This window comes from Carcharhinus amblyrhynchos, chromosome 20 (genome assembly GCF_965287045.1).
Source record: "Carcharhinus amblyrhynchos chromosome 20, sCarAmb.v2.hapA, whole genome shotgun sequence".
Taxonomy (NCBI): domain Eukaryota; kingdom Metazoa; phylum Chordata; class Chondrichthyes; order Carcharhiniformes; family Carcharhinidae; genus Carcharhinus; species Carcharhinus amblyrhynchos.
Genome location: NC_137343.1, coordinates 24,722,030 through 24,794,118, shown reverse-complemented (window position 1 = coordinate 24,794,118; position 72,089 = coordinate 24,722,030). Strand labels below are relative to the sequence as shown.

Below are 72,089 nucleotides of genomic sequence, written 5' to 3'. Positions count from 1 at the left end.
GGGAGATGGAGACTCAAAGAGCACATCAAACACCTTCCCTGTCTGGGAGCAGCAGGACTTGGATGGTTCCATTGTGTCATTAAAGCAAGAGTTATAGCTTCAGGAGACCAGTTTGCTAAAACAGCAATACACTGGGCGGTGATTTTATCTTGTTTTGATGGGATTGATTTCTCTAAGATATTTCCCAGTTCATTAACACAATCCTCTTACTCTTTTCAGGTCTGTGGATTTTCTTTTGGATTCTACATTAAGAAAGTTGTACGGAATGGAAGAAAAGCACAAACCATAACCAAGTGGAACTTTAACCATTGTATTATATTAGTCATACATTATTCTAGCTTGAATTTATATTGCAAGGCAATGAATTCTGTACTCCAACTCTGGAGACTAGTCTCCATTTTTAAGACAATGGGCATAATATGAATTTCCTCTTTTAATGGAAATAAATAGGTGCTGCTTTTCTCTTGTTCAAAAACTATCTACCTGGAAAATGTAGCAACATGTGAGCTTCCCAACACATGAATGATTTTTTTTTACTGGGTTGGTAATTACATGGAAAATGAGGCATTTATAAATTTATATTTAACCCCAGTACTCATACAGTTGAACTGCATGGATTTGACCTCACTTCCTTTAACTATGATGTGGAAATGCCAGCTTTGGACTGGGGTGAGCACATTAACCTGGTATTGTAAGATTTCTTAAAGTCCAACAGATTTATTTGGAATCATGTGCTTTTGGGGCATTGTGCCTTCATCAGGTGAGTGGCCACTCACCTGATGAAGGAGTAAAGCTCAAAGCTTGTGATTCCCAACAAACCTGTTGGACTTTATTGCGAGACTTCTTACCATTCCTTAACTACTTAAGCATTGCAACTTAAATGGCTGACCAATGACTGTTTCATCAGCCAGGTGCCCATTTTAAACAAAGATTAAATCATCTTGTTCAGCTAGTGAAGAGAAGTGCAGAACGTGACTGACTTGGTTGGACTCCAAGTCTACTTCTACCAGATGTGGAACAGCACTCCCAGTGATGGTAAATGGTGGAGCAAAGTTACAAACATTTGAGTTTAACCAATTTTGTTTACACAGTGATTTCCTTACCCTCTCAAAAGAGCAATTGATATTTACTTCAGAAAGTTTGAAAATATCTTCTTGCAGTAATCAGAGGAACCTTTGCAAAGGTACATGTCACATTTCTGTCCAACTCTCTACATTATTAACTCCATCCCTTGAGGGATTGCGGGTTCTAATGTTACCAATGCATCGAGTTTCATGAACTTCCCTGAAAATACAAGTGTCAGATGTACTAAGGATGGGTTGCCCACAGGTTATTGAACTGTGCACCAGCTCCCTTGAATATGGTGTGAAAATGACATCTCCCTTGCACTGTGGAAGTGATCTGAATTAGCAGGATGTTCATTGCTCATATTCAAAAACTCTATCCATCTATGTCAGTGTGCTCCCCTCTGAAGAGAGAGAAGCAATTTAAAAGAAATTGCTGCTTTGTTTCTCTTTGACCTTCACCCCACTTCTGAATCTTATGAAATGTTACACTAGTGTTGCCTGGAGATACGAATTGGATAGGTCTGCTATGCAAGAACACCCTTTCTGTTTGGGAGACACTGGATATAGAACTGCGTGATAGATAGCCTAAGTAATGAAGCACAAAGAGGACGTATAGCAGTTGGATTTAAACTATAGTTAGTTGTTCCAACACCTTAGCAGCTAACGATAGAGTGCAACGAAGAAGTGAGTGACCAGCTTACTGCTGTTAAATTGAGAAAGCTATTTTCGCACCAAGGACATGTAAATATTTAAACATGCAATTTTAAACTCAATTGACCTTCTCTACAAAATACTATTACCATCTGAAATCTGTGGAGAAATAGTACAGCACTTTTATTTTGTGCTGCATCCATCTTCTCAGCACTTAGATAAGGGTGGCACAGTGGTTAGCACTGCTGCCTCACAGCGCCAGGGACCCGTGTTCAATTGCAGCGTCGGGCCACTGTCTGTGTGGAGTTTGCGTGTTCTCCCTGTGTCTGCGTTGGTTTCCTCCCAGAGGTTAGGCTAACTGGCCACGCTAAAATTGACCCTGGTGTCAAGAGGCTTGGCAGGGTAAATATGTGGGGTTGCGGGAATAGAGCCTGGGTAGAGTTGTGGGTGGTACAAACCTGATGGGCCAAATGGCCTCCCTTTTGTACTATAGGGATTCTATTATAGTGTCAAAGGAATCATAGAACCCATACAGTCCAAAAGGAGGCCATTTGGCCTATCAAGTCTAGACCAACTCTCCGAAAGACCATCCCATCCAGCCCCTAACTTACACATCCTGAGACACTAAAAGGGCAATGTACGATGGCCAGTTAATCTAACCTGCACAGGTTTGGAGTGCAGGAGGAAACCGGAGGAAATGGAGAGCCGAGGAGAACATGCAAACTCCACGCAGTCACCAAAGGTTGGAATTGAACCTGGGTCACTGGTGCTGTGAGGCAGTGGTCCTAACCACTGTGCCACCCAAATAATTTTGGAAAACATCTTTAGCCCCTCACTTTTTCCACACACAAATCTTTTGGTAATTTCCAAGGATGTTGGTCCTGAGAATAAAACAGGTAATTCTTTCAAAGCTGACCGTAATGAGCAAATCTGTCAGGCTTACCTGAGTACTCTCTTAGCAAGATGACCCAAAACAGTTTTGGTTTAGGATATAAAGGAAACGAGTGGGTTACAAGAAGGGAACTGCAGCTTATATTTCTGGTCTAGGTCTAAGCCTCCGTCTTCAATGAAGTTATTTCCCTGCACTATTCGAGCATCTTACTTGTGTGGCTGAGCTTGCCTCCTGCGTTAGAATGCAAATGGTTTAAAGTTTATTTATTAGTCACAAGTAAGGCTTACATTAACACTGCAAAGAAGTTACTGTGAAAGTTCCCTAGTCGTCACACTCTGGTGCCTGTTCGGGTCAATGCACCTAACTAGCACATCTTTCAGACTGTGGAAGGAAACCCACACAGACATGGGGAGAATGGGGAGAATGTGCAGACTTCACACAGACAGTGACCCAAGTCGAGAATCGAATCCAGCTCCCTGGCGTTGTGAAGCAGCAGTGCTCACCACTGTGCTACTTGCACCATCTCATGGTGTAGCTTAGTTTAGTCAGTCATCTCACAGGAAGCACTACCTGTGGAAAAAGTCAGGATGTTGTCCCCAGCTGAATAGCTTCCTACCAGTATTGATTGACTATTGTCCGGATGCATTGACCGTAAACTAGAATGAACTATTTCCGCATAGCTGAAATATTTTAATAGATATATTGTGTGACTGCACCTAAAATAAATACAGAATCTTGCTCACAACAGCACATGCAATTAAAATCTTTGATATTCGAAGCTGGTGGCACACTGGATTAAGAGTCCTTGGAATTGTAAGATAATCGCTGCCTAGACTTGCCACAAATAGTCACTTAGGTGACCCTTTCTTTCATGACCCTTACTCTTGCGACACCTACCAGTGGCTAATGCAATAGAACCTGACTACAAGCAACCATTGAGGGGAATGACTGCAATGTCATGAAAAAAAATGGGTGAATGTAGAGATAGCCAGTTGGATTATCACCTGTGCAGGGCTAGATGCGAACATACAAAATAGGGACCAAATATCCTGCTGCTGCGTCATTCAGTAAGATCATGGTTTATCAGATTATGTTTCAGCTTCCACATTCCCATCCACCCCAAAAACTTCAGTTTTCCTTGCTTAACAAGAATTTGTCTACCCCTGTCTTTAAAGATATTCAGTGACCTCGCTTCCACTGAGGCTGAGAGTTTAAAAGTCACAAAACCCTCAGGAAGAAAATTCTCCTTGCTGGTGTCCTACAAGGACAACCCCTAATGTCCTTCACTGTTGCACTTTCAATGTTGGAAGATGAATAGAAAATTGTCAAGAATTTGAAAAAAGAACCATTATTTTTGTCGTCATTGCCTATCTAGTAACTGGCTGGAGAATGACACTGACTTATTCTCTTGGTTAGAGGTACTGCCTGGTATAGAAAGAGTTGACTGGAAGAATAGTAAAGAGAATGTTACTGGGGATGGGAGAGCTGAATTTAGTTAGAACAGTAAAATCCTTTGAGGATCCTGTTTAATCAAACTGGAACAGTGTAAATCAGCACTGAATCAGGAGTAATTCAACCCAGATCCTTCAGTGCTGACTCAGCAATCAAAATGCCAAGGCTACACTTGTAACTAGTGTGCTATCTTGAAGTACATGTTGAACTATGCTTAGAAACACTGTTACACAAGTTCAACTGTGCCCACAGCTCTTTGTGGTGCAGGCAACAACATAGTTAGTGGTGATTAAGCTTCCTGGTTAAACCGCAAGAGGGTTGGAATTATATTTATTAGTCACAATAGGCTTACATTAACAATGCAATTAAGTTACTGTACAAATCCCCTAGTTGTCACACCTGTTTGTGCACACCGAGGGAGAATTTAGCATGGCCAATACACCTAACCGGCACGTCTTTTGGACTGGGAGAAAACCCATGCAGACATGGAGCAAATGTGCAAACTCCACACAGTGAGCCAAGCTGGGAATCGAACCTGGGTCCCTGGCACTGTGAGGCAGCTAACCACCGTGCCATCCTATGCTGATGTGGACTGGACTACTTCTGCATTGGCTCAGCAGCAGCAGGTGTTAATAATGGAGCTACTGCAGTGTTCAGAGGGAATCAGCCAGCAATGTGTGTTTTGATACTAGAGAAACTGAAACAGTCTTGACCTGTGACCAGGTGGGTGTCCACCAATACCTGGGTTACTCTGTGGCTGTGATGCCATTAGCTATCCTACAAAAATCAGACTTGCATTTTATGAGGAACTTAACTTAGGGGAGAGCCCTGCAAAAATGTAAATAAACAAAACTTATTTTAAAGCAGATTCGCACATATCCTAACTGGCAAAATAATTTTTAAAAATCATTTTACTACTTATCATCAATTTATGTACATCTGTGGTGGCAAAATACTACCCAGCTGCAGCAAGAAGGAGCAAAACATTTGACAGTAATGTAACAGTTTTTGTACTTCTAAGTAACATTTGGAACTGAATAGAAAATAAATCCTGGGCTTAGGAAAGATGTGAAGGCATTAGGGTACAGAAAAGATTTGATTTATTGTCATATGTATTGGTATGCAGTGAAAACTATTGCTTCTTGCATTATATACATAAAGCATAACGTATATAGAGGAGAGAGTGCAGAATGTTGTGTTCCAGTCATAGCTAGGGTGTAGAGAAAGATCAACTTAATATAAAACAGATCCATTCAAAAGTCTGACTGCAGCAGGGAAGAAGCTGTTCTTGAGTTGGTACGTGACCTCAGACTTTTGTATCTTTTTCCCGACGGAAGAAGGTGGAAGAGAGAATGTCCAGGGCGCATAAGGTGCTTAATTAAGTTGGCTGCTTTTATGAGGCAGTGGGAAATGTACAGTGTCAACGGGTGGGAGGCTGGTTTGAGTGATGGACTGGGCTTTGTTCACAATCCTTAGTTTATTGCAGCCTTGCCAAATTTGGAATGGTTTCAGGGATGACAGACTTTGGTCAGACCAGAGAATCTGGGGCTGTTGCTGGAGGCTAGTGAGAGTGTGACATGAACCACTCATAACCCAATCTGTAACCCCCACGACTTGCCTGGGCTTGCAAAATTTCACTAACTGACGTGTCTGGAGACAATACACATCTCTTTAACCTGTGCTTAACACTTTCTCCACTCACATTGTCTGTACCTTTAAGACTTGATTACCTGTAAAGATTAGCATAACAACCATTATCTTGTAAATTGAGTTTGTGTGTATATGGGCCCTGTTTGTAAACGCAACTCCTCACTTACCTGAAGGAGCGACACTGAAAGCTTGTGCTGCCAAATAAACCTGTTGGACTTTAACCTGGTGTTGTGAGACTTCTTACTGTGCTTGATGATCTAAGTCAGAGTCCTGTGGCTATAGTCCTTCAATAAATCATTTTCTATGTCTGGTTACTTGAAGGGAATGATAGTTATAACTACTTTAACAAGCGCAGCATCAAAGAAGCCCTGCAACAGATAGCACTTCTAACATCAGCAGCAACTCAGTCTCCCATTGATTTGGGTAGATCAGATGCTCCCTATACAAAGGATACCAACGTCTTTCCCCGTGGGCAAGGTGAAACAGGACTAGAAAAAGGTCATTGCAGGTTCCATAGGATGCCAGGTATATAGACAGCATTCACATGGCCTTGTGTGCATCCCCTTCACCAACCTGGCATCTTTCTAAACCAGATAACCCACTCCTTTAGCAGTCAGCTTCTGTGTCCATGGGCTGAATTCATAAAGATCTCTTTGCAGCAATCACTGTTCATTTGTCCTGCATCGGTTATGTGTTTTATTCCAACCAGGCTCTCAGGTTGCCGAGTGGCTACTGGGTCAGATAGACTCCTTAAACAGCACCTTCCAAACCCACGACCACCAACATCTAGAAGGGCAAGGGCAGCAGATACATTGGAACATCACTTGGAGGCTCCTCTCCAGACATAATAGCACAGTGGTTAGCACCGCTACCTCACAGCACCAGGGACCTGGGTTCAATTCCTGGCTTGCATCACTGTTTGTGCAGAGTTTGCATGTTCTTTGTGTCTGCATGGGTTTCCTCCAGATTCCTCCCACAGTTGGAAAGATGTGCTGGTTAGGTGCACTGGCATGCTAAATTCCCCTTCAATGTACCTGAACAGGGGCTGGAGTGTGGTGACTTGGGGATTTTCACAGTAACTTCATTGCACTGTTAATTGTAATACTAATAAATAAACTTAAACTTTAAGTTACTCACCATTATGATTTGGAAATATATCGCTGTCCCTTCACTGTCGCTGGGTCAAAACCCTGAAACCCCCTAACAGCACTGTGGGTACATCTACATCACTTGGACAGCAGCAGTTCAAGAAGGCAGCTCCCCGCCACTTTAAAGGGCAATTAGGGATGGGGAATAAGTGCTGGCCTTGTTAGTCAAGCCCACATCCCTTGAATTAATACAAAATAGGGCAACAACAGTTATACCCTTTATACCAAATCCAAGTACAGCCGAGGATCCAGCCCTAGAAAAAGTTGTATTTAAATATTTATCAACGGGTGGAGCACAGGGTGCTGTCAGCTTTATTCACTGGTAACATATTTGTCTCAGTCAAAGGTTCATGGGGTTCAACCTCACTTCAGGCCTCCAGTTCTTAATATCAGCCAAAGTTGTCTTAGCAATTAGTTGTTTCCTACCCTTGTTTTATATGCTTTTTTCACAATGCCATCCTGTGCCACATTCTAATATACATTGTCAGCATTACACATTGCCATTTTGAATTTGATTTGATTTATTATTGTCACACGTATTATCATAGTGAAAAGTATTGTTTTTGCGCGCCATACGGACAAAACATACTGTTCATAGAGAAGGAAACGAGAAAGTGCAGAACGTAATGTTGCAGTCATAGCTAGGGTATAGAAAAAGATCAGCTTATGCAAGGTAGGTCCATTCAAAAGTCTGATGGCAGCAGGGAAGAAACTATTCTTGAGTCAGTTGTACGTGACTCAGACTTTTGTATCTTTTTCCCAACAGAAGAAGGTGGAAGAGAGAACGTGTGGGGTCCTTAATTATGCTGGCTTCTTTGCCGAGCGGGAAGTGTAGACAGAGTCAATGGATGGGAGGCTGGTTTGTGTGATGGATTGGACTACATTCTCGACATTTTGTAATTTCTTGCAGTCTTGGGTAGAGTATGAATCATACCAAGCTGTGACACAACCAGAAAGATTGCTTTCTAAGTGCATCTGTAAAAGTTGGCAAGAGCTGTAGCTGACATGCCAAATTTCCTTAGTCATCTGAGAAAGTAGACTTATTGGTGGGTTTTCTTAACTGTAGTGTCAGCGTGGGGGAACCAGGACAAGTTGTTGGTGATCTGGACACCTAAGAACCTGAAGCCCTCAACCCTTTCTATTTCATCCCCGTTGACGTAGACAGTGACATATTCTCCTCTACACTTCCTGAAGTCGATGACAATCTCCTTTGTCATTGTTCTGTACGTTGTATAATCCTAACCTTGCTAAAATAATCATGAAACAGGAAGCTGGGAAACACTATGGCTTGTCATGAGATTCTGTGCTGCTGAACTGTCTGATAAAAATAGGAACAGACCATACATTCCCTCGAGCTGCACTATTTGATATTACAGCTGGTCTTTAACCCAAATTCCATTCTATCGGAATCCTGACTGAGCACCACAGCCTTCAGGGGTTCAGAATTCCCAAGATTCACAAATCTCAGTGAAGAAATTTCTCCTCAGTTCTCAATATCTGACCTATATTTCTAGACTCTCCAACAATGGGAAACAGTCTCTCAGTATTTGACTCACTGTCAAGCTCTCTATCTCTCAATGAGATCATCTCCCACTCTTCTTGAAACAAAAGTCCCAGAAGATCATAGGACAAATCATAGCAATTTGACCTGAGGATTACCAAACTGCAGGTAAGGAACAAGGTTGAGAAGATAATGGATAACCTCAGCCAGCCCAGGAATTGAACCTGAGCTATTGGTGTTATTCTGCATCATTAACCAGCCATCCAACCAACTGAGCTAACTGGCCCCTCTTTTACTATCTGTTTTCATCTTTTTAGCATTCATCCTCCCCTAAGGGATGGCATTGTGGCACAGTGGTTAGCAGTGCTGCCTCACTGTACCAGGGACGTGGGTTCAATTCCTGGCTTGGGTCACTGTCTGTGTATAGTCTGCACTTTCTCCCTGTGTCTGCATGGGTTTCCTCTGGGTACTGGTTTCCCCCCATAGTCTGAAAGACATGCTGGTTAGGTGCATTGGCCATGCTAAATTCTCCTTCAATGTACCCAGAGGTGCTGGAGTGTGGCAACTAGGGGATTTTCACAGTAACTTCATTGCATTGTTGATGTAAGCCTATTTGTGACACTAATAATAAATAAATAAGTTTCCCTCCATTTAGTATTTTAGTCATCCTTTGGCGCTCCTTATATTTTAGAAAATATAAACCAATTGAATAGACATCTGAAAGGAAATTTGCAGGGCTACGAGGAAAAGGAAGGAGGAACTAGCTCAGTCACTCCTGCAGAGATCTGGCATGGATATGACTGACTGAATGGCTTCCTTGTTCTGTAGCCATTCTATAAGTTTCATATTATGGTGAAAGGACAAAAATATTTTCAAATCTCCACCTGCAGAATAAGCATGGAATTAAACTCATTGCTCCACGTATCGTTGGGCTTGAATGTTTTTTGTTTTCTGATAATTACCTGATGGCATGTTCCTTTGCAGCATTGAGTTTTAGATCATAATCTATAATTAAAATACACTGAACTAAAGATAGCACAATGGCACACACAGAGGTTTGCCCCTCGCTTCCCAAATGTCAACTTCTAATCCATGTTGTTAACTTTTCCAGCGAGGCGCTGAGGGGGTTGGATGGCTTCCAATAACGGACACAAAAAAGAACAGTGATAGTGTAGGCCTAACTTGCTCTTACCACCTCCTACTGGCCATTGTACAGAGCCAACAAACAGGTGCCTCTCAGTCAGACATTACTTGTGGTCTTTACCCAAGAGTAGGAAAGTAATCGGTATCACCAGTGAAAGTAACAATGTAATTGCGGCCAGAGATGTCTGCTTTTAGTAGCACTGTGCCAGATCTATGCAATGCCATGGCTGAGCAGACAGTCCTTTAAGGGTGTATTTGCCCCCAACTTTAAGAGGGATGTGAAGCAGAAATCCATTAAAATGTAGAGCAGCTGGAGTGGTGAGCAGCACAAACTGTATTGGCGGGGTGAAACCACAATCAAGAAGGGGAACGAGGCTAGCCCATTGCACTTGGGGTGCGCTGATGCCTGTGGTGGTGGTTGTTTGCCCAGGCGAGGGTAAAGCTTCAGGTTAGCAAGTTCAATTGTTTCAACACTATTGAACCCTCCCTCCAGTGCTCCCAGAATCAAATGCCACCCCCTACCTTTCAAATGAGGTTAAAACGAAGAGTCGCCTGATGCAATTTTTCAAAGCCATCTCGGTCTTCAAGAGAGGACCTTGCTAAGTTGCTCTGTTGGAGTCAGTACAGACTCGATGGGCTGAGTTGCCTCTTCTGCACTGCAGGGATTATAGATTTAGATTTATTATTGTCACATATATTAACATACAGTGAGAAGTATTGTTTCTGGCATGCTATACAGTCAAAACATACCATTCATAGAGATGGAAACAAGAGAGTGCAGAATGCAATGTTACAGTCATAGCTAGGGTGTAGAGAAAAAAAAATCAGCTTAATGCAAGGTAGGTCCATTCAAAAGTCTGACAGCAGCAAGGAAGAAGCTGTTCTCAAGCCTGTTGGTACGTGACCTCCGATGAAAGTGCTGAAAATACTGAGCAGAGAGACAAAGTTACCTGATGAAAGATCATCAACATGAAACCCTGTTTCTCACTTCTCACAGATGCTGCCTGACCAGCTGTGTGGTCTAGCATTTTGGTTCGATTCCCAGCATCTGTAGTCTTGGGGACAGATTTCATATCTGTCTGCAGCAGGTATGCTGTCCTCCAGGAAACTGGAAGCATTAAATGCGTGTACACCTTTCTATTTTTTAAAAAGAAAAATGGACTGATTGAAATTTAATTACCTGTTTACAATATATAAACTGGCTTCTCTCATGGCACACTCTGCAGCCAATGAGCAGTAGCAGAAAGTCCCTGCCAACTACAACATGACGTGGAGATGCTGGCGTTGGACTGGGGTAAACGCAGTAAGAAGTCTCACCACATCAGGTTAAAGTCCAACAGGTTTATTTGGTAGCAAAAGTCACCAGGACTGCTGCTCCTTCGTCAGGTAAGTGGGAGTTCTGTTCACAAACAGAGCATATAAAGACAAACACAATTTACAAAACAATGGTTGGAATTACAACACGGCCAGCAGAGGGTGCCTGAGGAACAGGAAGTGAAGGGGAAAAGAGCATCTACTTTTCAATGTTACAACATCCAGAAGGTGGCAGTGACAGAATGGTCAAATACAAGCCCAGAGAGAGAGAGACACACCTGCCACATGAAGAAAGGACACACATCTTTTTTGCATCTTTCTGTTCATGTTTAATGAAGTTAACCCCCTCCCCACACTGGAGAGATTCACTCGAAGGAAAAATGAGAACTGGCACACAGCCAATGAATCACTTGTTCTGAATGTAACCTTTGTAAACAAATACAGCAGCCAAATAGCAATTGGAGATACGACTAGGTAAGCTTTGGTGTTAGCTGAGGGACAAAGTTTTGGCCAGAACACCAGAAATAATCCCCAGCTCAAAGTGCTATTTGGTCTTACAGGCCAACAGCTCCTTAGTTCAATGCCTTTAGAAGAATTCTATTAAATGCAAAAGTAATGCTCTGTGTAAAAGCAATATGAGGAGGTTAAGGGAACTGCTAGCAACCAACATCCCAAAGGGTTAATGGACAAACAGTAAAATACATATATTTTAAAGTTTATTTATTTGTCACAAGTAGGCTTACATTCACACTGCAATGGAGTTACTGTGAAAATCTGGTAGTCACTGCACTCCAGCACCTGTTCAGGTACACTGAGAAGTTAACATGCCCAAATCACCTAAACAGCATATCTTTGGATTGTGGGAGGAAACTGGAGCACTTGGAGGAAACTCCACACAGACACTGGGAGAACGTGTAAACTCCACACAGACAGTGACCCAAACTAGGAATCGAACCCAGGTCCCTGGCAGTGTGAGGCAGCAGTGCTAATCACTATGCCACCTGCACAAACAGTAAAATAATTACAAAGTGCATTAAGCACATTTAATGATGAGGTGATCCAGGCATTTTAAAATCAATTAGTCTAAGAGATTGTGTAATTATGATCAGCAGCATGAATCTTGCCTGCAGAGATATCCTTCTCTAATAGATAAGGAAAACCCATCAGTGGACCCCAGGCTAGTATTTAAGAAATAATTACTTCCACAAAAATGCACAACACGTTTATCTATTTCTTTATTGTGAGCTGAACTCTGCAATCAGGTTTTGTAGCTGTATACTTAATATATCGTGTTGCATCTTACTAGCACAGCTTTAGCATCGATTTGTCCTTGTGCAGAGATTTTTTTGGTATGAAGTGAGCATGTAATCTGAGTGAGGTCAGCATGCACCAGATTAGACTCTTAATTAGCCTCACTCCCAAGTACTAACAGTTACTGAGTTAGCAACATACTGATAAGCACCTGCATTGATGAAAATTCTGCAGGATTCCAACACATCAATTCAACATTTGGGATAATGGGTCCAGGAGTTAATTAGTACACAGACATCACATCCTGCTCATCTCAAATAAGCAAATACCAAAAATACCTTGCAGTGCCCTTGGAAGAAAACTTAGTGAAATAACAAATGAAAGAAATATCTCACAGGTTAAGGTAACAGGCACATATAGGGACAGTCAATGAGGCAACAGGAAATGACTAACTCAGAGACCATGTGCTGCCTGAACTAAATGAACTCAGAAATACTACTAACGTGTACAGGGGCTAGATCTAAAAGAGAACTATTGGGGCCTTTGACATGTAGCTCAAAGACAATGGGCAGTGTTTTTCCTAAGTGGGAGGTGGTATCAAAAAGCTTAAATCAATAAATTCCAGAAAAACAATTCTCTTCAGTATGAACATTAAGACAACAGCATTCACCATCCTAAAATCAATGAGTCAGCCAACAAGTCAATTGTCAAATATTTAATCTAATGAAGGGGATGTTCAGACCCAAGTTTATATTGATACCAACTGGTTAGAGTCCCAACATGGCACTTTCATTAATTCTGCTTTCATTGTGTATTAAATCATAATGTGGAGAATTTTTAAAAAGGATTGCAAAATCATTCATGCAAGCAAATCATGTAGAATTCTCATTCACCCAAAAGGGCATTAAACCTAAATTTGTCCATTGCACACCAAAAGCCAGGATTTGCAGAAGTATAACACTGAAAGCATAAGTAATGACTATCAAATGTCATTAACAATTTGGAAAAAAAATTCCTCAATTTCTATTTAAGCCACTCACTCTGGTCATTATGTTCATTTACTTTGAAAAAGTGTAACCAACTGAAAATCTTTGCAATGATAAATGATTACATGCATTGGATCTGTGAAACCAGTGTCTTTCAACAGAAAAAGGTAGATGCTCATCGCAACTGGACCATGGTGAATAGTGACATCAGTCACTATTGGGCAACAACACAGGAAATCTATGAGTAACTAAGGCATACATAAAGCAGCATCTTTTTTGCATCATGGACAAGGTGTCTGGCAAAGTTCCAGCAGGGAGTGAAGCAAGATCAAAAAGGTACATGGAAAGGATTAATGATGCAGATGCAATGATGTGCTGCATATGACTGAGCAACAGATTTGGATAAAATCCCAACCTCAAAATTCCTAAAATATACATGGAATTGTAACTAAATAGCTATAACTGCATTCTCAATCAGCTTACTTTGGGAATAGACAAACCCCATCCAGACCCAGAACAGGAGAAAGCAGCTCACACACCAGTGAGCATAATTGAAATGTCAAAATTATTTAATATTCATTACTTTGAATAGAGTCTTGCATGTTTCCCATATCATGCATCTGGTAAATCTTTGGCCTCATCAACTAAATCAAAATCATGAACTGGCTCTCTACCCACTGGCTCTTAGGGGCCACATGGACTGGCAGTTGGATCCTAGGAGTCAAGAGCAGTCACATTTGTAATTGAGTCTAGCCTTGTTATATGAATGTATATATAATTAATCTGTTGACAAAGACTGCATTGTTCAAATCACAATGCCAATGTAATAGAGGGTGGTTCAATGAGAAAATATCATTTGGGGACTGTAGTATCCAGCCAGAGGGAAAAGTGCCTAGAGATGGTTCTAGTAGGATTTAGGCTGAAACAGGGGAAAAATGTTTCAGCTAGAAGTCACCTTAGGATTCAGGGTCAACATTCTTTGTAAGGAAGCCAAAAGCCATCAAGGTAGCCCCACAGCTAAGGATGGAGCCAAGCCAAAAATCATTTCTGAATATGGGTAATGAACTCTACCACTTTAGTCCCACTTCAACTACTAAAATGAAAATGGGGAGAACAGAAGGGAGCTGTCAAGACTCTGCAGTTGGTGTATTTTGACCTAGACTTGCAATACTACATTACAGCTTGGCTGTGAGGTATGCAGATTAAAAAGTACCTTCAGTATATGACAGCCAACATTTTTTCAATTGTCTCAGACCATAAGCCATTCTTGGGGTCAGAGGACAAACTTTCCAGTGAACTGAGGCACTTTTAAACAGTCAGCAAAACTCTTCACTGTTTGAATTGGAGTTGGATATGTAGTAGTGACCAGGGCATGTTCTGAGGTCCATGTGATCAGTGGGGAGCCTATTGGATCACCCCAGTGAGAATTTGAGCCAATCAGGAGGGTGTAGACCAAGGACAGACTTGTAGTCAGATCTTGGGGAGTCAAAAGGAGTAAGTTGCATTGTACATATCTACAAGGTTAGACAAGATTACAATTATTGCTGACAATAAAGCCTTAAAGCTGCATCAAGCCACCTGGCTTGCTACAAGCTGCCACTTGAGAAGTAAATGCATTGAAATTCACAATGTCTCAGGGCACTACAGATGAGCCTGAAAAAAAATAACCAAGTCACAAGGAGATAAAGCATGCAGAAAAAGTAGATGTTTTTGAAGGTCTCTTTGGGTTGTGTTAAGTAGGAAGATGGGTAGGGAAAATAAAGGGGAGCAGGAATTTAAAATAAGGTGTCAAATACCCAGCAATACAAGGCAGATACTCAATAACTGCAGTATTGTTTTTAATTACATGAAGGCTTCCAAGTTCTTGCTCTCCCACAGAAAAAAAAATCAAGTGGCTGGGTCAAAAAGGTGCAAGAGGAAAGCAAAAAAGTATATGATTAAAATCCAGGCACTTAAAGGAACAGCTATGGGGAAGAAATTAGATGACCACATCCAGGATTGTTGGAAAGACCATAAAGCCCCTACAGCACAAATACCATTGGTCCATCAAGCCTCCACCTGAGGCCTTATCCCCATAACCTCCCATTTACCCTACTAATTGCCTTGGTAGGCAATAACAATTTAGCATTGACAATCAACCAAACTTGTGCATTTTTGTACCATGGGAGGAAACTCAGAACATATGAACTCCTGTCATCCAAGCTGGGAATTAAACTTGGGTCCCTGGTGCTTGAGGCAGTGCTGCTAATAAAAACAAACAGCTAGGTAAACAAGGCTGAGCTAATATTGGCCAAGCAGCTCAAGGTAGAGGGGAAACTAGGATATGGTGCAAGTTAAACACAAGTGGAATATGGTAGAATGAGATTTAGGGAGTGATCTGGAAAGGATCAAGCCTAGGGCTCACAGAAAGGTTCTCCATAAAAGGAAAGTTGGACAGTTATAATTAGAAACAATTTGTTACAGCATTAATGTGGATGAAAGCTCAACTTGGGGTCAAATATGAAGTGTTTGAAACTGATGGTTTTAACTTGGTTGTTTGATTGGAGCATATTGATAAACAATTTTGATAGAAGGCAACAAAAGAAATAAAGTGCAAATGGATTTTGTCAGTGTACATAAAAAAATGCTTTCAGATCAGCAAGGAAAAAAGGGACCAAACAGATACCTAGGGTACAAAGTATAGCATGGGGGGTGTGGAATCCTTGTTTGTAGTTAGTGGAGTCAGGAGGGAAACCCTCTTAATGCCATGGTCTTCTGTAGATCAAGAATCAGTTAGGATGGAAGAATATGGTTGTGTAGAAAGACTGGGTCAAAGCCTATTCTCAGAATAATTAGACAGGTTGCTGTTCCATTGTCACTGGAGACTGATTAATTTTGGTAACAATTAGTAGGGATTGATATGGGATATGTCAGAAGTAACTGGTCACCAGAACTCAAGCTCCCTATAAAACTACAGGTGGTTTTGGAAACACAACAAGTCTACAGTCCTTTCCAAATTTGAAGTACTGGATCCAATTCCTAAAACTCTGCATGCCAATATTCAAGGATTAATAATTCCCATTTAAATCATGTGGCCTTAGCAGCTGTTAGCAAAAAGAGCCTTGCATTCCCATACCTGTATTAAGATCAGCTAGTGGCATCAAGACCCACTACTGGAGGACACCAAATATTGTGACAATGCACAAACTTGCAAAATGTAGTTTTATTTGAATAATTCTGGAGTACATTCAACATCTATTTGCTTCAGTAATTCAACACCTCCAATTTCCTCTTCCCAGCTAATGTACATGTCTCTTCCATTTGTACAGGCTCAAGAACAGGATTCCCAAAAAGCAAGCCAGCAGTGGGACAGCCAAAAGCATTACTCTTTCATAGTCTGAAAAATGAGAATGAGATGTAATAAAACAGCACAATATAAACAAGAGTTGAGTAGGCCACTTTCCATTCCAGCCTGCTTTTAATTAAAAATAATTCTGCCTTGAAGACTACACTGGAGTGCCAAAGACTCATTAACCTCAATCTGGTCCAAGTGGGCAACCCCTTATTTTTGAGGGTGACTTCTAGTTCTAGATTCTCTCCACATCCATTAGTCAGGAGGTTTAAGCAGTCTAATTGCTATTTCAGTAGCTAAACTTGAAATGCTATATGTTTCCTCAAGACAACCAACCCATTTGATATTAGTTTTGCAATCTTCTGAACTTCATTTAGAATGAGACCAATACTGTACTCCAAATGTATAGATACACTAGTGCTCTGTACAATAAGCACAACCTCATTAAAACTCCTGGCACCACCCCCACTAGTTAGTTGTCCTTTAAACTAAAAAGATATCATATTTTCCTACTACTAGATCTTTCCTCACTTAATCCTGAGGACTGATCCATGGCTCACATCTGGTTAACTAGAAAAACCACTTATGGCTACTCACTTCCCATTAGCTGAGAATCAGTAATTGGCCAGATTTTCTACCAATTCCCCAGACTCACTTATAGGACCAGTGTTAACTGATTTGTTTAAAAATCTGGAGAAACTTTGTTTTAAATATTGTCCTGTTACCCATCTTGTACAGTTTTCTTAAAGTTTGATATTGTCTAGTTAGCCAAAGATGCTGGGTCCTAAATTTTCCTCCACCTGCTCTTATGCAAGGATTTACTTCCTGAAAATAAGGGTGATTTCAGGGTTGCAGATCCAACATGATCCTGATCTTATGCTACATCAGTGTAAACCATTTGTCCTTGCTTGATGTTTTGGGCTCAGGCATTTACTGTTCTCACCTGGATTGGAAGTTCTGGATTCAGACTGAGCACTTTGCACCCTCAATGGACCAACTTTAGTTATGTGAGTAATGCCAGTTTTCAATTCTGGAAAAAATTGAAAACACAAGTCAAGCACAAAAAAGCCAATATACATCTATTTAGCCATTTGATGGAATTGTACCTCGTTTGTGGCGAGGTTGAGTAGGCTGGCATATTGTATCACAGCAGTCACACAGGGAACTTTGTAATGGGGCATCCAAGAGCTGCCAACTAAAGAACAGAATGGTAATCAACATCTCAGGTGAGTTCATAATGCATTTAGCTTCATTAGAAATGATTGTATTTTTCAAATGAAGGAAGTGTATAGTAGCTAAGTGGACATCAGGTGTTTGTCTGCACTGGGTAGAAATTTGACAGTGAAATGTGAACCTGCCCATTTGGAAGAAAAACAAAATGGAAATGAGAACTGAGGGGTAATCTGGTTCAAAAAACTTAGTATGATGGAGATGCCAGCATTGGACTGGGGTAAACAGCAAGTCTAACATCAGGTTAGAGTCCAACTGATTTATTTGATAAACAAGCTTTTGAGGTTTGCCTCTTCATCAGGTGAATGGAGAGTACTGGCCTCAGACAGAGCATATATGCTGTTATATGCTCTGAGGCCAATACTCTCCATTCACCTGATGAAAAGGCAAACCTCAAAAGCTTGAGTTTACTACCAAAGTTAGTATGCAGGTACAGCAAGTGATTAGGAAGGCAAATGAAATTGTCATTACAAAAGGGGACTAGAAGTGGGGTATTTTGCTATAGTTACACTACACATTTATTCCCTTATTTAAGGAAAAATATTAGAAGCAGCTCAAAGGGTTTTGATACTGTTGGGTGGTTCTTGTAAAAATAGAATTAGATCTTTAGCCATTGGATTTGATAGTGACATTGAAGCACAAGATCTCAATAGCATTGGAGACTGGATGCTGAAAGGACATTTCCTCTTGGAAAGACTAGAACCAGGTGACAGGATCATGAATCTGGAGAACTCTCTCCAGAAATTTAAAAAAGTAGAAGGGGAATAATAATAAATGTGGAGTATGCTCAGGGGCTGAATGAGCTGTCTTAATATGCAAGCTTGTCTGATGGAGGTTGGGGGGGGGGGGGGGGGAAGAAGGGGGTGGAGAAACCCAGTTGTCTTTATTCTAAGCGTAAACTAGCTATACATTTGTTAGGAATCCCGAGTAGATTCATATGTTCAAAGGTGGTACAAATCTTAAGACTGAGTTGGGTTAGGAACAAGTTAGGAAGAGCCTTGGACACTGCTATTGTGATCCTTTGTTTGGTGTACAAGATCCATTAATCAGTACAAAAATCATGACTTGACTAAAGTCCCATTGTTACCCACCTTTCAGTTTGCTGGTCAAAAGAACATGCTTTGAGAGACTGTGTATCCCAGTTAGGGTCCCATACTACAACTTTACAGTGTATGTATATCTGCAAAGCAAGAAACTACATTAAAATGCAGTCCATGTTAATACACAATACTGTCATGATTTAACCACAATTTACTCATCCTGCAAGCTCAATTGTCAGTTGCAAAATTAGCCATGAATGATAATTGAATGTTAGAGTCTAATAGTTGAACTTTTGGTATAAATTTAAAGTAAAAAGGCACTCAATCTGTTGCAATTTTGTTTAGTGAAAGAGGAGCCAGAAACCTTGTAGTGGAGCAAATGGCAGGTTCACAATTTAAACTTGCAATAGAGTTCATATTTTAAGTGAACCAAATCATGGTTTTAAGGATTTGTATGTGGTTTCATCACATTAATAACTTTAAGACTCACATCAGCACCCTCCAGGTTGACAAATTTAAATGCCTGCACAACAAATCGAAGGTTTGACTCTTCACTTCTGGGCAAGTACTTGGAATTTCCAGTTTTCCCATCAATAAGACATCTATTTAGGAACAGGGGAGAAATATTAATCCACAACCAATAGCATCAGTTTTAAAATATCAATATCCTTTTGTGATCATACCCATAGTTGTTTATGATGGTGTAGTTCTCAGGTGATTTGGCCAGTGAGCTGGTTGGTGTGGCAATACATTCTTCAAAGTATAGGCGGAGGTCTTGATGAAATGTTGCAATGACAGATGCTTCCAAGTTAATGGAAGCTCCCAGGAAGAATACAGAGTCCAGTCTCTCAGCAGTCCAATCATCTACAGCAGAAAGTTATATATATTACCAGTGTACAAAGTCATCTGTTTAAAACAGGGGAAGTATAATACTATTGTGGTGTCCATGACTACTGAGTCATGTGATGACTTGTCAGACTTCATGGAATAAGAGAAATAGCAGCAGTGACATACAATTGACAAAGTAGTGGGCAAGTGATTTTTCCAGTTGGTGTTCCTCTATGTAGAGAATTAGATTTGTACAGGGAGGGCACCATTTCAAAATTTACTACTGACAAAGCACTGTCTCCAAGTTGATTGAATTTGAAGGGCAGACAAGATGTGAAATTTAAGATGCACAAGATTTTAATAAGAATGCAGCAACAACAGTAACTGGAAAGGGGGGGCAGGGGAGAGAAAAAAAAAAAAGAGGAATCTGGGATTACAGATTGAAAAGTGTCAAGAATTTAGAGCACAAAATTCTGGCTTTAAAGGGTATACCAAAACAAGGTGGTCACAATGACCTGCATAAAGCACTAGCCAAATCAGCAGGCATTAAATCAAAGTTAATGCACTAGAACCAAAATAAGCATTTATAAAGTCTATATAATACTGAGAAGGCTCAATTGAGTTCTGATGCATCCTTAGCATCAGATGGATAGAGTCACCATTAGGTGAAAGATGCTAGTGCTGATCAAATAAATTGGCTTTACTGGCCTGGGCACATGCACAGGAGCTACATCCAAGGATGCTATGCAGGGAGGTAGCTTGTGCCAAGAGATTAGTAGGGCATCCAAAACTGATTCAAGGAGGCAATCAGGAAACAAACTCTCAGCAGTGTTAAACCCTAGCTGACAAATGGAAATGTGACACCAGCTGTGGTTAGGAATTTGACATTATTTCAGAATGAGCCAATCCTAGCCCTGCCAACTAGTTCAAGTCATACAAGCATCCTTTTGAAGTTAATTCAGCCAGTGAGAAACTGATCAGCACACCTTAGATGAAGGACTAAGTTAAATAGTTCTTATGAGCTAAACAAGTAAAACCAACTCAAATTAACTTAGGGACAAATTAAGAGGGGCAGCCCTCCAAAGAGGAAGGGGGGGGCAGGAAATGACCCAAACAGAAACCAAAGTCCAAAGGAAACTTAAAATGTTAAATCAAAATGTGATTGACAGGGTCTATAACACCAGCCCCCACAATGCCCAGCAGGCATCAACTGCACCCACAGACACTGCATGCTTCTCTCCAGAGAGACCTGGCCACAAACATAGCCACAGTAGAGGGGCAGGCAGTCAGGACAGATGGCATTTTTCTTCATCTCAGGTAGCAAATTATCTTGAGATAGACTGATAAGAGCACAGAATTGGAAATCCGTTAGAAAAGGAATTCACAAATGGCAAGTATTCCATGTGGCAAAGTGCCACAAGATTCATGATAGGGAGAATATCCAACTCATTACAGCAATATAACAACTGAGGAGATAAGAATATCACCAGCCAGATCTAGTGAATGTTGTTTGTCAGCACATCACCTCCAGTTACACTTTGACTCTGGTTTATAGTTAAAACAAAAGGTCAGTGATAGAAATTTTTGGGGAAATCCAAAAACCTAATGACAGGTCTGCAATTTCCCCCTGGGCTTTGGGAGAATCAGGATGGGGCATCCTTAGAGTTCATGTGGACAGAATGCAACTGGTTATCTGCCATTGAAATGGTAACTACCACCCAATCAACTTGGATTCAATGCAGAGACAGTAGGTGAAGAAAATTGGTCTCACTGGCTGTTCAATGTGGAAAGCTACATTCTGATGTTAGTGCATAGAATCATCCCTCATTGTGGGTAATAACTTACCATTCATTGTCTTCATAGAAAAGACCAAACTACCATCACCATCCAGCTGGTCAACAAGTGGAAATGTTATTAAAGGCATAGACACTTCATCCCTAGGGAGAGAAGGAGAATTATGCATTGGCAGAGATTCACTGTGCTGGGACTGTATTTGGACAGAAAATTAACCTGTGTGGGGGCAGCAGGTATCAGCCACGGAGCAGATAGCTAAATAGTGATGGCTCCATGGATTTGTGCGACTCGGTCCCATTAGTTTAACTTTCAATGAAGAGTTAAGCAGCAAAACAGTAACTAGTATTTTAATATTGGAAAGTGAGACCTCCACCATCCCAGACGGCTATTTAGCCAGAGAAAGTGGTATGGATGTTAAACAGCGGGGGTTGGATTCGATTCTTACACAGGATAGCGACATTCCAGGCGGGTATTGAGCTGGGGCGCCTCCATCGCCGGGGATGCATTTGCTTGGTATTTCAGGTAATTCCAGTAAATTATTTCTCTGTCGGTCACCTGAGAGAGAGAAAAGCAATTAGAGCTCAGGACTTAGAGCGAGAGAGAGCGAGCAAGGGTGGTAGAGTTTCACCCACCAGTCTGCCAGCCTTACAGTCCAATAATCCATACTGGAAAGTGAGGACTTGGGGCGAGCTAGAGCTTGGAGGACAGTCTCCCAGCCGGAAAGTTGAAGCATTAAAGAAATCCATCGAGACACGGACCGTCAGGGTAGCATTGCCGCAGGAGTGAGTGATCCCATGTGGGAGAACTAAAAGAGAGAGAAAGTTAAAACCAGGAAAGGAGAGAAACATATCGATTCAGGACCACAGCCCATAAATAAACACACAGGACCTGTTTCTTGACCTCCCAGAGAGGTGAACAGCATCAATACCACTACACTCCAAAGCAGAATCATCTTGTTCACAGTGAACTGGGTTCCTGATACAGGATAGACGAAGGTGAGCAGTTTTATAACAAGCCCAATGAACCTCTTAACATGCAGCTCATTCAGGATCCCGAGTACCCATTACTCCCATACTGGATCCAATTTACAAGCCCATTAAAAATCTCGAGACATTATTGTGGGTGGTTGAGGTGAGGGGAGGGGAGGGGTGGGTTCGTGAAAAGCAGGAGAACAGACATGCAGATCCAAATTCAACTTTATTAGATTGTGAGAAAAACACATTTTAGAAATATCCTCCAAACTATCCAATGTTACAGAAATTTCAGGAGCTGCAATTGTCACAATTCTGTGTACCCTGAAATGAGACCATCTAGTGTCCATTGGCTTGTTCAGAAAACATCCATTGTCATCAGAATATGATATTCTTGCTTACGTTCTTGTAAAGCTATAACTATCAATAGTTGTAGTTTTACAAGAATGGTTACAGGGATGAGAAAGTTCAATTAGGAGGATAGATTGGCACTGTCCTCATAGAGTCATAGACCCTTCGGCCCAACTTGTCCATGCTGCCTTTTTTTTTAAAAACCCCTAAACTAGTCTCAATTGCCCACATTTGGCCCATATCCCTGTAGACCTATCCTACCCATGTGACTATCTAAATGCTTTTTAAAAGATAAAATTGTACCTGCCTCTAGTACTACCTCTGGCAGCTTGTTCCAGACACTTAGCACCCTCTGTGTGAACAAACTGCTCCTCTGGACACTTTTGTATCTCTTCAGTCTCACCTCAAACCTATACCCTCTAGTTTTCGACTCCCCTACCTTTGGGAAAAGATAATGACTATCTACCTTGTCTATGTCCCTCATTATTTTATAGACCTCTATAAGATCACCCCTCAGCCTCCTACGCTCTAGAGAAAAAAGTCCCAGTCTATTCAGCCTCACCTTATAACTCAGTCCATCAAGTCCTGGTAGCATTCTAGTAAATCTTTTCTGCACTCTTTCTAGTGTAGTAATCTCTTTTCTATAATAGGGTGACCAGAATTTTACACAGTATTCCAAGTGTGACCTTACCAATGTCTTGTACAACTTCAACTAGATGTCCCATCTCCCGTATCCAATGTTCTGACTGATGAAACCAAGCATGCCAAATGCCTTCTTCACCACTCTGTCCACCTGTGACTCCACTTTCAAGGAGCTAACAAAATGCTAAGAGGAAATTAAAGGTGTTCAAACTCACAAAGGAGGCTAAACAGATTTGATAGGGAGAAATTGTTCCTATTTGTAATAGGGATCAAGAAGGAGAGGACACAGATTTAAGATAATTTGCAAAAGAAGCAAATGTGGTGTGGTTCAGGTCTGGAATGCACTATCTGATAGTGTGGTTGAGGCATTCAGGAGGGCATTAGTTGATTATTTGAATGGAAACAGTATGCAGGGATATGAGGAAAAGGCAGGGGAATGGCATTAAATCATGCTCATTTGGAGAGCCAGTGCCGACATGATGGGCCAAATACCTCCTTCTGTACAGTAACAATTCTGTGGTATAATTCATGCATGCAACATTGTGTTAATTATGCCCTGCAATAGAGTCACACTTGGCGTGGTGCCTAAGGGCACACCCAATGTACATACTCAAGCAAAAATGGATCATAGAAACATAGGAAATAGGAACAGGAGTAGGCCATTCAGTCCATCAGTCCCCATTCAAACAGATCTACCACGACACCATTTTCCCCACACTATCCCCATATCCTTTGATGTTGTTTGTATCCAAAAATCTCTCCGTTCCTGTCTTGAACACACTCAGTGATTGAGATTCCATAGAGAATTCCAAAGATTCATCTCTCTCCAAGTGAAGTGATTCCTCCTCATCCCTGTCTGAAATGGTCTGCCCCTTATTCTGAGAGTGTTCCCCCTGGTTCTAGACTTAACAACCAGGGGAAACATCATATCCACATTTACCCTGTCATGACCTATAACAATTCTGTAAGTTTCAATAAGATCACCTCACATTCTTTGAAATTTGGGGGATACTGGTCCAGTTTCCTCAATCTCTCCTCATCAGACAATCCCACAATCTCAGGAATTAGTCTAGATAAATTCTGTCGCACTTGCTCTTTGGCAAGTATATCCTTCCTTTGTTAAGGCAACCGAAACTGTGCACAATGCTCCAGGTGTGGTCTTACCAAGGACCTATGCAGTTACAGCAAGACATCTTTCCTCCTGTACTCAAATCTCCTTGCAATGAAGGCCAACATACCATTGTCTTCCAAATTGCTTGCTGCACCTGCGTGCTAGCTTTTTGTGACAAATGAACAAGGTCCCTTTGGACACCAACACTTCCCAATCTTTCACCATCTCAGAAATACTCTGCCTTTTTGTTTTTTCAATCAAAGTGGATAACTTCACACTGTTCACATTCAATAGATCGCGAACAGCTGTGGTCGTGGCTATAAATCCAATCATATTATTATTTTCTAAGTGTCTAGTTATCACATCCTAAAAATAGATTCTAACATTTTCCTCACTACTGATGTCAAGCCAACAGGTCTGTAGATCTTTGTTTTCTCTATCTCTTCATTATACAGTGGGGTTGCATTTGTGACTTCCAGTCTGCAAAAACCTTTCCAGGATCTGTAGAAATTTCAAAGATAACCACCACTGCATCCATCATGTCTAATGAGACCTCCTTCAACACTCTGTGATGTAGCTTAACTGATCCACGGGATTTATCAACCTATAATGCAATTAATTATTCAAGTACTACCTCTTTATTAATACTAATTTCTCTCAGCTCCTCATTTTTACAAATCCCATGGTCTCACCTACGTCTGGGATCTTACGGGATCTTTTGGCTGACTAGCTGTAGCGTCCCACCCCCTCCCCCGACAGCAGGTCCTGCCATAGCGGAGCTGGAAAATCCCAGCCTGGGAGATTTTCTGTAACTTCCTCTGTGAAGACAAACACAAAGCTTAGTTTCTCTGCTATTTCCATATGCTTCATCATAAATCCTCCTGTCTCTCTCTGTAATGGACTCGCATTTGTCCTTTCTAATCTTTTCCTTTTCACGTACCTAATAAAGCTTTTACAGTCCATCTTTATGTTTTTTTTTGCCAGCTTGCATTCATTTTCATCTGCCTTATCAACTTCTTGATTCTCCTTTGCTGGATTCTAAATTGCTCCCAATCCTCAGGCTTGCCACTGTACCTGACAACCTTGTAAGCCATTTCTTTGATCTAAAGCAATCTTTTATTTATTTTCTTAGACATGGTTGAGTCCAAACTTTTCCTGTTTGGTTTTTGAGTCATAGGGGAATGTGTATTTATTGTAGACCATGTAATGTGTCTTTAAATACTAATCCAGAACCAGGGGTCACAGTCTGAGGATTCAGGGTAGACCATTTAGGACAGAGATGAGGAGAAATTTCTTCAACCAAAGAGTGGTGAGCCTGTGGAATTCATTACCGCAGGAAGTAGTTGATGCTAAACCATTGAATGTATTCAAGAGGCAGTTGGATACAGCACTTGGGGCAAATGGGATCAAAGGTTATGCAGAGAAAGCAGGATTAGGCTATTAAATTGGACAATCAGCCACGATCATGATGAATGGCGGAGCAGGGTCGAAGGGCCAAATGGCCTCCTTCCGCTCCTACTTTCTATGTTTCTACCATCAAATATTTTAATGAATTTTCCAAAATCACCATAGCCAACCTTCCCCTCATACATTCATAATTTTGTTTATTCAGATTGACTGTAATTTCAGAGTGAACTATATCACTTCCAAACTTGATGTAAAACTTTATCATATTGTGGTCACTATTTCCTAGTGGCTCCTTTACAGCAAAGTTACGAATTAGCCCGTTCTCATTAGATAACATTAAATCCTTAGTTGGTTCCTCAACATATTGTTCCAGAAATCCATTTCACACACACGTTCAGGAATTCATCCTACACAGCATTTGTGCTAATTAAGTTTAACTAATTTGTACGTAAATTGAAGTGGTCCGTTATTACCCATGTTACATGCAGTTGTAATTTCTTGATCCATTCTGGGCCCAACATTACAATGTTACATGGGGTGGGGGTGGGGCAGGTGGGGTCATCCAGTATGCTAAAACCTCGTAATGCGAGATTCTTTACAGAAGGTCTCCCACATGGGATTGTCTTCACCCCAGCCTCAAGGTGCTTTTACACTGAGTTTAGTCAGGTGCTGGGGGAATGTTGGCTGCAGTAGATCAGTCACACACAGCTGATGCCAAACCTGAAACAAGCACGCTGGTTCAGCTAAAATCAGAGGTTGGGAAGACGCCAAAACCAAGTAAAGATAAGGGTAACTTAGAACTCTAATTATCAGATAATTTTTTGCTGCTAGGGAATTTTATCTGTTGGCAGCACGTAATTAGAGAGTCAAACCCTTTAGACTCTTGGCATAGATTTCTTCCTCTGCAGTACCATCTGTACCTTGTAGACTGCGGCAACCATTATACAACTAACAGGACATCAATACCTGCTCTACAAATTAATAAATACGAAGTAGTCAACATTCCACTGTTATTCTCAAAGAAATTGCATATTTTAATTCAAATGGGATAACTTTATGAATCTTTCTTCTGCTTGAGAATACTGATGTTTTCTTGTATATGTTTTAGTTTATTTTTATGGTGGGGGTTTTTTTAGACCCATCTGCATCATGCGGCATTCATAGGTGAATGAATCAGTAAACATCCGGCTCGCAAGCTTTCCATCTGGCACGGGATATCAGAACGCTGTCATGCTGTGCCATTCACCAGTTTATTGTTAAGTTTGCCAATAATCAAGTCTCTTATTGCTTTCATCTCCTTCCACCCCGGCTCTGGGTTGATATGATAATAAACTTAATGATAGTTGGCCACAATTGTCTGCACTCATGTACCATGCAGTACAATGGAGTCAGAGTACAAATGAGAATCAAATGTCCCCTGCAGCTCTTGAATGAATGGCAATGCCTCTGTGTATTTTGTTATTTTGCAATTATGATAGGTTGCAATTTCAGTCCATCAGCACTATGTTAAGGAATAACACTCCTTTGACATTAGGAGTAAGGAAAAAAGGAAACAAGGTGTTATGACCCAAGAAGGCGTTTCCTCAAAGTTGCCCACTGAGCTAAAAATTTGTGTGTCTTGGGGAAGCACAGTGGCACAGTGGTTAGCACTGCTGCTTCACAGTGCCAGCGACCTGGGTTCAATTCCCAGCTTGGGGTCACTGTCTGTGTGAAGTCTGCGCGTCTTCCTCATGTATGCATGGGTATCCTCCAGGTGCCCCGGTTTCCTCCCACAGTCCAAAAGATGTGCTGGTTAGGTGGATTGGACATGCTAAAGTCTTCCTCAGTGTACCTGGACAGATGCTGGAATGTGGCAACTACGGGATTTTCACAGTAACTTCACTGTAGTATCAATGTAAACCTACTTGTTACTGATAAATAAACTTTGATTTTGTCTGCATGCTGTCCCTTTACTAATAAATAAACTTTGATTTTGTCTGCATACAGCCCCTTTTTAGTTCTGACTGGTTCAATTCAAAGATAACCCAGCAGCAAAGCTTTAGTCTTAAACCAGAAAAGGCTAGTTTATTTACAAAACACTGCTATTAGCTACTTAAGTAAATTTAATTTACTAATTAAATACATACAAAGATTAATGCAGTTAAGGATAAAAGATATTTATAAAAATGAGATTGCATTCTGTCCTTTCAGATTTTGTATAGGCTCAGAGCTTTTAGATTCAGTGTTGGTTGTCTGCGATGAGGTTGACAAGTTGTGTTCAGCAGTTGTGAGGGCTTCTATAGTTGAATAGTCAGAGTTTGCCTTTGTAGGTGGATTGAGCTGCTAAAACAGCTTTGGGGAGCAGGTGAATGTCCCCTTTCTCTAATGGTTCTGCTGACATGATACTGCCTGGATTCCTTTTTCACCAGAACAGTGGTGATTTTCTGGACAGCTTCCTCTATGAATCCCAGTGGCAGAGAGAAACCTAGATCTTACATGCTGTTTATAGTTCATTCAGCAGAGAGCTGTGGGCTACAGCTGTCTTCTGAAGGTCTCCTATGTTCTCTATGCACAAATGGTTGTTTGCAACCAAACTTTATACAGTTTATAACTCAAAATGACTACTGTCCCAAACTGTTAAATCATGATTCCATATTAGGCATTGGGTTAGCCCAGGTCTGGGGGCCTAGTTCTATCCATTGTCCTTTGGCAGAGGTAATTAACCTGTTAAATGTCTTCGCCATTACCATGAATGGTTCCTATTCTTCCAGGTTTCGTGAGATAGGAAAGCACTATTCACTCCTTCAGGGAAGACACTATCAGTGACTTTTCATTTACTGTTGTGGAAATGCACTTGAATTTCAGATGACTTCACATTTCTGGATGTGTCTCTTTTTAATGACTTGGAGCCTCCTAGAAACTTGACAAACATTGCAATTGTAAAAGACCAGGTGACATCTGGCAGCCATTTTTAAGGCTCCTTGTGCACGTTCGATAAAAGAATTAGCTTTTTTATATTGTCTATAATATCACAACTACATGGTTGTGACACATATTCCTCCATCATTCATCCCAAGGAACTAAGCTTCAACTGATCAGTTCACACTAGAAAGGAAGTATTTACATTTATATACCACCTTTCACATTATCATAGTACATCACAGCCAGAAAAGGAGTTTCAAAGTGCAGTCACAATTGTAATCAGTCTCCTTGGATTATGGAGAGTCCTCAGTAAAATGGGTTTATGCAATCTCAACCCTGTTACTCAAGGACATGAACCCACTACACATAACTACTGATAACTGGTCACAGAAACACACTGAACTATCAATTTGACTGAAGACAAAAAGGAAAATGCCGCATGGATATAAAAGGAGGAATTTATTTCAGTATTCCATGAATTATATCCTTTAGAGAAAATCTTTGGCTGTCACCCAATTTCTGGAGTGGCACAGTGGTTAGCACTGCTGTCTCACAGCACCAGGAACCCAGGTTCAATTCCTGGCTTGGGTCACTCCATGCAAACTCTGTGTGGAGTTTGCACGTTCTCCTTGTGTCTGCATGGTTTCCTCTGGGTGCTCCAATTTCCTCCCACAGTCCAAAAGATGTGCTGGTTAGGTGCATTGGCCATGCTAAATTCTTCCTCAATGTACCCAAACAGGTGCCGGAGTGTGGTGACTCGGGGATTTTCACAGTAACGTTATTGCAGTGCTAATGTAAGCCTACTTGTGACATTGATACATAAATAAACTTCAAAGGATATATTTGATGCTAATATTGATTAAAGAGCCTTTCTATTCCTTGGCAGCAACATCACTTGATCAGTGGAGTCTGAATAAAGATAAATCTTTACAAAAAAAAATTGTATAGGCCAGAAATGGTGATTTCTCTTTTTTCTATTCGCAATGTTCCTTTAGATGAAGCTATGTTATGTGAAAACAGTGGCAGCCGAAGCTTGGCTTTGTGATATTAGTATCAAAACATCGCACCTATCTGACCTGAATGTGGTTGCTCCTCATTCTCTTCCTATTGTTGTTCTGAGTCTTTTTCTTACTCTTTGGTTATGTTGTATGCATGTTTGTAGATGGCTAAGATGACATGTGGGATTAGGCCCAAGGTAGGGCGTAATGCCTTATCTGGTCAGCTTGGATCTTTTTTGTCTCTTTTGAGGGGACCATGAATTGGATTCAATTGGATTTTGAATTTGGTTTTGGAGTAAGCAGGGAATGGACTTGAGTTTGCCTGGTCCACTCTGAGCATTGGCTTTGCAAATTTAAGGATGGAGTAAAGAAAATTTAATGACTTACTCATTATTTTGTTTCCTGCATTTTGCTTTATGGAGATCAGGGTGAACGAATTGTGCAAATTAGTGAAACAGTGATACTTTACCAGGTGACTTATCATCTCAATTATAAAGCTTTGATAAAGAATGAGAAACTATTTCTTTTGGTAGGAGGATTAGTAACCAAAGGAAAGTGATTAAAGAATAAATTGATAGAGGGGTTATGACAAGAAGTTTTTTGTTGACACAGCATGTTAGGATTTGGAATGCACTGCATGGCTCTTCAACCAATATTAGAAAATATTATATCCAGACATTATTGAAACCTAAAGATTTTTTCAAAAGGATATACTCCATAGGATACTGAGCTAAATTTCCCCTTCTACATTCATGCAGCATCTTAGTAGTAGGAGCAGTTTCAATAGTAACGTCCAAAGAGGAACAAGTTGTATACTTGAAAAGGAAAAGGCTGCAGGACCATGGAAAAAGAGAAGGATAGTCATTAACATGATATCCGGCACATGTACAGTGGCCGCATGACTAAAGTTTATTCATTAGTGTCACAAGTAGGTTTACATTAACACTGCAATAAAGTTACAATGAAAATCCCCTAGTTGCCACACTCTGGCACCTGTTAGGGTACACTGAGAGTGAATTTAGCATGGTGAATGCATCTAACCAGTACGTCTTTCAGGCTGTGGGAAGAAATCGGAGCAACCGGAGGAAACCCACACAGACACAGGGAGAAGGTGCAGACACCACACAGTCACCCAAAGCCAGGAATCGAAGCCAGGTCTCTGGTGCTGTGAGGCCACAGTGCTAACCACTGTGCACGATGTTTCCCTAACAAACAGGACGGACAAAATAACTCGTTCAAATAGCCAGCACAAGCACCACAACTCGTGCGCTCTCATATTCCACATTTACTGCAAGTGTAATTTATTGCATCTTTAGGATTGTTTACAGTTTGCAAGTATCAAGCTTCATTGCTCAAGCATGACCATCTGGTTCCGTTCTGTTGGGGCATTGTTCCAGAACCTGTGATCAGCCACAGGAGGCTGATTCTGTCAACTTTTCCTCTCCTTTGGGCTGTTAGGACTTAATAGACACGAGCTAATGAAAACAGAAGCGAACTCCTGCGTCTTTACCAGATGCAGAGCTCTCAGCGAAAGCAGTCTGAATTTAGAATGTGAGCAGTCTCCAGTGGCACAGGTGCCACAGCCTGGAGCATGAATGTTCCCGAAGGAATCCCTAAAGATCTGACAAGTTTACTTTTCTCTTTTCGGAACGATTGACATCCTCACATTGAGAGATTGCTGTACTGGGAGATGGAACATCTTTCCAGCATTTTCAGCCGTTGTTTTCATCATGCGCTGTGTTCTAATTCTGTGCCATAACTCCCGGTGCTAAGTGCATTGCTGGTAGCACCAAGAAAGGCATTTTCATTTTCCACATCACCCTTTAGCTCCGATCAGTGCTCGTTCAGAGATAGCTATACTTGTGAAACCTGTGCTCACTAAATATTTGATTCATTGAGGAGGCTTTTGAGAAGGATAAGAAATTTGTTGCAGCGATTAAAACATTGTGAGATGCTCCCGGGATAAAATATATTCTCACTGCAATAAAGAAACTGCAAGAGGCTGTATTTTTAACAATGACAAGAAATGCACTACTTATACAATGTTTTAAGACAAACTAAAATCTATTCAGTGACAACATTGTTTTGCGCAGACATTAGAATGTCCATATCTGTGGTGAGTGCCAATAGAAGGCTGCAACTCACTGATTTTGATTTATTATTGTCACATGTATTGGGATGCAATGAGAAGTATTGTTTCTTGCGCGCTTTACAGACAAAACTTACCGTTCCTACAGAAGGAAACAAGACAGTGCAGTGTTATGCTACTTAAAGGTCATTTGAGTAAAATGGTTTAAAATGTAATTAGTCAGTGACAATATGGAGGCATATTATTTAATGTCAGATAAATTTAATGCAGATATGGAAAGCTTATCTTTCGTAAACTGTGACCGCAGAACAAAAGCACTCTAGCAGCTATTTAGCAAAACTTCAAAGGAGGCCAGAGATCTGTGGGCAAGGTTGCTAATTTCTCTTCTCTGCACAGAGAATACAAATCAGAAATTTCATAAATCTGGAAAATCCTCCTTTCTTAACTTCCAGATAGTAAGACTGGCACCACTTAAAAGGTTTTTGCAGTTCAAGCTCTCTCTTAGGAGGGGGAGGAGGCTTTGTGGTTAACTCAGTTGGCTAGATGCCAGGTTCAGAATAATACCAACAGCACAGGGTTCAATCAATCCCAGTTCAGGCTAAGACAAACAAGGGACCCGCTTCTCCATCCTGCCCTGTGTTTTACAACTACAGCATGGTCCTTATTGTTGAGAATGTTACCTAGACAAGAGAGAGAGAGAGTTTCTCTACTTTTGATATCTGTCTATCCCTCAAATGGAATGTACATCCCTAAATGAACAAGGGTGTATCTTTTATTATCTAGTAACTAGTTACAAAACTCCGTAATTTTGGAATTTTAACAGCTAATCTCTACTCCATTGCTACCAAAATATTGCACTTTTGGCTAACATTGTATAAAATCTATGAATAGACAGTTCATTACCTTCACAGTAAATTTTCCAATGCTTTTCAGTGATGGTAAATAATATGGATGCAAATTCTTATCTTTCTCGATGTGGACTCACTTTTCTAGCCAAGCTAGCTAAAGTGGGTTGGCTTAGAAACAACTTTGAAATGTAGATATCATTGTGTTATTACCATAGAGAGATGGCTAACTGTGTCAGTGAGTGGTGCCCCTCCCCCATACGAGATACCCAGCACAGACTACAAACACCATTCTTTCTAAGACTATTCCAAAATGGAACATGCTGAAAAGAAATAGTCACAGCCCCATCACTTGAAATCTTCAAGACCCATCTTTAGATTGTTTCCGTTTAAAAGTTTCAAAATTTAGTTTCAGCATTCATTTCAGCAGATTGTGCCTGGTTTAGTTAGCACTAGAGTCATAGAGGTTTACAGCATGGAAACAGGCCCTTCAGCTCAACTTGTCTATGCCACCCTTTTTTAAAATCCCTAAGCTAGTCCCAATTGCCCACATTTGGCCCATGTTGTTCTATACCCATCTTACCCATGTAACTGCCTAAACGCTTTTTAAAAGACAAAATTGTACCCACCTCTACTACTACCACTGGAAGCTTGTTCCAGCCACTCACCACCCTCTGTCTGAAAAAATTGCTCCTCTCTCCCCTCTCACCTTAAACCTACGCCCTCTAGTTTTAGATTCCCCTCTAAAAAATCTTTTGAGAAAATATATTGACTATCTAGCTAATCTATGTCTCTCATTATTTTATTGACCTCTATGAGATCACCCCTCAGCCTTCTATGCTCCAGAGAAAAAAGTCCCAGTCTATCCAGCCTCTCCTTATAATTCAAACCATCAAGTCCCAGTAGCATCCTAGTAAATCCCTTCTGCACTCTTTCTAGTTTAATAGAGGCAAATAGGTCACATACCTCCCTCCCAAATATGGAGTTAAGGTGCCCCTTTGTCTGGCAATGTCCTTTGGGACGGCCTACTTCCTGTATATTCCTGATGTCTAAGGCTGCGGCCTGTTTATCTTGGTCTTTACACACACTTGGCCATCCTATCCCATTACGCTTTGCAATCACCATCTTTGGTGGCCTGTTTGGCCACATTTTCACGGCACACCTTCACAACACAGTCTGCCTCTTCAAGCCTCCTACTGCACCCTTTCATACTCCCTTCACACTTTCAGGGTCATCTTTCACCCAGCCACTCGTGGGTTCCCAACACTAATCATGTGGCCCTCTCCCCCCCACCCCCCAACCCCCACCATCCTACTCCCCAGTGGCTAATGGGCTCTTCCCATCCATAGGTCCCACGCATGCCAGACTTCATCACCATCTGAACTGACAGGACTCCCACTACACTCTCCCCATCTGTTTCACTGCAGGACAAACTTGAAAGTAGCTGTGTGAGTGGATACAGCCAGCCAGAATCATACCTGAGCTCAGATGCCTCATGCCCTTTGAGGAACGAGCCCTTGAATTGGCCGGTGAAGGGCAGGACTGCATCTGTGCTGAGGGGGCAGCAGACAAAAGTGAGAACCGTCAACATGCAGTACCATTCATGAACTCCCAAGGGAAACCATTCCTTCAACATCCAAATCCAGTTAGGGAGCTGATCAGGTGAGTGGCTTCCTCTTGTGGCAGGTGAGGCATACCTCTTTCATGTGAAGACTGCACTTACCATGTCAAGCTCATCTTTAGAGGGCACCCTCATTCCCCCTGCTCACAAGGACTGCAGATTGAACGATCCATCCATCTGTCACAGCCATCTACTCTAACACTAATCCCTGACAATCATAACCAGAGGAATTGAGCTTCCATGCAGTTGGCCCTCTTTGTCCTCTCACTGAGTGTGGGGTTCAGATCTCACTGCAGTCATTCTTTCCCCACCTTCCCGGTGAGACTGAACCCCACACTCAGTGTGAGGACAGAGAGGACCAACTGCATGGAAGTTCAGTTGAGTAAGAGAGTTCTCAGTCCTCATGAGGCAGGGAACTACTCCTTTCCTGAGGCACCCCCATTAGCCCTTGCACCCTAGCATCTCACATAACTCCAGCCAAGATCCTCATAGTTGCCCCTGGTATTGACCCTCTGTATTCACCTCCTCCCATCCATTTTCCAGCTCCCACTCTGGAAGTACACTCCCTCAGTGATGACGATATTGATACAAGCCTGGCTTAGAGGACACAGGAAGCGCTGTCTGCATGCCAGCCAACAGAAACCCCTTGAAACCTAGGGGTGCCCTGACATGAAAGGAAGGGAATTCCTGTGAGTGCCCTTTCCCCCAAGATGGTGACGCTGATCTTTCCCCACCACCGCTCCACCCAGCCCTGAGTTGAACTTAGCTAGATGCCCCTTGTCGTCTCTGCTGCTCCCTCTGGAATTTACATCCCTCTGGGGGGTGAGGTCGCCAGGTTCATCTTTATATGAAGCTGTTGTAAATTGTGCAGACATGGTCACGGTGGTGCTCGCTGAATATTCAGTGGGGGAGGGGGGTGGAGGAAATCCCCAGAGTCGAGTGCTTGCTAATCAAATGCTGGGTTCCCAAACTCTTGTGGCATTTTCCACATTATTCCTCCATGAGGGGGGCTTGAAGATCAGAAACCGCGATCTGGTGAGCAAGATTCGTGTTTTCTGATTCTCTCTGGATTTTGTGCTTGCGTTGGTGATCCCAAGTACAACTAATATGGGCTCAAAGTCACCCTCGTAGACAGCGCACGCCCAGTCTTTGACTGTTGGCTGTCAACTTTTGAGGTGCAAAACGGCGGTTGTATTTTGAATTCCACCTCCCCCCCCCCCCCCCTCCCTCCCTCCCCACCTCCACCAAGAATCATTTTGGACCGTATCTCAAGCTTTATCATGGAGTTTTACGGCACAGAAAGAGGCCCTTCAGCCCATTCTTTACTCAGAGGGTAGTAAGGGTGTGGAATGCCCTGCCTGCAGCAGTTGTGGACTTGCCAACTTTAAGGCATTCAAATGGTCAGTGGATAGGCATATGGATAACATTAGAATAGTTTAGGTTAGAGGATCATTAGATTGGTTTCACTGGTCGGCACAGCATCGAGGGCCGAAGGGCCTGTACTGCGCTGTAATGTTCTATGTTCTATCATGTCTGTGCTGGCCATCAAGCATCTATCTACTCTGAAATGGAACGAGTGTGCTGCGGAAAGCAGTTTGTGGCACCTTGAGCCATTGCTTTGCCTTCTTTTTATAGCCTTGATGTTTGGCGGCTTGCTATTTTAATTAACTTGCTTCAGCTAACTTCAGTGAACTTGATGTAGGTTATTTGAGGTTTTCATCCTCAGATCTTCCTATTACTTTGCTGTGTTAGACATAATCTAGTAGTACATTTACCAGATGAGCCATCAGATAGAATTTGAATTCAATAAAAAAATCTGGAATTAAGAATCTACTGACAACCACAAAACCATTTTTGATTGTCGGAGAAAAACCCATCTGGTTCACTAATGTCCTTTAGGGAAGGGAATCTGCTGTCCTTACTTGGTCTGGTCTACATGTGACTCCAGAGCCACAGCAATGTGATTGACTGTGATCAGAAAAGAGCAGCACGGTGGCACAATGGTTAGCACTGCTGCCTCACAGCGCCGGGGACCGAGGTTCAATTCTAGCCTTGGGTCACTGCCCTGTGGAGTTTGCACGTTTTACCCATGTCTGTGTGGGTTCTACCCGAGTACTCCGGTTTTCTCCCACAGTCCAAAGATGTGCAGGTTAGGCCATAATTGGCCATGCTGGATTGACCCTAGTGTCAGGGGATTAGCAGGGTAAGTATGTGGGATTATGGGAATAGGGCCTGGGTGGATTGTGGTCGGTGCAGATTTGATAGGCCAAATAGCCACCTTCTGCATTGCAGGGATTCTATGAAAATTGAAGAAAGCTGGTTTACACAGAATTAAAACGGCTTTGTATTATTAATAGAAATGCACACTCTATATCGCTATAAAAAGGAATCCCGTCACAACATTCTTGTTAATGGAAAATATCATTTTTATTGAATAAATTACATTGCCTATATACATGCAGACAAAAAGTGCTTAAACTGCAGCTGCTCACAAACATTAATACTGTTGACATGTTATGAAATGAGCTCTTGGATTAATTTCATATAGCAGTTCATGGAAGTGCTGGGCACCAAACTAGACACAAATCAAAAAGCCTTGTTTCCTTTGTTCATTAGCAAACAGTACTTCAGGATTTAAATGGAATGATCTTAAAGCAAAGAAAATGTGACACAATCGTTTACATTGACAAAAACAGGGGTGTGATTGTGAATAGTTGGACATGTGTATCCTTTGTGAAGCTATGCTGTTAGATTGCTGCCTGATGGTAGAATTGATGTCACAATAACTAATGTTTGTTAAATAGTCAGTTACACTGACACATGCATGAAGTGATATTTACATTTGTGGAAATGTTAAGGCAGGTGGGATTGATAAAGGACAAGTGCTCAGGTGAATGACAGTCTGCGGTTCCATGCTTGTTTGAAACCAATCTATGCAAGAATAAAGTAACCTGTGACTGCAAGCGAAACTCTCAAATAACTCGCTCCCTCCTCTCTACTGCAATGTGATATAATCATAAATATCATTTCAGTGCACAAAATACAGTACAGTATATTCATGTCTGTAGTGTCAGACACTAAGCACAAAACATAGGATGGAATTTCTTGGGCCCCGTTGCGGCAAAGGGTGGAACTGGAAAATGCGGCGAGCCGTTCAAATGTCCGTTGACTTTGGCAGGACTGGAAAATCAGGCTGGCAGTAGGAACTGGAAAATTCCACCCTTAGAATGGAATTGATACTCATGATTACAAATTTACTCACCATTATAGATTCTACTTTACATGTTCCATGAACACATCAAATCTGAACTCAGAACCTTCCTTACTTTTGTATAATATGGTGTATAGGTCACAACTTTTGTAATATTTTTGTGTCCTCTAAAAATAAGGGAGTTTCGAACTTGTTGGGTTGAAGTGAAATGGTAACTCCAAATGGAACAATGACTTACACATAGCTGTGACTTACACTTCTAGTACACTTGATATTTTTGGTCTTGCATGTTATTTGTCTTTTTTAAAAGTCTTACTCCAATAATTGATCACTACCCTATTTACAGCGTGTATGGGTGACCCGAACAGCAGAGAAAACTTCAGGTATAGTTTCTCATTGCAAATTAAATCGAATATTATGTACCATGCCATTATGGTACGGTACTGTTTTGTAGCAGATGATGATACATAGCATTTTGACCACAGGCTGCATTTACAGGAAACTAGATTATCTGAATATTTACATTGAAGTTAACCAGCAGATACATTCAGTGCAGACATGGAAAATGTGCTAGTTTTTTGAAACATCTAATGTGCATTTTGATAAATTATTGTTTTGAAATGTCCTTATTTTTGGTTCATTGTGCTGTTTGTTATCACATTTGAAATTTTCAAGTTGGGCTGTAAATATCATTAAACTGACTATATGTTGCTGAAAAAGTCAATTGCTCCAATATTTTTGCAGGGCACTTGGCCGAGTTTTATATTTGTCATTGTTGCAAACTAATGGCAGGAGAGCTAGATTTGACCATGGCGAATAAACCTCCCCTTCCCCTCCCTTCTGTCACTAGTAGGATTCTGCAGTTTAGGCACATTTCAGGGTTGGTTGGCAGGATGAATGATCCATCGACTCGAATTCTTCTTTCCCTCATAAGCTAAGTGCAAGTGGAGGAAAACCTAGACCTGGAAAGTAGACTTGTGCTTACTTGAAATTTGTTATGTAACTACAGCGAAAAGTAAAATACTTGAAATAAACACAATAAGAAGTCTCACAACACCGGGTTAAAGTCCAACGGGTTTACTTGGAATCACGATTCCAAATAAACCTGTTGGGCTTTAACCTGGTGTTGTGAGACTTCTTCCTATGCCCATCCCAGCCCAATGCTGGCATCATGAAATGCCTCATGAAATAAACACAAAATAGAATGTAAAATCTGACGTGAAAATATTCAATTTCACAATAATACAGTACATTTGAAGAGAAAGCAGTGGACAAATTTACTGACTCACTGCACTGGGCATCAACTGAAGGAGTGGGGGAGATTGAGGGATGAATGGAAAATGAATCACTGACGAATGCAAGCAACCAACACAATATAATTATCACAAGTCAGTGTTGCATTTGTGGTTGCAATTTTTGAAAACTGCTTAAATATTTTGCTCAGTGCATTAACCTCAATCAGGTTCACGGAACCTCGTGCAGTTTTTCAGCTGCAAGGAACTCAGATGAGATGGGACAAAGCATAATATTTAATGTTAGCCCTTCATGGAAAAGATTTGCTGGATCAAAAGCTGCAACATAATGACAGCACATTGGACTCATTAATGTCTATAATGTCTATGTGATTCAACGATAGCCATTTATAACATGTACATGTGTAATATATTTGTAGAAAGGCATTTTAGTGCCTTTTTGTTCCATTATGATCATATTAAGGGATCATTTTCCCTTTTTAATTAATCACCATCCATTAAGTACAACCATCACTTTTAAAGACGGTGTTGTAGCCAGAACTACAACAATATATCAAGTCTCAGTGTGTTTATTAATTAAACAGAAATCCAGTGCACTATATATTTACATAGTCCAACTGTTGAGCAGTGGGTCATTTTCATTGATTAGCACCATATGTTTATATTTTTACAAAGTCATTGTACTACAGTACCTCATTCATCAAAATGATAGATGTAACCTTTTCAATAGTATCAAAATAAAAAAAAGTCAATATGATTGACTTCTTAATCATATGGAAACGTTGAAGCTTTGCTTCACAAATTATATCAAACTGCCTCGTCCTGTTGTGTTTCTCTTGTCTTAATGTTTAGATGTTTTGCTATTTCAAAGGGAGAGCACTCGAGTCAAATTAGGCATATCTCCCATGTCACAGGATTAACAAAATTCTGACCGAAGACCCACAAGTGGTAGCCCAGAACACCTACAAATGAATGGAATGTGTTCTCCGTTGCCTACCTACGGTGGACAACAGGGAAAAGCAGAGCCCGGGAACCAGATCTGAACCTGAGACTGTTTATACACTGTCCACATTTATAAAGAAGAATATTTAGGTCAGGGTGGAGTTCAAACTTTCATCAGGTCCATTGATTGTGTGCAAGCCATTGAACAGACTTCAAATCAACTGTCGCACCACTAATGATATTCATTTCACAACAGTGTTCTCTTTTCCGCCACAATTATTATATACAAATAATTAGTGCCTCTGCCTTTGAAGGCAAAGTACTGAGTGGTTGATACAGAAATGATAAACAGTAAGCTACTGTTACAAAAACTGCTTGTGTATTTTACAGCATTCACAGAGAGCTCTCTTTGCTTGATTAGCCATATAATCACACAGGAAAATTAATCCTTTTAAAATGATATTTTTTCTCTTGGCTTATGCGTCCTGGTCTCCGGCTGATACAGTACATAGATGATCATGTCTCTCACTATTTGTCGCAGTAAGAGTGTATTTATATGGTCTCTAAGGTGAACACCCTGCTGATTTTTATCCTGCAGACCAGAAAATTCACCTTCATGCAGAGCTGACCTCTGATAACAGCACCTACATGTTTGTCTGATTATACTCCTATGAAGTGTAGTGCCTTTGGATACTTTACTACATTGAAGACATAACATGGAAATGGAACTTCTTGTTGTTACAGGCTGATATCATGAATGAAAATATATCCTGTTTCCTTGCTAAATATTTGTGTAAGAGCAGAATGGAAATAATTAGTGATCATTAGTGATAATCTCATATTAACGAGTGTCACTGCAGGATCAAAAGATGATTGCCCCCCTGACCATAAACCAATTCATTGTTCACCAGATACTCAGATAATCACACGGATTTGACAATTTAGGCAATAATTACTTCTTGCTCTCAGTGTAACATGGCAGTTAAGAAGCAATCATTTTGTATTATAATGAGAGGTGGACAATCCTGGATATTCCCACTGAATCAATTTGCATAGATGAAAGCATTCAGTGCATAGCGTTATAACTGAGAGCTTTACGATTGAATGGGATAAGTTTTATTCAGAGGCCTATACATTCATCACCTTGCTTCACACAGCCAAATTATGAAAATTTCTTTAAAATAATGTTGAACGGGTTTGTTACTCTGCAGTGACAGAAAGCAATGCCACTGATATGGTCAGGCATAGTAACAATGCAAAGTCTCCAAGAACATGGTTGTGTTTTTAATAGAATGAGAAAAGGCAGATGTGAATTCCTTAAACTAATTTAAGACTATTGGTAAGTAAAGCACATTCTGGATTCTAGGATAAGTAGTAGGTTGCTTATAAATATGTTACTTGAGAAGCGTCAAGTGGGTGATTAGTTGCAGCCTTTCAGGAATAGTCCCTATGGCCACACAATGGCATTGGTCAGAGTTCGCTCAGCACTTGGTCAGTGTTCTAACTTCTGCGATCGTACTTCTAATTCACAGTTATTTCATTTGCATCCTCCACAAATAATAGTTGCAACTGGAAGTAGGGATTGGATATTTTATAGAACATTGCATAACCAGGAGCTCCAACTTAATGGCAGTTTTACCAATTGAAATTTAAACAGAAAAAGCAAAATCTTGAGCGGCACCCTGGGTGAGCTACATTTTACACATATTTGAATGACTGCCTGTGGTTGCATGGCAATCTGGAATGGCAGCAACACAATGCCCAAGATCTGTGGCATTAATTGAATTCCGCTATTCCCTGCAGCTGCCATAATGACAGCATTGTGAATAGGAAGCCCCATCACATTTCTAGTTGGCCGGCTACCATTTTAACAAATCCCTGATATAGGACCATAACTTTGTTATCCAAAGATTGACTCCTAATTGACTCAGATACTGGAGCTCAGGGGTGAGCATTTTCCTGCACAGCTTCCTGTGCTTTCTGCTGATGTTCTTCTTGAGGTTGTAGCCCATGATGGAGTGTTCGCCCAGTGGTTGCCATGGCTTTAAGGAAGCCTCCTGAATGGCGTTGGCATCCACCAGGTGCCCGCCATCGATGCAAATTGACTGCATGTTGTCATTGCGCCTGCGCAATTCTTTCACATCACGCTCCATGCGGTCAAACCCATATCTTTCCACTTTCCTCCAGAAAGTAGCATTGAAGTATTGGTACAACAGGGAGTCAATGTTGTTCCATTTTGTTGCCTTCTCGTACAGTTCTCCAGTCATTCTTGACACAGTGGAATCTTTCCGTACGTTTAATTTAAAATACAGGATGTCATCCAGGTCCCAGCACATGACATCCCTCAGAAGAATCAGGGATTCATCAAAATGTTCGAGGAGCATGACCAGCTGGAATGTTTCATCGATAGTTTTAATGTGCTTCTTTACTTTGGGGTCATTGATATCCAAGTTATTATCATAGCCAAAGTCAAAAAATAGCAGATTTTTCAAGTAATGGGAGTTAAAACCACTTGGGTCATAATATCGGTCGGGTTCCCTGAGGAATTCAGCCAGTTTGTCCTCTCCACCTATTTTCCAGGTGAATGGGATCACTCGACCAAAATAATGGAAGGATGACTCAAATAAATAGGCAGGGTTCCTGAGGATGGTGAAGTAAACAGTGTCTTCGGGGAGAAGCTTGTGAACCTCTTCATAGTTAAATCTCATGTGATTACAGATGATATTGAAACACATGCCCGGCCTATAGTCCTTCACCTGGCTCCTGTCGAAGTAGGATGGGTAGTAAAAGTCATTCCTGCCATTGGGAAAGGCAAACTTCAGGCGATGCTTCTGGCCAAAGCGGAAGAGGATGTTGAGGATCGTACTACTGGCAGTCTTGTGTGTCTTCATGAACATGATATCTTCCTTAGGGGTGCAGATTTTGCCTAGCTCAGAGGTGGATTGAGAGCCATTTATCCGGGGAACATTCCTGGCATGTGCAGGTTTGTAAGAGCAGGAATAAGGAACAGGAACTCTAATAAGAGAGGCAAAATATGTTAGGAACACAGTGCTGATGTTAACAATTTTCGTAAACAAGATTTTTCAATATTTTGCTGACCTGCTAAGTGTCGTAAATCCCCCATTCATTTCGGTGGAAGGATTTACAAATGTCAAAATGCCATCATGGGTGGCACAGTGGGTAGCACTGCTGCCTCAAAGTACCAGGGACCCACTGGGTTTGATTCTCTGCTTGGGTCACTGTCTGTGTGGAGTTTGCACATTCTCCCCGTGTCTGCTTGGGTTTCCTCCGGGTGCTCCGGTTTCCTCCCACAGTCCAAAGATGTGTGGGTTAGGTGGATTGGTCATGCTAAATTGCTCCTTAGTATCAGGGAGACTAGCTAGGCTAAATGCATGGGGTAATGGAGATAGGGCCTGGCGATAGGGATTGTGGTCAGTCCAGACTTGATGAGCCGAATGGCCTCTTTCTGTACTATAGGATTCTATGATTCTATACAATACCCCCACAGGTAACTGGGGTCACTACTAGTAATCTTGGTGCAACAGAAGTTGCTATTCTTTACAATCTTTCTCTCAGCTTCTGATTAATCAGTTACTGAAGATAAAGCATTTTTTAAACCAACTTTCCTTTCCCCTGCCAACCTGAGCAAAGATGAACGAAACAAATTAAATAAAGGCACTCAGAAGCTGAATTGAATGCATCCGCATGAGAAACACGGCAATGCGAAGGAAGAGTTCCTAATAATACAAAGAATTGTATTATTGCAGCATGGTAGCACAATGGTTAGTACTGCTGCCTCATAGCTCCAGGAACCTGGGTTCAATTCCCGGCTTGGGTCTGTGTGGTGTTTGCACATTCTCCCCATGTCGGCGAGAGTTTCCTCTGGGTGCCCCGGTTTCCCCCCACACTGCAAAGATGTGCTGGGTAGGTTGATTGGCCAAGCTCAGTTGCCCCGTAGTGTCCTGGGATGCATAGGTTAGAGAAATTAGCGGGTAAATATGTGGGGTTACCAGGATAGGGCCTAGTGGGATTGTTGTCAGTGCAAGCTTGATGGGCTGAATGGCCTCCTTCTGCACTGTAGGGATTCTATGATTCTAATTATCCTTTTAGCAATAAGATCCAAATTGGAGATTGCAGAGCCAGCATTGATGGAACATTACAATCATCAAAATAATGTCAGTGTCCTGGTGGTGCTGTTCAAACCATGGGAAACGGCATGAAGTGAATCAGTGCAGAAACTGCTGGAGCTGTCCTTATTAGGAAGAAACTACATTTTACATTTAACACAGAATTGTGAAATGATTCATTTTTGGTAGGAAGAATGAAAAACGGCAAAATAAACTCAATGGTACCATTTTAATGGGACACAGGAGCGGGGAAACCTGGAGTGTAAAGCATTTTATTTATTGATTAGTGTCACAAGTAGGCTTGCGTTAACACTGCAATGAAGTTACTGTGAAAATCCCCTACTTGTCGACCTTTGCATTTCAAATTAAGTGGGGGCTCCTTCAGTTAAGAAATTTGGGATAAAAGTCAAGATTTGCTATTTTTTCCAAGCATAAACCAGAATAGCTGGATTATTTAAACCATAATGGATCAGCGCTCTCTCAAAAAACATGGCCAAAATTTTCCAGCTGTTCCCACCGGCAGGTTCCCAGCAAACAATCGGAAAACCTGTCGGCAGTGGCAGGATTGAAAGATCCCATTGATGACCAATGGTGGGTCACCTCTGCCACTGCAAAACATGCATGGGGCAGGGGTGGGGGTAGTGGGGAGGTGGAGGTGGTGAGGGTGGGGAGGGATTATTACTACATCTGAAAATGCTTTATAAGAAGCATTTTAGGAAGCCTACCTGTTATCCCTGAACATGTGTTAAAAGAAGGATCTACCCTCCCACACCAGTGTCATGGTACAGCACAGAAGGAGGCTGTTCAGCTTATCTGCCTGTTGCTGACCCTTTGGTCGAGCTGCCCAATTAGTCACACCACCCCCCTACTCTTTCTCTTCAAATATTCAAATACCTATCCGATTCCATTTTGAAAGGTTACTCCCGCATCCGCTTCCACCCACATTCTTGATCATAATTCACGATGGAGAAATGAATAGAAGGACATGTTGATGAGATGAGATGGAGGTGGTGGGGGGGTAGGGGGAGGCTCATGTGGCTCATGAATGCTGGCCGTAGGTCAAATGTTCTGTTTCTGTGCTGCTGACTTGTTTTAACTCAACCTTCATCTGCATAGCCCCTGAAGGTTTAATCAGGCTGCACCCCATATGTAACCTGGTGTGCAAGGCCTGATGGGCGACAAGCTTGACTAGATTTTAGAAATCTTGCGCACTAAGAGGGTACCAAGGCCATGTACAGCACCCCTAGTGGAGACTCAACTGAAAACGCTTTAGCACAGAACAGTGAATGAATCTGGCAGATGTGGTTCTGAAAAACAACTTAAATGCCTCTTACTGACTGAATGTTGACATCATGGCAGTTAAGGTTTTAAATCCTTACTTCAAGTGGTCCAAGTTACATACCTGGTTGGAGATTTTAAACATGTTAAAACTCTGAGTCACAGAGTGAGATTTTATGGAGCCCACGAGAGTGGGAAATATGCCACGTAGGATAAGTCAATGAGGTGAATGTAAAATTTTGAATTTCTTGGCAGAGGGTTTAGATACAGTGATAAAGTCAGCATAGAATCCCAACATTCGGCTCATCCACACTGCACCGACAACAATCCCACCCAGGCCCTCTCTCTGTTACTCCACATTTTTTTTATTCATTCGTGGGGCATGGGCTGGCCAGTATTTATTGCCCATCCCTAGTTGCCCTTGAGAAGGTGGTGATGAGCTGCCTTCTCGAATCACTGCAGTTGCCGTACTATGGGTTGACCCACAATGTCTTTGGGGAGGGAATTCCAGAATTTTGACCCAGCGACTGCGAAAGAACAGTGATATATTTCCAAGTTGGGTCGGTGAGTGGCTTAGAACAGTACCCTGTTAATCCCCCTGACAATAAGCGGAAATTTAGCGTAGCTAATCAACCTGACCCATGTGTCTTTGGAGTGTGGGAGGAAACTGGAGCACCTGGAGAAAACCCATGCAAACACAGGGAGAATGTGCAAACTCCACACAGACAGTCACTCGATGCCAGAATTGAGCCTGGATCCCTGGCGCTGTGAAGCAGCAGTGCTAACCACTGTGCTACCGTGCCAGCCCAGTGTGTAGTGTGTTTGTGACACACTGGCCTGGGTAATACATATTTGCAATACATTTGCATGCCACTTGATGTAAAAGTCTTAAAATTATGTCCTACTTTCGAGATATGGTACACAAGAATCTTGCGGCATCCATTCATAATCGTTTAAAGGGGCATTCACCCATCAGCTTTGTAGAGTTGGGCATAAGCGTGGCAGATTTCTGATTTAGCTCAATGGCACAAGGGAGACGAGCAGGAAAATGGCAGCTTGCATGGAGGCTCAGAAAGGGGGTTGTCAGCGGAGGAATGAGAAATAGACCCGGGGGAGGGCAGAGAGTGGGGTTGGGGCATGAAGGAAAATACAGGAATTAGGGGAGGGTGGGGATGAGGGGTGTCAGGGGCATTGAGGAATGAAGTAGGAAGGGTCTGGGGTAGTTTCTCAAGGTGAGAAAATTAGTGGGCTACAGAGTGGTGTCATTATTGTCCAATAGTGTGTCCATCTTAGGGTATGGCTGGCACTGTCCTTACAGGGTATTGAATTCACCCATAACATTTCAATAATCCCTAATGAGATTGTGCTCAGACAAGGTCCTCTACAATACATGAAAGGGAAGGTCAGTCATATTCAAGAGCGGTAAGTACAACATTGGACACTAATAAGAACATTCAATTAAAGAAAAACACGACACTGTTTCTTTGCAATAATAGAAATGTCCCTAACTCTCCCATAACCATATATGAGGCATGCCAATGCAATTAGCCTCTGACTAAACAAAGATGACAGTAAAAAGACTCACAACACCAAGTTAAAGTCCAACAGATTTATTTGGTATCACAAACTTTTGGAGCACTGCTCCTTCATCAGGTGAGTGAATCCTGCCATCCTCTGGGTCTATCTCCCACTCCTCCAATTGCTCTGAAAACTTGTGATGCCAGATAAACCTGTTGGACTTTAACCTGGTGTTGTGAGACTTCTTACCCCAGTCCAACGTTGGCATTGCCACATCAAACAAAGATGATGCACACATGAATAAAGTGAAAATAATGTGAGGTGAAATACTTCCAAGTGAATTTAATTTTGAAAAAAACCTGTGCCACTTCTTGTGCTCTCAAGTCTTATGTTAATGGCAGTTGGTGCAGGAGGATCTTTTGTAGCCCGCCAATGCCTGGACTTATTCTTTCATGGGATGTGGGTATCACCGGTAAGGCTAGCATTGGTTGTCCATCCCAAATTCCCCCTGAACTGAATGGCTGGGTCGATCAGAATCAATCACATTGTTATGGATCTGCAAATTGAATTTAAACTCCACCAGCTGCTGTGGTGGGATTTGAACTCATATTAACTTAGGCTTCTACATCACTAGTCCAGTGACATTTCCACTACATCACCTTCTTTCTCCCCCAGGGTTTGAAAAGTGAAAAGCTCCCCCCCACCGCTGAACCACGATTGTTTTGCAGGCATGCTGTCGGAACTAAGAATTTTCATTGTGATTGTGTGGGGAAAATAGTGAAAGGTGTAAGTGGTGCGCAGTTCTGGTTACATCAGAAACAGCACGCTGTTTACAAAACCCCAGCCATAGAGTCATAGGGTCATTGACAGCACCAAGCCATTCAATCCCAGAACACATATTCCACTCATATAGACCTGTGAACTGTGTGTAACCCTTCCCTTCTGGTTTAACCTGGGGCGGACAACAACTTAAATTTTTATAGCATCCTGAAGGTAAATAAATAGATGTTTTACACATGGCAATTGGAAAATGTGCAACTAGCAATGGAATGGGATGGGAAACCCTGGCCAAAATAATCGGGTTTGGGAAGATCTTTAAAATTAAATCAGGTCCCGAGAGGAGTGTTGATGCACTGTGACCGCAGGCACCAATGAAATGTTCCCCTCCCTGCCACCTGCCTTTCGGCACAGTGATATGTGACAATGCTCAGACAAGGGCATTCAGCAGAAAACAAAAATATTTGCCAGGATTTTCCAGTCCCGCCAAAGTCGACCCCTTGTGGTGGGTTCCCCAGCACCAGGCACGGAAAAGCCCATAGACTTCGGCGGGAGCGGAATGTCTGGCCGCCAGCCAGTGGCTCGCATGCTTCTGCCGCGTGAAAACCCATCGCGGGGAAACTGGAAAATCCCAGCTATCATGCTCATTCCAATCTTACCCTACATAAATATATTTGGAAAAATTTCAGAGCTTTCTTGTGGGATTGTCAGATAAAATCACAAGAGTTGGTATTTGTGCCTATATAAACCTTTGAAGGTGCTCGGACAGGTTATGAAGGCAGTCAAACAAAAGATATGGGATCCTTGTTTTTTTTTAATAGAAGAGGCGAAAGCAAGGGAACTGTGCCTAATCTTGAAAAATCCAGCGGCAATATTTGCTGGAATTTTACCGCCTCACCTGCCTGAGGCCAACAGAGAATGCCGTCCTGTGAGCCTCGCTCATCCTAGAACTGGGGTGGGTGAGGTGGTAAGATTCCAGCCAATGTGTCCAATTCTGAACATCACACTTTAAGCAGGATGTCAGGGCCTTAGGGAAGGTTCAGAGGGGATTTACTGGAATAGTATAAGGATCTGGGACTTCAGTTAAGTGCAGAGACTATAGAGGCTGGAGTTGCTTTCTTGGAGCAGAGACGATTTGATAGAGATGTTCAAAATAATGAACGGTTGTGAGTAAATACGGAGAAACAATTTCCTTTAACAGCAATTGTCCAGAGGATACAGATTTGTCAAAAGAAGAAGAGATGAGATGAGGAGTTTTTTTTTTACACAGCAAGTTGTTACGATTTGTAATGCATTGAATAGAAGGGTGGCAGAAACAGATTCAATAATCACTTTCCAAAGGGAATTGGATAAATACTTGAAGTGGAAAATTTGCAGCATGTGGGGAAAGAAAAAGAACAGGGGATTGGGATTATTTGGCCAACTTTGCAAAGAGCATGATGGACTGAATGGCCTCCTTTCTCATTTTAGCTTTCTATGTGCTGACAGTATTATCGTAGAGACTCATATTTACATTAAAAGAAAAATGTGGTGGAACCCAAAAACTGAGACAACATTGCTTATTATAGTTACCTCAAACTCCATCTACATGCTCTTTGCAAACAACATCAAACCAGTTTTGGAACGGAGAAGTAGAGCCCTGCAAAGTGGAAATTTCAAGCTCACTCTCAGCTGAGCTTTTCTGGAAGGCTGCGCCAGCATTAAGAGTCATAGGATCAGTTAAGAGCGGAATTTTCTCCAGCCGCCCACCACGGGAATTGTAGTGGGCACGGGTGCACCATGCAAAGGTCCGCTGACCTTGGGTGGCATTTTCCTTGGGGTGTGTGTGGCCAGAAAATTCTGCCCTAAAGCTAGGATGTGATCCATGACTTGCACAAGTATTAAACAGAGGTACAAATCCAGAGTTGGTCTAAGGATGAATTTCATCATTTCCAAATTCCCTTACCCTGCCACTGGTGACCATTCCCCCAAGTGTGAAGGGCTTAAACTCTGGGATTCCCTCCCTAGGTCTCTCAGTCTCTTTCTTACTCCTTTGACCAAGCTTCTGGTCACCAGCCCTATTGTTTATTTCTTTGACTTAAGATCAATTTTTATCCGCTTACACTCCAGTGAAGCACTTTGGATTTGCGTGATATGTTAAAGGCACCTTTTAAATGCAAGTTCATCTGTATCTATCCAGCGATATTGCCTGGAATTGAACAGATACTGTTGCTGTTGTGAAATGACAAGCTATCTTCCTTTGTGTTTCTCAGACATTGTGACTCAGTGCTGCAGTCCACTTTGAAACACATTCCTGGACCCAAAGTGTAATCAAAACTAAAATAAAAGTAAAATAGTGCAGATGCTGGAAATCTGGAATAAAAACAGGGAATGCTGGAAAAAACTCAGCAGGACTGGCAGCTTCTGTGGAGGAAGAGTTAACGTTTCGAGTCCATAAGACTCTTTGGAGCTAAAGAGATGTAGAAAGGTGATACAAGGGGGTGGAGCAGATGAAGCAAAATAGAAGGTCAGGAATTGGTGGGAGCTTCTTCTATGCAATTTCTTCTGGCCCAACTCCCCACCCCTCAGGGCCATCTGCCCCATGTTCTTATGTTTTGCTTTCACAGAGCACTGACCCTTGTCCTGCTATCAACACATTTTGTGACTGATCCCGGATGTGAAGACATTACTGCTGCTTGGATATAAAGACATCGGCACTATCTGACTCTCTGTCAACCAGCTGAGGAGACAGCCCTTACCGGTTCCATTCTTATCTGTCCAACTGTAGCCAGAGAATCACCTGCAATGGTTTCTTTGCTTGTTCTCGCTCACTAATCTCTACGTCCCCTCTATCTCCCCTTCCTATTTGTCATCTACATACTGCACCCCATGACATCTGAACAATGGCACCCAGTTCTACCACACCATTAGTGCTCTCAACTTTTCCCCCTGTCTGGAATTTATCATGCTTTTGTCCAACAATGTTACAGGATGAGCAGAATATTGGGAAGACTGAAGTCACTGCCTTCAGTTCATTCCACAAACTCAATTTTGTCCTTGGCTAACAGCTGACAGTGGGTCTAGACTGCTTGCAACCATGTTGTATTTGACTCTGAGATAAGTTTCCAACCACCTACCAGGTCCGTCATCAAAACCACCTAAATTCACATACGGCTGTAGCATTACCTATCTCCAATTCAGCCTTTGCACCCGCATGAAGATCTTCAAGTTTCTAGGTGTCCAGACCACCAACAACCTGTCCTGGTCCCTCCATGCTGATGCTATAGTTAAGAAAGCCCACCAACACCGCCACTTCCTTAGGAGGCTAAGGAAATTTGGCATGTCCACTATGACTCTCAACAGCTTTTACGGATGCACCATGGGAAACATTCTTTTTGAATGTATCACAGCTTGGTATGACTCCTGCTCTGCCAAGTAACTATAAAGGGTTGTGAATGAAGCCCAGTCCATCATGCAAACCAGCCTCCCATCCACTGACTCCGTCTACACTTCCTACTGCCTTGGAAAAACAGCCAGCTTAATCAAGGACCCCGTGCATCCCAGACATTCTCTTTTCCATCTTCTTCCATCGGGAAAAAGATACAAAAGTCTGAAGTCATGCACCAACCGATCCAAGAATAGCTTCTTCCCTGCTGCCATCAGACTTTTGAATGGATCTACCTTGTATTAAATTGATATTTCTCTACACCCTAGCTGTGACTGTAACACTACATCCTGCACTATCCCTTTCCTTCTCTATGAACGGTATGCTTTATCTATATTGTGCGCAAGAAACAATACTTTTCACTGTGTTCTAATACATGTGACATAATAAATCAAATCAAATCAATGCTTTTATTATTTCTAGACTTGTGTATTCCAATACACACCTGGCTGTACTCCCATTTTCCACTCTCCACAAACTTTAGTTAATCTAAAGCTTTGTTGTCTCTATCCTAATTTGCAGCAAGTGCCACCCATTTACCATCCCTGTGCTCACTGACATACATTAGCTCCCGGTCAAGCAATGCCTGGATTTTAAAATTCTCATGCTTGTTTTCATATTCTTTCATGGCCTTTCCTGCCCCATCTCCATAATCTGCTTCAGCCCTACAACTATGTTAGATCTCTACATTTTCCAATTCTGATCTCTGGCACATCCTGAATTTTAACTGCTTCACACATTGGCAGCCATGCTTTCGCCTGTCCAGGCCTTAAGTTTTACAAATCCCTCCCTAAAACTCACTACCACCTACCTCCCCACCTCTCTTTACAACGCTCCTTAACACCTACCCCTTTAACCAGATTTTTGGTCACCTATCCAAATACTCCTTTCTAAATACAGATCACAGACCTGAAATGTTAACTTTCTTTCTCGCTCCACAGATTTAAAAAAAAAGGAGTTAATTCATGGGATGTGGGCGCCACTGGTTGGACCAGCATTTATGGCCCATCCCTAATTGCCCTTGAGAGGTGGTGGTGAGCTGCCTTCTTGAACCACTGCAGTCCCTAATGTGTAAGTACATCCACAGCGCTGTAGGGGAAGGAATTCCAGGATTTAGACCCAGCAAAGGTGAAGGAATGGCGATATATTTCCAAATCAGGATAGTGAGTGACTTGGAGGGGGACTTCCAGGTGGTGGTGTTCCTAAATATCGGCTGCCCTTGTCCTTCTGGTCCTGGGTTTGGAAGGTGCTGCCTAAGGAACCTTGATGAACTCCCACAGTACATCTTGTAGATGGTACATACCGCTGCTACTGTTCGTCGGTGGTGGACTGAGTGAATGTTTGTGGCAGAAATACCAATCAAGTGGGGTTGCTTTGTTGCTTGGATGGTATTGAGCTTCTTAAGTGTTGTTGGAGCTGCACTCATTCGGCAAGTTGGGAATCCTGACTTGTGACTTGTTGATGGTGGGCAGGCTTTGGGGAGTCAGGAGGTGAGTTACTCGCCAAAGTATTCCTATTTTCTGGCCTGCTCTTGTAGCCACAGTATTTATATGGCTCGTCCAGTTCAGTTTCTGGTCAGTGGTGACCCGCAGAATGTTGGTAATGTGATTCAGCGATGGTAATGCCTTTAAATGTCAAGGGATGATGGTCAGATTCTCTCTTGGAGATGGCACTTATGTGGCACAAATATTACTTGTTGTGTGTCAGCCTAAGCCTGGATATTGTCCAGGTCTTGCTGCATTTGGAAACGGACTACTTCAATATCTGAGGAATTGTGAATGGAGCTGAACATTGTGCAATCATCAACAAACATCCCCACTTCTGATGTTATGCTACCAGACCTGTTGAATACTTCCTCTTTTTATCTCCTTATGTGACTCCATATTAAATGTTGTTGATAGCACTCCTGTGAAAGGCTTTTACTACCTTAAGGGCGCTGTTTAAATGCAAGTTGGTGATTGTTATGTGACTCAATAACTCTGTCACCACTGAATCTTTAGAATCAAAAGAAAAAATGCTGGAAAAGTTCAGCAGGTCTGGCAGCATCTGTAAGGAGAGAGAATAGCTGATGTTCCAAGTCCAGATGATCCTTTGTTAAAGCTAACAGGTATAGAAAATGGGAGGGGAATCAACAATGGTTCCAGGTTCCAGCATCTAGATTCCAGCATCCGGAATAATTGGCTTTTATTGAAATTTTGGAGTGGTGACACTAGGAATCGTGTACACTGGCATGTAAGATGACAAGATTTTAATTTTATGGTTGGAGTAGAATTATGCTGGAATTTTCACCCCAAGATTAACAGTTTAAAATACACTCCTTGTATGTTTAACTACATTTACTAGAACTAGGAGGCATAGCCTCAAAATAAGGGGGAGCAGTTTTAGGATTGAGTTGAGGAGGAACTTCTTCACCCAAAGGGTTGTGAATCTGTGGAATTCCCTGCCCAGTGAAGCAGATGAGGCTCCCTCATTGAACGTTTTATAGGGCAAGGATAGATAAACTTTTGAACAGTAAAGGAATTAAGGGTTATGGTGAGCGGGGGTGGAGTAAGTGGAGCTGAGTCCATGAAAAGATCAGCCATGACCTCATTGAATGGCTGAGCAGGCTCGAGGGGCCAAATGGCCGACTCCTGCTCTTAGTTCTTATGTTCTTACATTCTCCCAGAACATTCTCAAATATATGTGTCAGAAGAGGGCGCTCGCTGAGCATGTTGAATAGTAAAATGAACATGTTTCCCTGAAGTTACAGAGCGAGCTTGGAGTACAGATTGCCACGAATCTCTGTGGATAAATTAATAGTGGTGCATACGTTGTGCAAATAAAGTCATTGCGACAGTGCTATCTCTCACCTCCTCTTTAAAGATAAAACTGAATTACTCATTGCTGCATCATAAAGAAACTTTAGCCCAATTAATTTAATAAGTGAAATATTAATTATTAAGCCCTGTTCACATGACATCGCTGCTGAAACTGGTAACAGGCGACATCTGCACAAAGCGAAGAGGTAAATGACAAGAGAGAGACTTACTCCTGCATGCTGAACTGGTGAGGAGGAGCTGCGTACGAGTAGAGTAGGATCATGCAGGTTGTCAGCAGAGTTCCCAGGATAAGCCCCTTGCACATTGACTTCCATTGCTTCACCTGCTTCAGCATGACCTGCAGTGGTCCTTTGCCTGACTGCTGGAAAGAGGACAGCCCAAAGGTCAGTTACTTGGAAGCGATGCAGCTGTAAGCCCGCAGCGAGGTGGCTGAGTCTTCATGTCCCTTCCTCAGCCGCCTGCCACCCATTGCCACCTCCCCCGGCCTTTGGGATGAGAGAGAGAGAGAGAGAACTCCCCCCACCCCACCAACACACACCCACACCCCCGGACACAGAACTGAGGGGTGGTTGAGAGCTGCTTGCTTTCGCTGTGTGCTCAGCTGGCTGCCTCTAATTGTTATGCTGCCCCAGTTACACACAGCCGCCAGATTGAACCGCTAGAGACCCAAAACACACACCACACCTCGGCGCCATCCACTTTCTGCTCCAGTGGATCGCAAGTCGCAACTTTTCACCATTAGCTGGTGAAAAACGAAACCCTCCCCCCTCCCCGCCGCCCCCCGGCACGCCAATACCGGAGAGAGAGAGAGAGATAGGTGAGACACTTTAATCTGTGCGTCCAAATGAGGGAAAAGTTTCCTTCAAATTTTTTCCTACCATTTTTATCCCTTAAACAATTGACTTCAAGCGAAAGCTGATCCGACCAAAGGTAATTCTCACTCATAAATACTAAATAATGCCTAAAATACTACCTAAATACTAAATAACTTGAAATAAAAGCAGAAAAATAAAGCTGGAAATATTCACCTGGATGGCAAAATTCCAGCTGAAATGTTAACATTTATTTCTTTCTCTCCATAACCGCTGCCTGCTGACCATTTCCCGTTTTATTTAACTTTGTCCCCGGACTATTTGATCTGGAAGCCCCATACAAGAGAGGGAATGTCTCTATTTGGGGGCCGGATTATTTTTTTGTTGTTGTTTAATCACATTTTGGCTCTGGTTGAAGCGAAGTAGCAAACTGAACATCTGGAAAAGAAACATCTCGAGCCATCCCGATATTCAGTCTTCAAAGCGTCCCATTTCCTGATGTAGCCACTGCATGACACAGCTGGATAGAAAGGTGGAAATCCTAATTCTATAACTATATGGTCATTGTATCAGTCAGTTAAGCTCACAAAATGTCCAGTCCCTGATTTATGCTGAACTGACTGATTTGAACCAGGAGAACAATTAGAAATGTACAGTTTGCCTCAGCACCTTCTTCTCTTCAATCCCCTCCCTGACCTGGAGGACGGTGGTGGGGTGGGGATGGTGATATTCATAGCGATCTCTTTTGGAAGGATATAAGCGTTTGGGGGGTGCCCCGCATATCGGGTGTGTGGGAATATGTGAGAGTGTGTCCCACATGTCTGTGTGTGGGAGTATTTGCGTGTGTGTGTGTTGTGTGTGTGTCCCACATGTCTGAGTGTGGGATGTGTGCGTGTGTGGGGGTTCCCCACATGTTGGGTGTGTGGGAGTATATGAGTGTGTGGGGGGTACCCCACATATCTGTGACTGCTCTACCCAAGCCCCACACACACAAATCGTATAGAGGACAAACATTAACCATATCCGTGTAAATAGCCAATTGGTGCTTGATACAAGCAGCGATGGAAACCTGCAACTCGGGGATGGAAAACTGTTCAGAAAACATTGAGAACAGCGTTACTCACAGGAAGAAGACTAGTATGAGAAGATTGTGACAATTATCATTACAAAACATTGTAGCCAGTGTCGGAAATTAGGGGCGAGTCTTTTAATTCAGGCGTGGATGAAGAAAGTGATACTTGTAGATCAGCCGGAGGTAAATGCAATCAGTTTCAAGGTTACAAAGGGGAATCCCTAATGTATTCGATCAGCAAGTTACAGTGCCCGGGGCAACATCTTCTCCCAGATGCCAGACAAAACATGCAACTGTAATCAAGGCAGTCCTTTTAAAAAATGACCTTGAATCAAACTTGCTTTACTCCTTTTAGTGCAGAGACACGCATTCAGCATTCTCTTTACACGCGTAAGCAACTCCATATATTTGGCAAATCAGTGCTTTCTGGACATGTCATCACCCACCCCCACCCCCCACATTAACTTTCAGCATTGAAATAAAACATGCTGTAGCATCATCGTTTTCTTAGAAATGATGTTGTAATCTGCAGGCCGGTTAGAATATTCGGAATTAGGGATTTCATAAGAAAAATAAAAATAAATCATTATTGAAGGTGGGACATTTGAGCCAAAGAATGAGTCAGTCGAGTGAGGTGCAACTCTTACCATGAATGGAGATCACAAGCGGGAACTTGGAGACATGTCCTCACACCCACTCCCGCGGCTCTGACATCCAAAATCCGCCTCTGCCCACGGGAAAGACACAGAAGGAGAGGGTGAACTGCGGCCCAGGCAGGTCTTTGCAATAGGAGAAGCAGCATTGCCCTTTCTGGAGAGCCATGGGCTCTTTAAATTATACATGCTGCCGAGTAAATGGAAACCTCTTGGGTTACACATCGCCCCAGAGCGTGACGTAGAGGCTGAAGTCATGGGCTGCACGCAAACAAGTCTGCCACACTTCAGAAAGGCCTAAACCCTCACCTCAGTGACCAGAAATGACAGCATAGATCACTGCAGCCCCTTTAATCTGTCTGCTCCAATTGTCACGACACAAACACCTTAAAGGCGTTAGGGAGGAAACCATACATGTGATTAGAGAGACAAAATGTGCCAGATTTTAACTTCCATTCTTAATTGTGATATGGTGTTGGACTGGGGTGGGCACAGTAAGAAACCTCACAACACCAGGTTAAAGTCCAACAGGTTTATTTGGAATCAGGAGCTTTCCAAGCGCTACTCCTTTATCAGGTGAGTGGACAGGTGGGTTCACAAACACGGCATATATAGACAGAGATACTATTGCAAGATAATTACAGATTAGAATGTGAAGAATGGTTGGAATACCAATCTTTATAGGTAATCAAGTCTTTACAGACACAAACAGTGTGTATGGAGAAAGGGATAATCACTGTTATGAAAGCCCACCAAAGCCTCTACTTTCTCAGAAGGCTAAGGAAATTTGGCATGTTAGCTATAACTCTCAGCAACTTTTACAGATGCACCATAAACAGCATTCTTTCTGGATGTATCACAGCTTGATATGGCTCCTGCTTTGCCCAAAACAGCAAGAAACTACAAAAGGTTGTGAATGTAGCCCAATCCATCACACAAACCAGCCTCCCATCCATTCACTCTGTCTACACTTCCCACTGCCTTGGCAAAGCAGCCAGCGTAATAAAGGACCCCACGCACCCTGGACATTTTCTTTTCCACCTTCTTCCTTCGGGAAAAAGGTACAAAAATCTAAGGTCACGTACCAACCAACTCAAAAGCAGCATCTTCCCTGCTGATGTCAGACTTCTGAATGGATCTATTTCACATTAAGCTGATCTTTCTCTACACTCTAGCTATAACTGTAACACTACACTCTGCACTCTTGTGTTTCCTTCTTTATGAATGGTATGTTTTGTCTGTATAGCGCACAAGAAACAATACTGTTCATTGTACGCTAATACATGTAAGAAGAATAAATCAAAAAAGGTTAAAAAGGTGTGAATTGCCTCAAGCCAGGACAGTTAGTCGGATTTTGCAAACCCAGGCAGTATGGTGGGGCTTATAAATAGTGTGACCTGAACCCTAGATCCCGGTTGAGGCTGTCCTCATGCATGCGACTTGATTACCTGTAAAGACTTACATTCCAACCATTTTTCACATTCCAATTATCTTGCAATTGTATCTTTGCCTATATATGCTGCATTTCTGAACTCACCTTTCCACTCACCTGATGAAGGTGCAGTATTTCAAAAACTTGTGATTTTAAATAAACCTGTTGGACTTTAACCTGATGTTGTGAGACTTTGTACTTTTAAAAGTAAAGTTTATTTATTAGTCACAAGTAAGGTTTACATTAACACTACAGTGCAGTTACTGTGAAATTCCCCTAGTTCCACACTCTGTTCAGTCAATGCACCTAACCAGCATGTCTTTCAGACAGTGGGAGGGAACTGGAGGACCCGGAGGAAACCCACACAGACATGGGGAGAACATGCAAACTCCACACAGACGGTGACCCAAGCTGGGAATCGAACCCAGGCTCCTGATGCTGTGAGGCAGCAGTGCTAACCACTGTGCCATCTCTGAGTGTGTCCACCCCTGTCCAATGCTGGCATGTCCACATCAGTTTATATTGGTAGCAGTGAAGTCATTGCCCTGCCTTTTTCCTGCCCAGACACAATAGAAAATATTATGACTGAGAACTAACCCGCATTGGAGCCATCTTAGTTTGACTCCACCACCTCCCCCCTCCACCCCCCCAAATCCTGTGCAAGTCTAGCTGGAAACTTGTCTGTGCCTCACCCACTCCTGCACAACTCAATGTTCAACTCAGCTTTCTGAAACTCAGGAATCATTGCTCCCCAAATGAAACCTCAAATGGCTTAGAGATGCTTCAGTGGTATGGCGAGAGGCAAATTCTCCCAGTGCATTAAAGAAAGGCTACTAGTTAAGGAGTGTGTAAGGTTATGGGTGTGTATTTAGAATTGTATATATATGAATTATTGGAATAAATAAATAGGAAGTAGGGAAAGGAACTATTGGAACCCCTCAACAGATCTGTTAGTATCTGTAGAAAGAAGTTTCGGGAGTGAGGGCTGTGTGGTTTTTCAAACAGTTTTCTGACCAAGGGGTCACACATGAACAGAATGTGGTGGAAATACACAGCAAGTCTGGCAGTGTCTGTGGAAAAAGAGAGAAAAAAACAAATGTTAACTTTTTGAGTCCAATGTGGCTCTGGACCACTCTACATATGTTGGACTGGGGTAAAGCTGGCCTCTGATCTTTGGGTAAATGTTCTCCAAGGCGGCCTTCATGGCATACGACAGCGCAGAGTCGCTGAGCAGAAACTGATACCAAGTTCCGCATGAGGATGGCCTCAACCCAGATCTTGGTTCATGCCACACTATCTGTAACCCCCATGACTTGCCTGGGCTTGCAACATCTCACTTACTGTCCTGTCTGAAGACAATACACATCTCTTTAACCTATGCTTAATGCTATCTCCACTCACATTGTCTGCACCTTTAAGACTTGATTAGCTGTAAAGACTCGCATTCTAATCAGTTTTCTGTAAACTGAGTGAATGCATTTATATGCTCTGTGATCAAAACTCCCCACTCACCTGACAAAAGGGAAAAGCCCCGAAAGCTACTGGCGTTTGCTACCAAATATACCTGTTGGACTTTAACCTGGTGTTGTGAGACTTTCCCTGTACATACTACAGTTTTCCAGTTTCCACCGGGATCTGTGCTTCATGTTGAGTTTGTGTTTGGACCCAAATTTGTTCAGGAACCAATGTGTGAAATATATATCAAATAAATAGAATAATGAAACAGAAATCTGTGAATCCCAAGGAGTAAACACTTCTGCATCCCTCCCACTATCCCCCCCGACCCCCACCCCCGTTATTGACAGAGGACTGTGGGCATGTTGCACTCTCATCATCAATAGCCAAGCCCTGGGACCACACCGGGTGCTTTTTCCGCTGGTGCATCTTCTCCCACCCAAATTAAACACCTTCCCGCGGAGAATGAGCCCAGGCGCGCACACACACGCAACACACACACATACACACAAAGGACACACAGATAGACACACACACACAGACACACACACAGAACACACATACAGACGCACAAAGATCACACACACAACACACGCAGAACACACACAGAAAACATAGATACACACACGCATACAGAACACATACAGCACACAGAGAACACACATACGGACACACAGACAGAACACAGACACACACATTCAGACAGACTCACACAGATACACACACAGAACTCACAGACGCTCATACACATACACACACATACAGACAGACACACAAATACATACACAAAGACAGACACACACAGATACAGACACACACGCAGCTCCAGAATAATCGCTGCTGCGTCGGTTCAACCTGGACCCTTTTACCGCAGATTGCAAAATCCAGAAAATAACAGGTTGCATTTAAAATTTCGAAGAGAGATTTGACCCTCACAAGCTTTCAGAGTGGCACGCCGGGACCTCTCTGAATTGTAGGTTTAAGGCAGCTGAGCATCTTCTAGACGATGAAAACTTTCTCCCTGCGAGATCTTAACCTGGTCAGAATTTGCCGCTGCATTTCCAATATCCTTTTTTTTGTCTTGATCAGACCATTCCCACTATTTCTCAGTCTGAGCGGGGTGTTTTTAGCTAATACTCAAAGGTAATCTTCACTCATTTAAAATGATCCACCTGGCTCCACTTTCCTGCCTCACCGCTTTGTCAAGTTCAGGTAGCCCACGTGTGACTCTCTTCCTCTCCCGAACCGTTTCTTCCTCGGGCTGCACTGATACATTTTTAAAAAATTCTCTATTGTTTCTGCGCCGTTCCCCCACCCCCCGCCCCCGACACCTCTTTGACCTTGAGATATTCTTGTGTGTGTCCCGCTCTCTGCAGCGAATCTCTGTGAGACATAGGAAGCAGAATTCAGCAGTTTCCTCCCTGACTCTGATCGGAGCTGTGTGCATTGTTAAAAACCCAACCCCAACGCCTCAGGCAAGGGGTATACGCACTTTGCTGCTTGTATATCCTAGCATCTCATATACTATTTAAAAATACCTTCCCACAAACGTTTGGACATTCAAAGCGGGAATACATTTGACCCTACAATCCATTTATTCCATTATATGAAGTGAAACATTTTGTACTTTTTAAAAATCTATCAATGATCAGATGTTAAAGCATCATGATTTAAGAAATACGCGATATTGCAATGTCACACATTTGTATTATCCTGAATTTAATTATTAATTAATCAAACAGGTTCTAGGGAGAGTGAGCAGTAAGTGCCTTATTGTCGCTAATATTTACCTTATGCTATCAATGCTGCGGTTAATATCTGGACACTTTCTCTGTGTTCTCCCAGTGCTGCTGAATCCTGGCGCCCAGGCGGGTGTTCGATCCTCACAGCACCTTTCGCTGGCCTCTTGCCCCGTCCCGAGTCGCCCTGTGTGGTCGTCAGTGAAACCGCTCTCCTCAAACTGGAGCGGGCTGAGCGCAGCAGAAGCAATTCGGTTGCAGAATTCGATCCAAAGATCAGTGAAAGCTGGTACAACATGTCACCAGAGCTGTTCGCCTTTCCGTGAGCTGAGACCTCCTCCCCATTTACTGACTCATTGATAGGCACGACTAACGTCAAATCAATGGAGCTTTCTTCCTTCCCCCAGAGGACTCAATTGTACTTCGTCCCAATTCTCCCTTGAAGCTCCTTTACACACACCACCGGCGGCAGGCAGCTAGCTCCCCCAGGTAAGTCAACCACAGTGCCTCTTAAGATTCGGTGTGAGTTCCATCTATTCGCCACTGGGGAAAACCTGTTAAAAATTTACAGCCGGTACATGGATATTCCAGCGGGCTGAGCCTGTGAGGACTCTCAGAAACACAAAGCGAAGCAAATTTCCACCCCAGATCCACCCAGTGTTGCCCCGAGGTACGGGCGTCCACTTACATCTTTCCAATGTTTCTTGCTGTCCTTAACACATCGACTTTACTTGAACGAACTTTGGACTGTAAAGATAAAAAGAAACCTCATAGACTGCAAAAGCCAAAGCCCCTATAACTCTATCTCTTACTAATTAATACAAGAAATGCGAGTAAGATACAGCGCTCTTTGAGTCATCTCTTCCATGTAATAAGATAATGGCTGATACTTGACCTCAACTCTCCTTTCCTTGCAGAGTCTCATTCCCCATTTATTTTAATGCAAGGAGTCTAACAGTTACTGCAGATGAACTGGGGGCGTTGATTAACACATGGGGATTTGATATTATTGGTTTGATTTGATTTGATTTTTTATTGCCACGTTTATGAGCATACAGTCAAAAGTATTGTTTCTTGTGCGCTATACAGACAAAGCATACCGTTCATAGTGAAGTAAACAAGAAAGTGCAGAATGTAATGTGACAGTCATAGAGAAGGTGTTAGAGACTGATCAACTTAATGCAAGGCAGGTCCATTCAAAAGTCCGAGGGCAGCCGGGAAGAAGCTGTTCTTGAGTTGGTTGGTACCTGACCTCAGACTTCTGTATCTTTTTCCCGACGGAAGAAGGTGGAAGAGAGAATGTCGGGGATGCTTGGGGTCCTTCGTTATGCTGGCTGCTTTGCCAAGGCAGCGGGAAGTGTAGACAGAGTCAATTGATGGGAGGCTGGTTTGCATGATGGATTGAGCTACGTTCATGATCTTTTGTAGTTCTTTGCAGTCATGGGCAGAGCAGGAGCCATACCAAGCTGTGATACAACCAGGTAGAATGCTTTCTATGGTGCATCAGTAAAAGTTGGTGAGAGTCATAGCAAATATGCCAAATTCCCTTAGTCTTCTGAGAAAGTAGAGGTGTCGATGGGCTTTCTTAACAATAGTGTTGGTATGGAGGGACCAGGACAGATTGTTGGTGGTCTGAACACCAAAAACATGAAGCTCTTGACACTTTCTACTTCATCCCCATTGATGTAGATCTTTACGCTTCCTGAAGTTGATAGCACTCTCCTTCATATTGTTGACACAATGGCAGCTCAATATTCCCGGGTATAGAATCTTTGGGAAGGGGTGGGAGAGGTGTAAAAGAGGAGGTGGCGTCCCAATATTGATCAAGGAGTCAACTGCTGCAGTGAGTAGGGATAATATCTGAGTAGGCTCCACAACTGTAAGCAAAATGGGAGCAATCACTTTGTTGGGAATGTACTATAGGACCCCAAACATACAGGAAGAGATGGAAGAGCAGATGTGATGGCAAATCTCATAAAAGAGTAAAAATAATAGGGCAGTTATTGTAGGGAATTTCAATTTCCCCAACATTCACTGAGATAGTCAAAGTGTGAAAGGCTTAGAAGGGATGGAATTCTTAAAATGCATCCAGGAGAGCTTTGTGAGCCAACACATAGAAAATCTGCCAAGAGGGGGGACGGTACTGAACCTAATTTTAGTGAATGAAGCTGGCCAGGTGGTCGAGCTGCCAGTGGGGAAGTACTTTGGTGATAGTGACCATCAGTCGGTAAGATTTAAGATAGCTTTGGAAAAAGACAAAGTTTAAGTTTATTTATTAGTGTCATAAGTAGGCTTACACTAACACTGCAATAAAGTTACTGTGAAAATCCCCTAGTCACTACGGTCCAGCGCCTGTTTGGGCACACTGAGGGAGAATTTAAAACGGCCAATGCACCTAACCAGCACATCTTTCAGACTATGGGAGGAAACCCAGAGGAAACCCTCGCAAACACAACAAAAATGTACAGACTCTGCACAGATAATGACCAAAGTGGAAATTGAACCCAAGATTTCTTCACTTCTGTTATTTTCCTTCTGAATTGTTAACTTTATTTGATAGTATCTTTCTTGCACAAGAACACCAAAATCTGTCTGAGCAGCAACACTTAGTTGTTTCTCACCATTTATAATATCAGCTTTTCTATTCGACCAAACCTTTGACATATAATAAAGGAAATGTAGCACAGGGAAGATCTGGAAATTGGAAGTAAATTTGATGAGTTTGGTTCCAGTTTGGGATGACAGCAGGAAAGATCACCTACAAAGGTAATCTGCAATCTTGTCTCATCCAGTTGTGAATGGTGGTGGACAATTAAACAACTAACTGGAGGAGGAAATTCCACAAATACCCCCATCCCCAATGATGGGGATGTCCAGCAAATCCATGCAAAAGATAAAGCATTTGCAAACATCTTCTAGATGTGTTGGGTGGATAATCCACTTTGGCCTCCTCCTGAGGTCCCCAGCATCACAGATGCCAGTCTTCAGCCAATTTGATTCACTTCATATGCTATCAAGAAATAGTTGAAGGCAGTGGATACTGCAAAAATCCTGACAACTTTCTGTGAATAGTACTGAAGATTGTGCTCCAGAACTTGCTGCACCCCCAGCCCGTTTGCTCCAGAACTGCCAACACACTGACATTTACCTGAAAATTGCCCAGCTATGTCCTGTCCACAAAAAACAGGACAAATCTAACCTGGCCATCTATGCCCCATCAGACTACCCTTGATCATCAGTAAAATAATGAAGGGTCATCAGTAATGTTATCAAGCAGCACTTACTGGGCAATAACCTGTACTCCATTTTGGGTTCCACCAGAGTCATTCAGCTCCTGACCTCAATACAGCCTTGATCCAAACATAGACAAAGAAGTTGAATTCAAGAGGTGAGGTGAGAATGACAGTTCTTGATGTGAGGCAGCATGTGAATGTGGCATTGATAATCCCTAGCACTAGGACATCATATTAGGAGTTCCTCAGGGTAGTGTCCTAGACATAACCATCTTCAACTGCTTTGTCAATGACCTACCCTTCATCATAAAGTCAGAAGTGGGGATAATTGCACATTGTTCAGCTCCATTTGTGGCTCCTGAGATACTGAAGCAGTCCATGTCCAGCAAGTTCTGTGGAGGGTAACTCACTCCCTGATTCCCTAAAGCCTTTCCACGATCCACAAGGCACAAGTCAGGAGCATGATGGCATAATCTCCGCTTGCCTTAATGGGTGCATCTCCAATAACACTCAACAACAAAGAACAGTGTAGCACAGGAACCAAGCCTTTGACCCTCCAAGCCTGTGCCGATCATGATGCCTGCCTAAATTAAAGATGTATGCACTAATGCAGTCCGTATCCTTCCAGTCCCATTCTATTCATGTATTTGTCTAGTCACCTTTAAATGCCACAATCGTACCTGTTCCCACTGCCTGCCCAGACAGCATGTACCAGACATTCACCACCCTCTGTGTAAAAAACTTGCCTTGCGCATCTCCTGTAAACTTTTCCCCACACACCTTAAACCTATGTCCGCTAGTACTTGACTTTTCTCTCCTAGGAAAGAGCATCTGATTATCCACTCTGTCCATGCCACTCATAACCTTGTAAACCTCTGTCACTCCTCAACCTGCATCATTTCATAAGAACAAACTGAATTTATCCAACGCCCTCCTCATAGCTAACCCTTCAGACCAGGCAACATCCTGGCAAACCTCTTCTCTACCCTCTCCAAAGCATCCATATCCTTCTGGTAGTATGGCGACCAGAATTGTGCACAATATTCTAAATGAGGCCTAACTAACATTCTGCACAGCTGCAGCATGACCTATGAATTTTTATACTCAATGCCCTGACTGATGAAGGCAAGCATGGCGTATGCCTTCTTGACAACCTTATCCACTTACGCTGCCACTTTCAGTGATCGGTGGACATGTATGCCCAGATCTCGCTGCCCGTTAATACTGTTAAGGGTTCTACCATTTACTGTATAATTCCTACATGCATTGGACCTTCCAAAATGCATTACTTCATATTTGTCCAGATTAAATTCCATCTGCCATTTCTCTGCCCAAGTCTCCAACTGGTCTATATCTTGCTGTATCCTCTGACAATCCTCTTTGCTATCTGCAACTGCACCAATTTTTATGTGGAATTTACCAATCAGACCAGATACATTTTCCTCCAAATCATTTATATATACTATGAACAACAAAGATCCCAGAATTGATCCTTGTGGAACACCACTAGTTACAGCTTTCCATTCAGAAAAGCACCCCTCTACTGCCACCCTCTGTCTTCTATAGCCAAGATGTGGATGTGCCAGCGTTGGACTGGGGTAAACACAGTAAAAAGTCTGACAACACCAGGTTTTAGTCCAACCGATTTATTTGATAGTAAACTCACAAGCTTTTGAGGTTTCCCTCGAAACATTAGGAAACCTCGAAAGCTTGTGAGTTTACTATCAAATAAATCGGTTGGACTAAAACCTGGTGTTGTCAGACTTTTTCTATGGCCAAGCCAGTTCTGTATCCATCTTACCAACCTTAAGGAAGCATCAAGTAAAAAGTAGCCTGCTTGATTGCACCTCATCACCACTTTAAAAATTTCTCCCTCCTTCACCGATGCACACTGGCAGCAGTATGTACCATCTACAAGGTGCACTGCAGCAACTCACCAAGGCTCCATCAACAGCACCTTTCAAATCAATGGCCTCGACCATGTAGAAGAACAAGAGCAGCAGACACATGGGAACAGCACTAACTGCAAGGTGTCCTCCAAGCCACACACCATCCTGACTTGGAACTATATTGATGTTCCTTCACTGTTCCTGGAATCCTGAATTCCCTCCATAACAGCACTTTGGGTGTACCTACACCTGTAGCAGTAGATGATGGTAGCTCACCTTCTCAAGGGCAATTAGAGATGGACAATAAATACTGGTCGAGCCACATTCTGTGAAATAGTATTTAAAAAAGAAAATTGATGGATTTGAATAGCAGTGGGACACAGTTCATGAGAAAGCAGCTATAGCTAGAAACAATATAGGTTCCCAATTAGATACATGAACCTCCCCTCAACCATCTTTTAGATCATAGATCATAGAACCCTACAGTACAGAAAGAGGCTCTTCAGCCCATTGGGTCTGCACCGACCACAATCCCACCCAGGCCCTACCCCCATTATCCCTACATATTTATCCGATAATCCCGCTAACCAACACATCTCAGAACACTACTACAGGGCAATTTTAGTACAGCCAATCAACCTAACCTGCACATCTTTGGACTGCGGGAGGAAACCGGAGCAAACACACGCAGACACGAGGAGAACATGCAAACTCCACACAGGCAGTGACCCAAGCTGGGAATTGAACCCAGGTCCCTGAAGCTGTGAAGCAGCAGTGCTAACCACTGTGCTACCGTGCCGCCATTTCTTTATGTGTCCCATCACCATCTACTTTGCCTTTCAGCATCATCCTTTTTTGTCATTTAATCTCTTCTGCCTTCCACCTTATTCAGAGAGCAATGAACTATGAAGGAGTGTTTGATGCCTTGGCTTTTGTTCATTAGAAGTGCAGATCGATACCTTATCCAGAGGTTCACATCTGTTGTTTCCTCCTCTGCTCCTTTTCTCTGAACCAGTGCTTGCATAAAACCTGTTTCATCTTTAGCTGTTTCCAGCTCTGATGAAAGGTCATTCAAAATGTTGGACGCAATCTTATTGGCCATTCATGACATGCTCCCCCTGCAGAGGGAATTTGGCAGCCAGCTAAATCTCCATTTGCTGCGGTGAGATGGGAAAATCATGCCGGCGTGAACGGTGGTAAGATTCCGATGGTTGACTTTGCTTCCCATGCCAAAAATGTAGCCTGACCTGCAGAATATTTCCAACATTTTGTTTCCATCTACATGTTTGGAGTCCATTCCTTTGATAATTGAAATGCCCCTATCAAAGCCCCTCTCTGTCTGCACAGCTATTGAAGAAAAGCCAAGGCATCAAGCCCTCCTTCATTGTTCAGTGATCTCAGGCTGAAAAATCATTAACTTGATGGGCCGAATGGCCTCCTTCTGCACTAGGGATTCTATGATTCTAAGTTTCCCCTTCTTGCCCCTTTTTTAAAACAACAATATCCTTTCTGAGTTGGGGATCAAAATTATACACAGTACATCAAATGAATTTTTACCAAAAAATCTATATAACCTTGTTATTGTGCTGTTCCTTATATACTGAATACTGAATAGGGGAGTCAGTGGTAGTGGCAGTGGACTAGTAAACCAGAGACCCAGATCTGGGCACCCGGATTCAAATCCCACCATGACGGATGGTGAAATTTGAATTCAATAGAAAATCTGGAATAATCTAATGATGACTGTGCAACTGTTGTAAAACCCAACTGGCTAACTAACATCCTTTAGAGAAGGAAATCTGTCATCCTTACCTGGTCTGGCCTACATGTGACTCCAGATCCAGAGCAATGTGGTTGACTTTCAAATCAAAAATGAATGGGGATGGGCGATAAATGCTGGTCCATCCAGTGATACCCACATCCTGTAAAATGAACTAAAAAAACACAGGGCAATGCAACCCAGAATCCTATTTATTTTAACTAGTTTGTTTGAGCTTTAAGAGAATGGTCAAATGATCATTCCTAATGTTTCTCCTCCCAGTTATCTTAACCTCCACCCACTCATGTTTCTAGAAGAGATGCTATGTACAAAACTGCATTCACCTTGGACACCATTTGCCACACTTGGATTCACTCCCTTGAGTTTTTTGAATAATTATTCTCTTTCTCTTCAATAGTGCTGCTTCTACAACTCAGTTTGATGTTTTGTCTGAATTTAATGAGTGTACTGTCCTTAAATATCCCTCGCTAGGCCACAAATAAATATAAAAGGGTGGCACCGTGGGCAGCATTGTGACACAATGGTTAGCACTGCTGCCTCACAACACCAGGGACCCGGGTTTGATTCCCGGCTTGGGTCACTGTCTGCGCAGAGTTTGTATGTTCTCCCTGTGTTTCCACGGTTTTCTTCTGGGTGCTCCAGTTTTCTTCAAAGATGTGTGGGTTGGGTGGATTGGCCATGCTAAATGGACCGTTAGTATCAGGGGGATTAGCAGGGTAGATGTGGGTGGCAACAGGGATAGGGCCTGGGTGGAATTGCTGTCGATGCAGGCTCCATGGGCCAAATGGCCTCCTTCTGTGTGATAATGTTTCTATGATTCTATGTCTGCATGTGACTGGGTGGCTATTTAAAACCACCACTTTTTACAGTCCCTTGGCCAATTTGTTATTGAAGTTTCTATTTCACTCTTTACATCATTGAAGCTAATGAGTGGACATCATCCTTCATGAGATACTTTGGCAAAAGCATTTTTGCCAACCAAATAGGACTTTCCTACTGTGCCTCCTTGAGTCACTGTTCAAAAAACTGTTTGGATTTATCAAACATGATCACTGTTTTCTGAAGATATGTTATCCCCTTTCAATCCTGCCTTTCTAATTAATGGTTACAGCATTGCTTCTGATGCTTTCCACTAACCTTTCTACCACAGAGGTCAGATTCACTGGAGTGTAGCTTTCAGGATTTGAATTAAATCCCTCATTAAATAAAGGCACCACACCAATATGATTTTTTCCAGTCGCCCAACATAGAAACCGAGAGCAGGAGTAGGCCATTCAGCCCTTTGAGACTATTCCATCATTCAATATGACCTACTGATTCTCATCAAATTCCCGATTTCTCTCCAAACCATCTGATGTCTTTAAAAAGTAAAAAAATCTCTTTCTTGAATACATTCAGTGACTTGGCCCCACAGCCATGTGTGGTAGAGAATTCCACAAGTTCACTACCCTTTCAGTGAAAAAAACCTTTTCCTTCTCTCAGTTCTAAATGGTCTACAAGTGGTAAAGTTTGTTTATTAGGCACAAGCAAGCTTAACACTGCAATGGAGTTACTGTGAAAATCCTCCTCAATGAGCTATAAAAAAATACTCACCGGCACATCACAGAACATTGTAATTTCTTTCAGTACCCTGAGATAAGCCAAAACTGTACACAGTACTCCAGGTGTGGCCTCACCAGCACCTTATACAGCTGCAACATAAACTTGCTGTTTTTAAACTTCATCCTTCTAGCAATGAAGGACAAAATTCCATTTGCCTTCTAAATTACCTGCTGCACCTGCAGACTAACCCCTTGTGATTCTTGCACAAGGACACCAAGGTCCCTCTGCACAGCAGCATGCTGCAATTTTTTACTATTTCAATAATAGTCCATTTTGCTGTTATTCCTACCAAAATCACAGTAAGAGGATTATCTTACACTTTTCGCATTGAGATAATCTTTCCTCACACAGCATGCGGCAATCACAATGTTACTTTCTCTGCCCAGGGAAATGTACCAATGGAGGTCTTTCCATGGAGTTACTCACAGTTTACCTTCTGTGTGATAACTCTATTTAGTTTTTTTCAGCATCACTAACACTAGGGGGGTGATTTTACCATCACGTTGTGCCTGTTTTCCATTGTGCCATGGTGGTAAAGTGGGGCATAAAACGTTTAGTGTTATTGGCACTGGTATTTGCGCTTGGTACCATTTTACGAATGCTGGATTTCCGATGCGGTTAGCCTCTCACTGGAAATGGGAGAGAGGCAGGTTAATGTATGTAAATTTACTTAGCTGCTGTTTAACATCTGCTTAGCAAGCCCGGCACTCAATCGTCCAGGCCCACCCCACTTTACGATCTAGCTGGGAAAGGTTCTCGCCAGCGAGGAATAGATATGCTCTCCATGAACGGAGAGCAGTCAATGTGGCTTCGCCGGTGGAACCGGAGTCCATTGAGGCCCTCCGGGTAGGCTGAGGGCAAGGGGAGGATGTTCCTTGGGCAGTTCCAGACTAGCAGTGCCACCCTGACATCTGAGCAATGTTAGCGCCATCGCTCAGAACATTGAAAACATTGAATACAGGATTTGGGACATCTTGTTGAAGTCGTACAAGACATTGGTAAGGCTACACTTGGAATATGTGCAATTCTGGTCACCCTATTAGAGAAAGGATATTATTAAACTAGAAAGAGTGCAGAAAAGATTTACTAGGATGCTATTGGGACTTGATGGATTGAGTTATAAGGAGAGGCTGGATAGACTGGGACTTTTTTCACTGGAGTGCAGGAGGATGAGGGGTGATCTTATAGAGGTCTATAAAATAATGAGGGGCACAGATTGGCTAGATAGTCAATATCTTTTCCCAAAGATAGGGGAGTCTAAAACGAGAGGGCATAGGTTTAAGGTGAGAGGGGAAAGATACAAAAGTGTTCAGAGGGGTAATTTTTTCACACAGAGGTGGTGAGTGTCTGGAACAAACTGCCAAAGGTAGTAGTAGAGGCAGGTACAATTTTGTCTTTTAAAAAGCACTTAGATAGTTACATGGGTACAATGGGTATAGAGGGATATGGGCCAAATGCAGGCAATTGGGATTAGCTTAGGGATTTAAAAACAAGGGTGGCATGGATAAATTGGGCCTGTTTCCATGCTGTAGATCTTTATGAACTCTATGATCTCTATAGTCTGGCACCTGGGCAATGTCCACCAGGCAGTGCCAGGGGTGGGGCTAAATGGGGAGGGGCCAATAGGGTGGAGCCAATGGGGACATGACAAATGGGGTGGGACTAGTGGCTAATGGGGGTGGGTATAATGGGGAGGGACTAATGGGGAGGGGCTAATGCGGGAGGGGGGTCCGCTGCCACCCTGCAATGATCAGTGAGGGTTGGGAGGGAGAGGGGGCCTGCTGACACTCTGCTGTGATCAATGGGAGGAGGGCTGCAGGTCCATGATCAGTAGGGGAGGGGGGTTCCTTGATCGGTCTGGGCCGCAAGGGGGTTTGATGGGGACTATATCTTGGGCTTTGCAGGCAGAGTGTGTATGGAGGAGCGGTGCCTGAAAACATGCCCAAAAGACAGACCTGAAACTCTCCCAGTTTCAAGTCCGCCCAGCACTTAGAAAAAAAATGGTCAAATTACACCTTTGTACATATGACTGTCAACATTTCTCAGCAGTTGTATCCCTTCCTATTTCAACATTTTTGTTCATGGAAAGAGTCAAATCAGATATATATGTATCTCTTCCTGGAATGTAATATCCCAGGCCTTGTCTTGACACCCAGCCATATAGAAAGAGCTGGTCAGCCATCTATCACTGGGGATGTATTGGTAGCTCTGAAATCTCTTGGCTTCTATCTCCCCTCTTGGATGTTGATACTAATTGTTGCAAATGTTCTTTGTTCACAGATAATTATAATAGTGGCCTTTTTGTTCCAGAGTGTTTTGATACGGAAGCTACCCTGTCATAGTGGCAAACAGGAACTGTGCATTACAATACACTCTTGACAGTTAATTGTTAATAAGAAAGAAACAAGAAGGATTTACATTTTATATAAATTCTTTCTCACTCTCAGCTTCAATCTTGCAGAAAAGATGTTAATTTAAGGCAGGCCTGCTGTCTGGTGAATGTAAAAGATCAATGACACTATTCAAAGATCAGAGGAGTACAACCCTAGTGTCCTAGCCAATATTTATCCCTCAACCTGCAATATCTTGCATTTATTTAGCCTCCTGAATACAGTAAATGTAGCAAAACATTCCAAACTAACATCACTAAAATATCTTACTTGCTCAGTGGTCTCACTGTGGTTTGTTATGTACAAATTGACGTGTCCATTTTTTAGTGACTTCATTTCAAAAACATTTTGTTAGTTGTAAGCTGCTTTTGGATGCCGTGGCTGGTGAAAAGGCACTCAACAAATGCAGTCCTTCTCAATAATCACCACAGGCAAATTAAGAACATTAGGAGCGTGATTCTCCCATCCC

General features: G+C 42.4%; 2 protein-coding genes across 7 annotated transcripts in view; one reads left to right on the top strand and one right to left on the bottom strand.

The window, feature by feature from the left end:
- The window catches only part of mtfp1 (mitochondrial fission process 1), a 15,432-nt gene extending 14,756 nt beyond the window's left edge, over positions 1–676 (top strand). The window contains exon 4 of the mRNA XM_080208685.1: positions 220–676. Within this exon, the coding sequence (XP_080064811.1) occupies positions 220–289 (70 nt within the window). The 3' untranslated portion in view covers positions 290–676. The remainder of the gene's footprint in view (positions 1–219) is intronic.
- A 16,676-nt stretch (positions 677–17,352) lies between these two features.
- gal3st1a (galactose-3-O-sulfotransferase 1a) lies at positions 17,353–60,891 on the bottom strand. Of its 6 annotated transcripts, none has more exons than XM_080208241.1 (9): positions 60,778–60,891; positions 56,095–56,174; positions 53,773–53,924; positions 21,724–21,833; positions 21,330–21,421; positions 19,340–19,520; positions 19,147–19,258; positions 18,708–18,796; positions 17,353–17,581 (listed from the first exon to the last, which is right to left on the bottom strand). In XM_080208241.1, exons 3-9 carry the CDS (start codon positions 53,875–53,877, stop codon positions 17,470–17,472), a joined length of 801 nt encoding a protein of 266 aa, XP_080064367.1. In that variant the 5' UTR covers positions 53,878–53,924; positions 56,095–56,174; positions 60,778–60,891; the 3' UTR covers positions 17,353–17,469. The 6 variants fall into 6 exon arrangements, with proteins under 6 accessions (XP_080064367.1, XP_080064368.1, XP_080064370.1 ...); XM_080208242.1 differs by having other exon boundaries at positions 53,773–53,921; XM_080208244.1 differs by lacking the exon at positions 56,095–56,174 and having other exon boundaries at positions 60,778–60,875.
- Positions 60,892–72,089: the final 11,198 nt, after the last annotated feature.

Excerpts from the sequence above, each read along its gene's own strand:
- gal3st1a (XM_080208238.1), bottom strand. Across the intron at positions 42,636-53,772 it reads CACCAGTTCAGCATGCAGGA|AGTTCCTGTTCCTTATTCCT; the intron begins GTAAGTCTCTCT and ends CTCTCTTATTAG.